A 60,074-nucleotide genomic window follows, 5' to 3' on the forward strand; every position below is an offset into this window, starting at 1 on the left:
GAAAAATATGAACGAATTCCTATGCCCCACAAATAACCCAGAGATGCATTTTAAATAAAAGGACACATTCTACTCATGTAAAAACATGCTGATTCCCGGACCGTCCGTGGGCCAGATTGAGAAGGGGATTGGGCCACATCCGGCCCACAGGCCTTAGGTTGCCTACCCCTGCTCTAGAGGGAAGTTGTTTGTTTAATATTTGAATATGTTTTTTTTATGTATGTTGGATGGAAGCTGCCCAGAGTGTCTGGGGCAACCCAGTCAGATGGGTGGGACGTATAAGGAGTAAAATTATCATTATGGAAGGGGACGCCCCTGTTTCCAGGGCTGGATTTAGGTTTGATGAGGCCCTAAGCTCCTGAAGGTAATGGGGCCCTTTATATGGCCAACTGTCCTTTTTGTGGCTGTCTTTTTGTGTTGAATAGATGCTATATGGCAGGGATGTCCAACTCCCAATAGACTGTGATCTACTGACAGTATTAAAAAACTGGCCGTGATCTACCCATTGTTGTAAAAAAAAAAACTAGCAGTGATGTACCCAAAGTTTTTGAGCTTTTTTGCGGAAGCAAAAGTTGTTGAGCTTTTTTAGGAAGCCAAAGTTGTGGAGCTTTTTGGAGAAAGGCAAAGTTGTGGGTTTTCCCTTTTCTTTTTTCTAAGGAGATCGCTGGGGAGCCAGAGATCAAACAGGATCTACCAGGAACACCCCGTGATCTACCAGTAGATCACGGTCTACCTGTTGGACATTCCTGCTATATGGTAATCTATGGACCTAATAGGTTTCTAAAGCCATTCACGTAACAAAATATGTATTTTATCAAAGTTTTATTATCTTATATTTTGCAAATGTACATCCAGTTCCCCCCCTTCAATTTTTTTTGGGGGGCCCCCCAAGAGAGTGATGCCCTAGCTATAGCTTGTTTAGCTTATACAGTAAGTAAATCCGGCACTGCCTGTTTCCGTCGGAGAAATGCTGGAGGGGTCTATGCTATCGTGCCACCCCTTTTTCCAGGCTCGCACATGCACGTGCATCGTGCACTTTTCGCGCGGTGCTCTCTCTCCCCCCCCCCCCCCGCCAATTCCTCCCCCTCCGGCCCCTTCCTTCCTTCCCGCGCTGCTGCCATTGGCTGCGCAACATTCTCTTCTTGGCTCTGTTATTTTTCGAATATGCAAGCGGCGAGGGATGCGGGCGGAGCATCCGCGGAGTCAGCCGCGTCGCCGGGCGGAGCTTCCTCGCCTCCGTCCCGCCTCCCAGCCGCCTATAAAAACCCCCCTCCGGGCGCCGCGCATCCCTGCTCCCTCTGGTGCAACGAGCATCTCTCTTCCTTTGGCCTGCCCTCGCAGCGCCAGCTTTTGAAAAAGCCTCCGGGTGATTTATTTTCTGCTCCTCCAAAGCACCTTCGCTTTCACCAAGGAGCACTTCAGCGCGGCAGCCTCTCGCATGCATGCCCGTGGGAACGCGCCCCGACACGTGTCTTCGCAGCCGAAGCGTGCCCTTGCCTCGGATCGGATTCCGTCTTTAATTTTCTCAGCTGCCCGGCGGCCAACGGCGCTTTGCCCTAGAGAAAGAAACGCGGAGCCTCTCCAGCCTCTCGCCTTTCCCCCCAGCAGCCCCAGATGGAGAGCGCCGGGGTACCCGCGGGATCCCCCCAGGCCTGCCGCGAAGCCCGGAGATCCAGGAAGACCCTCGGCTTCCTCGCCGTCGGGCCGAAGACCCTTTTCCCGGACGACGGCGCCGCCGCGATGTCCCCGGTCACCACCTTGGCGCTGAATATGGACAAGCTGACCGGCCTGGGCAGGTAAGACCACGGGGACTAGCGCCTTGGAGGAGAAAAGGGGGGGGGGAATCGGGCATGTCCGCGGGTGCGTGTGCGCGCGCTTTGTATGTCATTTTGTGCACGCAGGATTTGCCGCGGGGTGGTATTAAAACAGACCGGGCTTAAAAGGAATTCCCTTATTTTTGGAGATGGGGGGTGCGTGTCGCTTTTTGCAAGCGATCGAGCATTCCGATCCTCACGTGCAGTCTTTGCAGGCGTGCATGATTTTATTTCACGGGAATAGGGGAAGGGTAGTTTGCGGGACCGCGTTTTTTTAGAACGGGGCTAAGGGGCCCACATGCGCGCCTTTCCAACACTGCAGGGTTTTGTGTGTGTGTGTGTGTGTGTGAAAAAAAGCAAGAGGCTGCGACCCCCCTTCCTTTCCCCCCCATCTCTCCTGGGTGAAAAGGGCGAGCAGCTGTTTTGCAGGGTGGGGGGCGCCGGGGCCGCGTGGCCGCCGGACAAAGGGAGCCTTAACGGGATCAGGAATGCCGGCGGGGGCCGGAGGGCTGTCAGGAGGTGGTGGGGGTAGTGGGGGAACACGCGTGGGGTCCAGGAAGAATCGGGGTCCCTGCAGGAGCTCCCCTCCCGGGCTAGCTGGTCGGGAAAGAGAGGCCGGATGCGCCTTTCCAGATGTTGCACGGCCTGGGATTGTCCTGGGGGAGGGAGCGATAGGCCAGCAACATCTGGAAGAGATCCCCCGATTCCTGCTTTACCCAACCTAAGCACTGGTTAGTTCCCCTTTATTTCTCCATTTTTAAAAATGAAATTTGTATATTCATCCGCAGAGCTCCGGGCTGGGGCAGCAAACCGCCCCCCCTACAAGTTAGAAATTCAAAATGCAGAATAAAGACAAAACAAAGCGCCCCCCCCTTGAGGTGGTCTCCTAGCACAGCCTCACTGCTACGCAGGAATTGCAAAGAAACTAGATCTTCTTGAGTTTCCTTTCCTTCTCTCTCCCTCCACTCCTAATGTAAGAGTTTTGCAGCAGGATCAGGCCTGGGATTATTGGGGCAGGGTGGGGGGTGCTTTGGAATCTAGCAACATCTGGAAGGTGCTCTGCTCTGGCGTACCCTAAACACTTGGGTAGTCCTAGGATTGTAGATTTGCAAGGGGTTTCCAGAGGTCCTCTAGCCCAGCCCCACTGCAATGCACAGGGTCTTTCCTCTGCCCTACCTTCCTCTCCCTCCCCAAATGTGAGAGTAACTCAGCAGGATCCAGGCCAGAGTCCCATCTAGCCTAGCATTCTGTTTTCCAGGAAGCCTGCAAGAAGCACTTTGAGTGTGTGCAGACTTGCGCACTCCTGTTTCCCAGTTCAGGGTTGCCCATAGCGCACCGGAGCGCACCTGATGCAGTGAGCTGTGTGGTCCATGCACTTGTTGAAATTTCAGGGCGCTTTTCTTCAGTGCAATGCTTACTTGGAAATAAGGTCTGCTGTGCTCAGTGCAAACAGGATGTTAAAAACGTCTAAAAACCCACATTCCTAACAGCTTCACTGTCGCGGCCCATTTTGTGATTTCTAATTACCCCACATGGGGGATCTATATTTTTTTTTTCCCCTGCACAGTGGGGCTCCTTCCCTGGGAAGTGTGTTTATGCTGCCCTGCCAACACACTCTAAGCACTATGCCACACAGCCTTTAGGATCTGCATGCATGCACCATAAATGAGATCCATTGCTTTTTCCATTTGCCTCTGGGGGATTTTTTCTGTTGGCCCACTCTGGCTAATGTGTGGTGCACTGCTGAGTAATCATGTGCAAGATGGGGGTCTGTGTAGGTGAGGGGGGTTATTGTGGGGAGGGGGAGGAGGGGGAGGCTGTGGTTGGTCAGGGGCCCTGTCTATACCCTCCCTCCCCCCACTCCATGCAACTGGTTCCTCCGAGGAAGCCCGAGGCTTTCGAAAGGGAGTTTCCTTTTTGAAAAAATTCACATGAGGCTGCAATCCTAAGCAAGCATAGGGTATTAGGAAGGGAGGCCCATAGGGATGGGTTGAAGCTGTGCACATGTGCTCAGCAGTGGGGCAGGAAAATCAAATGGGGATTTATCAATACCTGAGTTCAGTTCCTTAAACCCAGGGCATAGAGTGAAGTCCATGTAAACTTGTCTCCTTAGGTTGCTTTTTAAATGCTCTCTTTTGTCCTCCTCCAGTGGTTGGTTGGTTGCAAGCATGCATGCATTCTTTCTTCTTTCCTCCCCCCCCCTTTGTTCCTCTTCCTCTCTTCCCCTCTTTGAGAGACGCTTTTCTTCCTCTCAGGGCTGCCTTCTCTCCTAGGACTGTTTGCCTGCACAATGTCACTTCTGTTCAAAAAGAAGAAATAATGTGTGCTTGATGTTTGTTTGTGTGTGTGTGGTTTTCTCTCCTTTCCCTGCCAGGGTGTGCAGCAGAGCAACTAATTTTTGCATGCCTTTCATGCGGTTGGGGGGGGGGGGCGCACACAGGACTTTTTTTTTTTGCTCTTCCCTGTAGAAGTAAAAGGCTTTGCAGAAAAATCGGCTCTTGCGAAACTGTAACTGCATGGATGTGTTTATAATTATGGTGTCTGTAACCCTGTCTGAACCACAGGATTTGTCCTAGGGTGGGTGGGTGGGTGAGTGGGGTGGATTTTGGCAAGAGCTGCCTGCAGCCTGACTAGTGATACTGAGGTCCTTTGCTCAGGAGGTACCATGTGGGGTTTTGTTTTTTGTTTTGGAGTAGAGGAAACTGCCTTAACTGTGAATCAGGCCTTTGGGGTCCATCTGGCTCGGTCTCCCCGGATGTTGTTGGACTACAAATCCCATCATCTCTAGCCAGCGGGGCCAGCAGTCAGGGAATGATGGGATTTGTAGTCCAACAACAGCAGCAACTTTGCAAGGTTAGGAGTATCCCCCAGGGGGAGGGCTCTGGTGGAATGCAGACTGGGGATAGCTCTGTCGGTAGAGCATGAGACTTGTAATCTCAGCGTCGTGAGTTTGAGTACTGCATTGCCGGGGGTTGGACTAGATGACCCCCCCCCCCCGTGGTCCCTTCTATTTCTACAAATCTGTTTTTCTACTCAGTGAATTGGGTGCTTAGAAAGCTGGAAATGCCCAGTTTGCAATCTGAACACATTTGGGGGGAGTGGGGGGGAACCACCGCTCAGTGGGTAGAGACGCCCCTACTGTGCATGGGAGAAAACTCTCCTAGATAGGTGTCTCGGTTGCAGAGGACATAGAAGCCACTTTTCTGCCTGCACAGAAATAAGACACCGGACTAAAAGCACAAAGACAGGCTGATGGGGTCTCAGGCAAGACCTTAGCACAGCCACTTCCCTTCTCCTGGGCTTTTTTCACCCACTCCCTCAGCGGTTTTGGCAAGAACATTTTGTTTTTGCAGCTGGGTGGAGAGAGAGGAAATGGGTGCGAGATATATTATTTTATCTCTGGGGCTGCAGTTAAGCTTGCCCAGCAGCCTCTCCCATCATGTTAGCCAACCTGCCCCGTAAGTTAATCATTGAGCAGCTCCGGGCTGGCATCTTGCTGTGGCTTACGATAAGGTGCCTTGCGCTCTGTATGTTGCCTAGAGGCCTGAAACTTGGTGTGCGCCCCAAGGTCAAGCGGAGCTGTGACAATATTGGACCAGCAAGCTGTCAAGTCTCTCCTTAGTTTTTAAAGGAGAAGTTGCCGAGGAGTGAGCAAGCTTTCTCTGTTTCACAAAACTCTTGGGAAGTTAGTTGAAAGGGGCATGATTGCAGCACATCGTAGAGTAGGCGACTTAAGATGGGAAGCTCTGAGTTCAGATCTCCACTTGGCTGTAACTCTGACTTCGGGGTAAGAGAGTGGCTGGCCTAAAGGTAAAAGGCAAAGGACCCCTGGACAGTTAAGTCCAGTCAAAGGCGACTATGGGGTTGCGGCACTCATCTCGCTTTCGAGCCGAGGGAGCCGGCATTTGTCCACAGCCGGCTTTCCGGGTCATGTGGCCAGCATGACCAACCTCGCAGGGTGGTTGTGCAGATGAAGTGAGAGCAGGAACTATGGCTTTCTCTTGGGCCTCCTTAGAGCTGCCACCCCCAACCAGGAACCTTAGCTCCCACCAGCGCCCCAGACCGCAGGATGGGAGCTGTAGTCTGAACATATGGAGACGGCGGCCTTGGAGGGTCAATGTGATTTAAACAAAACAGAAGCTATGCTTTTAATATTTGATGTTTTATTATGTTTTTATATAGGTTGGAAGCCGCCCAGAGTGGCTGGGGGGGCCCAGTCAGATGGTGGGATACCACTGTTAATAATAATAATAATAATAATAATAATAATAATAATAATAATATATTCCAAGGTTCTTAATCACTCATCTTTTCTCTTCCCTGTTTGCAGTGATAGTGACACACCCAAGAGAAGGAAGCGGCTGGGCCTTGACTTCAAGAAAGAGTGGTCCTCGCAGGATTCCGTCTCCTCGGAGTCGTCTCAGGAATCGGGAGATTCAGGTCAGTGGTTGGAGGGAGCTGCCAACCGCCTTCCCCAAAGGGGGCTCCTGTGCTTCACTGAACTATGTCATGGGGGTGTTTAGCCCAAAGATTCCCGGAGGGCGCCAGTTTGGGGAAGCCTGACCGGAGAAACTTCTTGCTGATTTTCCCACCTCCTTTATCTCTCTTGATAAGATTCCAGAGGGTTTCAGCAAACCTTTAATCTGTAAAAGCAGGGCATTCCCAAAAGCCTCTGAGACTCTCCTAGGAGGTGGGATCCTGCAGTTGCAGATCAGGGGTTGGCGTGGCCTGAAGCAGACGATCTGTGATCCAGGATCACAGATTCTATATGATCTGGAATCGGGAGAATGTGTGGCCTTCGCAGGGTGGCTGAACTCAGACCTCATCAGCCTCCGCCCGCTTGCACAATGGTCAAAATGCAGGGGGGTTATCTAGGGGGCGCAGTAAAAGGCGTGAGCGTGGGCTGGCGTTGGAGGTGTAAAGTGACTATCAGACTGTCATCGCTGGACCTAGTCCATCCCTTTTGTTGCATTAATCAAACTAAACCATTTGAACCATTTTCTTTAGTGGGTTGTGCAAACCGCAGTTCTGAAGGATGCTTTTATAGGGCAGGGGGCACTGGGGCTCGGTTTATGCAGCTTAAGGGGGCGGTGGCCAGAATTTTTTGGGGTGGGATTTCAGTTCAGTTATACCTGGAAGTCCAGGTTCCCCCCGAACCTGGAACACAAGAAGTGCAGCTCTCCTTTCCAAGCCCTGAATGGCAGCCCAAATATATGCCATTTCTCTTGTTCCCCGCACAAAGGTTTGCACCCCAACATCATCCCATAAGCTCCCCAAACCTAATGTGCCTTCTGGAGCCTCTTCGTAGCTCTTCCCGAGAAACGTCTAAGTTTTGTCAGGTTCCTTTTTAGCGGAATGTGATTCTGGAAGAGAGGAGCCCTGCGGAAGACCTCAAAAGCCAGGGTCTCAGGAGGCTGTGGGGTTCCCTCCCGTCCTGCCGGCCTTAGCTATACTCCTCGAATTTCTCTTTCGTCACGGGAACATCTTTTTTGTTGTTGTTGACGCAGGCATGGGCCCGGATTCCCCAATGGAGCCAGACCTGGAGATCTTGGAAGATGTGTAAGTTGGATTTTTTTTGCTGATCCTTGGAGGGTGGAGAGGTGTTGGTTGTCTGGTTTCAACCCCCAGCAGAAAGGGTTTAAAATGAGAAAGGGTTTAAAATGAGGATTCGAGAAATTCGCAGAGGCGAAGGCTGCCAGTGGCTTCTAGCCCTAGTGGGGAGGGTTGGGGGTGTACCCGGGAGTAACTTATTACCCGTCTTCTGCTGTAACGGTAGTGCTTAAATGAAGCATGAAAAAGCGTTAATCCTGAGGCTCTGTCTTTTGATGCAGTTTGCTGATACGTAGTGCTAGGTTCTTGGAACAGAAAGGGCCAAGGGATCTTTCCAAGAAACAACAGCAAATGGCTCAAGAATTGTGTTGTGGAAGGGAAGATTATTGGGTTTTGTTTGTATTATGTATTATTTTATATATTGTGATTTTATGTCATGAACTGCCCTGAGATCTATGGGTAGATCTCATTATTATTATTAGTTAGTATTAATAATAATAATAATAATTAATAATACCAGTTTGCTGGAAACCGCAGGAGGAAAGTGTTGCTCTTGTGTTCGAATCCTGCTTGCTGGTTTCCCACAAGGCATCTGGTTCAAGGGTCCATTCTCCACCGTTATCCAAATACACCCCCACCCCCAAATGGTGACCTGTAGAATATATGCAAAGATGATGAGCTGGGCTGGTCGAAGGAAGCAAGGACCCCTAGCAGGCTTCTGGGTTCTTGAATTCCATGCAGGTTGCCTTGTGTGTATGTTTCCAATCCCCCAGGGGTGAGAACATGGCCGCTTCCCCCTAATTTGAAACCCGTGCTGTTCTCAAGAAGTGTGAATTCCATTCCTGTTAACCGTAATCTGGGTTCTGCCTGCTCTGGCGTGGACTTGCACCTGGCATGCATCTCCTGAAGTTCTTCAGCAGGAGCTATGCTGGGCTCCAAACCAGTTTCAGACCTGTAGTGTAGCCCAAGGGGGCTGAAACCTAAAGAGACGGATTCTGTTCTTTGGGGATTGCACGAACCTTCTCGCATTTTCTGGAGAGGGTGAGGTAGCTGGTTTCAGGTGTGCTGGTGGGGGGGGGGTGTGGCAGGTTTATGGCTTGGTGGTTCTCAGGTGGCTTTTTCTCTTTCAAAGCTCAGGATGTGTTTCCTGGCCTCCTTAATCCCTTTACTGCTTGTGGATTGGCGTGGCCTTTGTTCTCTCCTCGAATGTATTCGAAGTGCCCAGATTTCAATACTTTGAAATGCTGGTATTTCCTGGAAGTTTGCATCCACTGTGACTAATCCATTTCCCATATCGCATTCCAGGGTGCGCCAGAAGGTTGTTCTGTGCCTAGGGCTGCGTGCAACAGTCCCATATATCTTCTTGCCTGGCCTCCGGTAGCATAAGCAGAGAATCTGTGTGCAGGCACGTGAAATAAATACCAAATGCGTAGGGTGTGCAATGCATTATGTTGGCCGTACAACAGCCCTGCTGGGTAGGCCAGCACTATCCCTGTATTGCAGATGGGGGTGTTTTGGGGACATGGTGCCTAGGCTAAAGCCACAACTTTTAAAGAGACCCAGTGGCAAGATCAAAACTGGAGTCCTCCTGGCTTTGCAGCTCAGCAGGGCCCCAAATTTATTAATTTGAGTTCTAAATTGAAACTCCAGGTTCCAGGCACTCAGCAGAAATTCCCCAGGCGCCAGGCCAATTTTGCAACCGCTGCAGGTGCAATTGCAACCATGCAGAGATCTCTGGGTGCCAGGTTGGCGGCTGGCATCTCCACCTGGCGGGCTGGCACTGCACGCAAAGCGAATGATTCCTGCAATGCAGGGGGGGTTGTACTAGATGTCCCTTGGGGGTCCCTTCCCACTCTACAGGTCCAGGTTCTTCCACTCCAGACATGAGCGGCAGCTGCTCGACTCACTGCCCGCATGGGTTCTGCAGAAGAAAGAGGCAGCCTCGCTCTCCCAGTTCTTGCTGCTGTGGAGGTGATGCTGGAGACCAGCGGCTGTAGAGTTGGATGAGGTCCCTAGAGTCATCTAGTCCATCCACTTGCAGATGCACTTACGTAGTCAGGTAGGGCCAGGCCTCCCTTGCCTCCAGCGAGCCGAGAGGGGTTGACAGGTGGTGTGGCCTTGGGAAAACAGGCCTCTCCCATCGCTCAGCAGCCTTGAGAAAAACCAGTCTTCCCGTGGGAGAATTAAGAGCGCTCCCCGCCCATCTTTGCCAGCGGAAAGCAAAAAACTTTGGGGCATGCCGCTGCCAAAAGATGGTTCAGTGGTTGGAAAATAAGATCTTCTTCCCCAACCAGTACTTTTGAAACCTGCCCTCCAAAAAGGGAAGGGTGGAGCCCCGCCTAGTTCTTGAGACTTGATGGGTGAAGGTCTTAACCACACTCCTGGCAGTTTCCTGTTGTCGATGTCTTCAGAATCTAACAGGAAAGAGAGTTTGCTTTCTAAAGTTTGCTTTGCTTTCAAAAGGCTGCCTGCTCTTACCCTATCTGTTTATTTCGTAAAATTGGCACACCGCTGGATTGAAAAAATAACACGCCCACCACAAAGCGGTTTGCAAAAACAGAGATAAAATTATCAATGGGAAAAACCAACCACGGCAATTTTAAGACAGTTAATAAAAAGTGTGTGTGTTGGGGAACCGTAGCGAATTGCAGTTTCCAACTTCCATCCCATGCTCCAGTGAGGAGCATTTTTTATTTCACTTGAACCCCCAATATGCCAGGGACTCATCGGGCCTGGAGTGGGGGGGGGGAAATGTGTGTTCCCTTTAGTTTCTCCCCCCTCTCTTCTGAACCACAGAAGGCTGCGCTAGGCTGCAAGCACAGCAGCTTTTAATTTGTTGCTGCAGCTGATCAGTTTGCCAACATTTTAGAAACTGATTAAAACTCCCCCTTCCCCATTAGTTGGGGAGGCTGAAGGCAGGCGGGGACCCCTGGGCCCTCGAAGGGCAAGCTGAGTCAAGCCAGCATTTTAATGGGGGTGGGCTGGTTGTAACTGAAACCAGCGCCAGTACATTTGTGACAATGGAACCTTCCCAAACACTGGAGGTTTTTGGAATTAAGGCAAGTTCATCTGTTTCCCCCTCAAAACCTGGCAGCCGAATACAGCGTTGACATACTTTTTTGTTGGCCCAAATGTGTCCTGTTCTCTCCCCCCCCCACCCCTTTAGAACATTATTTTAAAAGGTGCCTTTTTGAGATAGTGCAATTAGCAGCTTCCCACAAACCGAAGGGCTGGAGATTTTTAAAAAGTGGGTTCGGCTTGGTCTTTTTAACAAGTTAAAAGTCCCCTTTTGCACCTGCCTTGGGGGGGGGGGCGTGTTTCCTGGCCTGGCAGCTGCAAGGCGGGTGAATGGGGATTGGAGACAGATGGTTGGAAAGCGCCCCCTCCCTCTTTTATTGAAGCAGGGAACATCTGCCTGAATTTCTGAGCCGCAGCCTCTTGGTCTTTTGAGAGAGGAAAGCTGCATTCCTGGGGAGTGTCCAGTTGAAGGGCCTTAAATACTCCTCCTCTCCCCCCTTCCCAACCTTCTGCCTCCCTCTCTTGCATTCATTCATCTTCAAATGTGTTAGGAGATGCAACAGGGCTCCCCTTTTGAAACAGGGCTGCTTCAATGAGGCCTTTTGTACTTGGGGGAACAGATGCAAAGGGGGATCTGCTAGGCTGTGACTTGCTTGTGTTCAGGTTGAAAGGGGGGGTGGCAGCAGGAAAGCCTTAGAGAGCCCCTCCCCCACTATCTAGGTGGCTTGTGAGAGTGGAGGGGGGGAGTTAGTTGTGTTCCCTTCCTATTAGTGTTTTCATTTTCTGTATTTATATCCCAGCTTTTCCTCCGAGGAGCTCAAAGTGGCACCCATGCTTCCCCCTCTTTGTTTAACCCCCCACAACATCCCTGCGAGGTAGGCTAGGCTGAGATAAGACAGCGACGGGCCCCCGAGGTCACACCTAGGGAGCTTCACGGCCGAGCGGCGGGATTTGAACCCATGCCCTCGTCCGACACTGTAACTAATACTCCGCTCTGTCTTGGGGAGGGTGAAGATTGCCTTTGTAAAGAGCCTGCAGCAAGGGATTGGGCGGGCTTTGAATCTATTTTCCTTTTGATTGGGACCTGCAGGTTGTGGGCTGTGATTCAGAATTTCAGAAATAGACTGGAAAGAGAAGTTGCTGAATTGCCACTTAGTACCAAACTTAAAACCATGGAGAGACCTGGTCTGAGTAGAGACATTGGATTCTTATCTCATTATACATGATAAAGCTATCTTTAGCCATCTCACCACCAGGTTTACCACACCTATCAGCCAATCGCCCATTCCTACCACCCTTCTGAGTAATACCCCTCCCCAGCCTCTCACTATATATAAGGGTCTGGTGGCTTCTGTTTCAGTGTATCTGAAGAAGTGTGCATGCACACGAAAGCTCATACCAATGACAAACTTAGTTGGTCTCTAAGGTGCTACTGGAAGGAATTTTTTTATTTGGCCTGATCCAGCTATCTTGCATCCTTATGAGTGATCTGCGGTACATGGCTTGCTGCGTCTTGCAGCCCTGGCTGAATTAAGCCGGACGCCCGATTCTCTGTCTGTTGCAAATGTTGCTTAACAGAAGAGGGGAATAACCTTGCTTAGAAGGCTGGCGATGTGCGGGCATGTTCAGCAATAGCCGGGAGTGGGTTTGTGCCATGTAGCTGGCAGATGGCACCTAGGAGCGTTCCCCCCCCCTGATTCGCAGCAGCACCTGCTGCCATGGGAATGCCCTCATTCGCCCCACGCCTCCATGCAGAAAGGGATCTTTGATCCTCTTTCCTGGGGATCCTTGAACCAAGGCCCCCTCCCTCCTTGGCAGGCCTCGCTGCTTTATCTTCTCCACAAAGACCACCCTGCAACCGCCGGGCCACGCTAATTAACTCTCGAGTGGCCACAGCACAAGGGGGCCCAGCTTGGGGCAGCTGGGAAATGGCTGTGTGTGTGTGTGTGTGTGTGAATGTGTGAAACCTTTGCACAGTGGGAGACAAGAATGGCTGAGCGTGGTATGGCTATAGAGGAGCGGGTTCTGAACTCTGCACAAAAAAGCAAGACGGGGCAACTCTGATTTTAGTTCTGAAGTGCAGAGTTGGAAAAAAAGAAAGAAAATGCGTAACTTTGGTTAACTGATGGCCTTCCTTAGTGAATTGCTTGATTTAGAGAGCAGGCGACCACAATGGCTCTGCTCTGCTTCCATAATCCTAATCCTGAATCCCACTTGCTGGAAACCACAAGAAGTGGGAGTGCTGGTCTTGTGTTCAAATCCTGCTTGTAGATTCCCTTTGGGGCACTTGGGTCGTGGCCATTGTGGACTAGATGGGCCCTTGGCCTGATTCAGGAAGGCACTTTAATGGTCTTTAAGTTGTGTACCTTTATGAATGGGAGCCTATCCGTCTCCTTCTCTGCTTTTGGGGCAACACAGCCCGGATTAGGGTGTAGCTGGCCCTGATTCGCACCCACAGTAGCCCACATGGCACCCTTGGGAGGCTGCGGCCCTCCAAGTCCCACTGGCCCCAGACAGGGGACTCTCACAGCAACACATGGGGTGCCCCGTGGCACTGAGCGAAACATGCATGATTTTCTTGTCTTCATCCAACAGGTTTGAGAGGAATGTGTTAAGATCTCAGAGAGCCTTCAAAAAGTAAGTGCTTTACATCCCACAGTGGCACAATGACCCAGGAAAGCCCTCTGACTCTTTCCTTCCCCCCCCTTTCTCCTTTGAGATGCCCGCAACCCCCCACCCTTGAGGGCTTCACCCCCCACCCACCCCTGGCTTGCTTCAGAAACCAGCTGCTTCCCCCTCTGCTGCCTTCTGCACGTCGCCTAAGCACGCCAAGACTTGTAGACGCTAATAATATTGCAGGGTTTTATTACCTCCTGGGGCTGGTGGGGTGGGTGGGCTTTTTATGTCCCTGCTCATTATTGTAATTATTATTGGCAAGGCTCCCGTTATGGCGGTTGGGGAGATTGAACTAACTAGGTCGTCTATGCATTCAGCAGAATCGAGCAGCGAAGGTTTTTCTGGTCTGCATGCTGGAAGCTGCCTTATACTGTCTAACTCAGTATTGCCTCCACTGATTGGCAGCTGTGTATCTCCAGGGTTTGATAGAGGTCAGCCCTACCTGGAAATGGCATTTGGGGTTGTTGGGGTGTTGTTGAGAGGCTGAAATGTTCCTTGCGGAAATTCCTATTGCATGTGAAGGAGCATTTACCAAGCGGGACTCACAGCTGTTAATTTGACATTCTGCCTTTGCACACCCAGGAAGTGTGCCTGGGGGTTGGGCTGGATGACCACTAGTGCCTCTTCCACAACCCTACAGTTTTATGATTCTCTGAAGGGAGAGGGCTCAGAGACGCAGTCCCTTGCCTGCAGCCAGAGGCAGGACTGTCTGGGGGTCCTCTGAAAGTATCTATTTATCCTGTTCCAGATATGAATCTCTTTTTATGGAACATTGCAAAGCGATTTGAGAATAGAACATCAATAAATATGCACATACAGCAGTTCATATGTAAAAAACAATTTTTGAAACTTTCCAAAATAATTTCAGACCTGGCACATATTCAGAGTAGGATTAAAATCTCCAGTGGGAGAGAGTCCCAAAGGGCAGGAGCCACCAGACCCAAGTCCACGACGGATAATGATTTCTTTCTTTTTCCTTGCAGTGATTATCCTCCGTTCAGAAGAATCCAATCTTTGCCGGTAAGTTTACCAGCTGTTTTTTTAACCAGGAAGCTTTGCTTGGTGCCTCCTCATCTTGAGAAGCGGCGGCAGAAATATTCTGTACATGCTCAGGAGCAAGGGAGTCTTTGTGCAGCTAGGCTGAGCTCTCATCTTTCAGCTGCCATATTGTAGAATGATAGATCTGGACCCCACCCAAAATATCCTCTAGCCATGCAATGCAAGGAACTGCAGCGATATAGAAATTCATTGCTTGCAGAAATTCATTCCCTGCTTTTTGTGGGCATTTATTATTATTATTATTATTATTATTACTGCACCCATCTGACTGGGTTTCCCCAGCCACTTTTGGCGGTTCCCAACAGAATATTAAAAACAGAATCAAACATAAAAAAACTTCCCTGAACAGGGCTGCCTTCTGATCTCTTCTAAAAGTCAGATAGTTGCTTATTTCCTTGACATCTGATGGGAGGGCGTTCCACAGGGCGGGCGCCACCACCGAGAAGGCCCTCTGCCTGGTTCCCTGCAACCACACTTCTCGCAGTGAGGGAACCGCTAGAAGGCCCTCTGCGCTGGACCTCAGTGTCTGGGCTGAATGATGGAGGTGGAGACGTCTATCCTTTGTGGTTGCCCATGAGAATCTAAACCCGAGGGCAAAACTCATCCTTCTTCAACCGCTTGACAGGTGCAGTTACTGGGTTCGAGTCCCACGCTGAGGAACATTTCCAACTGCAAGGAATTCAATAGGCCAGTGGCGGCCGAGGCGGACTCTGGCCTCCAAGGCAATGGGGGAAATGTAAGTTGTGAGAACGTACCTTCCTGGTGCAGCCACCCAATCCCCTCTCCGCCCCCTGCACGGCGCTGCTGAATGGGCGACGACTTCCTCACGCCCTTCCCAAAGTTGCAGCGCATCTCTGCTTCCTCCCCCTGCAGGAAGGCGCCATCTTCAAGAAGCCCCTGCGACCTGCAAGCAGGTTCTGCCTCTCGGGTGGTGGGACAGGCAAAAGGAACCTCTTTGCACAGAGGCCAAACTCTGCTCCAGACCTCATGGTGAGTGCTTTTTTTGGGGGTAAGAGCAATACTCTCTGATTTATTGGTTTTTCTGCAGTTTTTGGTCACCTCTCGTTTCCCAGGTTGAAATTCTTGGCGTTAAAGCTTCGCTATGGGTTTTTGGTTCTCTGCCGGATGATAACTGTGCTAACTCTTAGCTTAGGGTAGATGCAGACATGCACAATCTTTGCAGTTGCTGTGTTTGGGGAGAAAATTTGCCATGTTGAGCATTGCGCTCAATTCTTCTCCAAGACCCACCATTGGGGGTGGGGGAGAACAGGTTTTGTTGCAGAACTGGTGAGCATAGAACCCCCCCCCCCGGTTTTTCTTTTTCTTTTGCAACCAATTGATACTGCCAATTAAAGTCGCATAGCTGGGGTTAAGCAGGTCTTAGCCTAGACAGACCCTGGGTGGGAGATCCTGTTACATCTTGCTGCGTTAGATGAAGAACACGATATGACCATAATAAAATGAACAAGGTGGAGGGGCAAACACACAATGGTGGCTTTTTCAGCCCCCTCCCATTTCATGTCTTTCCCTGTTGCATGTTTTCCTCCTCCCTCCTGTCCCTTTTTCCTCTTGTGTTGTGCCTTTTTAAGTTTGCAAACTAAGAGTAATGCTACTGAATTGTTTGTTTGTTTTTTAAAGCGCCATTCTGGGAGCCTTCTCGTAGGGCATAAATGATGTCTTGATGGTTCTGTGTTCCTTGCCCCTTTCAGTATTCGAGCCCAGAGAAAGAGAACAGGAGCCCAGGGTCTGATAGCCATGTCTACCTCCGCCGCTCGTCCTTGACCTCCTTCATGATTGACGAAGATAATGATGATGATGGGTTTTTGGAAATCCTGGATGAAGAAGACCCAAAGGTAAGGCTTTTAAAATCCTATCTTGCTTCAAAGAAAGCAAAATTCTGTCTGCTTGAACTGCACTCCCAAGCAAGGCTAACTTGGGAGTAGGTTTCAATGGTGCAAATTTCCAAAAAAACACACTGGTTGGTATTGTAATTTAACCTTCACGGCTCGCTCTGCAAACCTCAGTCTGTGCCGGCATTTTCGCTGCTGTTTTTTGGTTTCTGCGTGCAAACTGCTGCTTTTTATTGAGTTTTCTCCAAAATAACAAAATTAATTAGACTTGTGGTTGTTTGCTTGTTAGGCATATAGAAGGGGAACACAGCTGGCCGATTTTTGAACTTGTCTTTGTGACCTGGATAGAAAATATACTATAAATATTGAGATTTTCTCTGAGTTCTGTGTGGAGCAGTGCTGTGGGTCTGTGCAAGAACCGCCTTTCTGTATTACATGGTGGCACCCACCGTTCTCCCTCTCCCTGTTTCATCCTTGCAACAACATGTCCAGTAGGCTAGGCAGAGAGATGTCGGCTGGCCGAAGAATCACCTTGGTGAGCTTCATGGCTTAAGAGAGGATTTGAACCCTGGTCTCCCAGGCTCTAATCTGACACTAGCCCAGCTGCACCACAGAGTCACAGAATTTAGAGTTGGGAGGGTGCTCCCAAGGGCCATCTAGTCCAACCCCCTGAAATGCAGGAACCACAAGTAAAGAATCCTTGGCAGATCTCTTGTAGCTTGATCCAGTAGCCTCGCCATGTATGGCAGATTCGTATATACAGTTAAGAGTACTGTCCTGTGTTGTATGCGGGGCAGCCATCGAAAAATGGCCCAGAAATCAGCTAGCACAGAATATTTTGTTCTCCGACCTAAGCTTTTAAAATCGGCTGCTTTGATTTATTTGCTATGTTTTTAAATCCTTTGCTTTGGCTGTCTGTCTTCTGATGTGTTTTGAGGCTGCCTGCTTGTTAGATGTAGCCAGTTGCTCCTTTCGTATCGCTGTTGGGTTTTCTTCAGGGTCCCCAACCCTAACCCTAACCCTGTTCCCCTGCCCTCTCTTTCCTTTTGCACAAACCCCAAGCATTGAACGCGTAGTTTAGCAAGCCGCAAAGTGTTTGGTGCTGCCTTTTTAACATGCCCCACTGTTGCCCTGGACTTGCCAGGGCACCCCGTGAAAACTCGGACTCAATTTTGTCAGGCACATAAAATATCTCTGCTAAACCGCACACCAGCTAGGGGACCAAAATGAAGTACTTACAGCCCAATGAAATTGCGAGCAGGTCTTGGAAGTGTTAGCAAAGGAAGCATAGCAAGAATAAAGTAAATACGGAAATGTATACATGTACATATAGCAGAATAAGCATTGAATTTAGGGCAGCAGGTAATTGTAGGGCGGGGGGTGTCATGACTGTTAAGGATGGGAAGTCGAATTGTTAAGAGAAGGATAGAAATACAGTGGTACCTCTACTTAACGAATTTAATGCGTTCCGAACGCACATTTGTAAGTCGAATCCCATAGGAAAGCATTGGGAGAAAAAATTCGTAAGTAGAAGCAACCCTATCTAAAAATTTGTAAGTAGAAAAAATCCTATCTAAACTGCATCCAAGATGGCGGACGGAGCTCCATTCATAAGTAGAAACATCCGTAAGTAGAGTTATTCGTAAGTAGAGGTACCACTGTACCGTGTTTCTCCGGAAAAAATAAGCCATACTCCGAAAATTAGCCATACTCCAAAAATAAGCCATACTCCAAAAATAAGCCATACCCCCAAAATAAGCCATAGTGATAGGCAGTTTAACCTAGTAGGTTAAACTGTACCACACTTAATAAAAAAAATAAGACATCTCCTGAAAATAAGCCACCGTGGGTTTTTTTTAAAGGAAAAATAAATATAAGCCTGTGTCTTATTTTTGGAGAAACACGGTGGGGCTTTGTGTTAAGTTTATTAAACCGATAAAAATTAAATATATATAAAGAGAGAGAGAGAGAGAGTGTAGCCAGGGCAGTCTTCCATCCACACACAATTCGCTCTTTCAGATAAGCTTTATTCCTCCAACTTTCCTTGCTTGGGGTGGAGCGTAAAGTGAGGTTCCTCTGTTATGCCTGGGGTGGGGGTGGGCGGTCGGCTACGCCAACCCCCACTTCAGTAAATGGGTCCTACCTTCCCTCCTCCAGGGCGATGGAGATTTCCCGTTGGGTATGGAGAACTTGCTAATGGCCCCTCTGGTGAGGAAGGAAGATGAGTCCAGCCTGGTACGTGACAGTGCCGCGTTAACACCCTTTGTTTCCTCCCCCCCCCTTTCAAAAAAGAATTTCAAAAAAGAATTTCTTCTGTGGGTGACCAAGGTCTTGGTACTGGAGTTGCGGGGTGGCATTTTAAGGAAGAGAAACAGCTCGAGGAAGGGCCTTCCTTCTCCCTCGTTCTCTCCCCTCCTGAGATCCCCATCTCCTTCCCCGGTTGGGAGTGGTAGTGGAACAACAACGAGTGGTTAGAGGGGGAAGACTTGGAAGATTAAGAGGCAACAGGGCTCAGTGAGCAGGGAGAGACCGTGGCAGAGAGCAGTCCAGAATTGGAGGCAGAAGCAGGAGAGAGGTAGAGATGAATCTCCCAGGACCAGGAGAGGCATGAAAAGGACGGAGGAGAGGTTAGCTGCAGGCTGGCACAGTCTCTGATTGCCTGGGGGAAACCTTGGAGAGGAGGGGACTTAGGCAGCTATGAGGAGTCAGGGACCTTCAGTCTCAGCAACTGCTTCATGGGTGAAGACCTACCAGAGATGAGTTGCTGTGCTCATTAGGCCTGACACCCCTGTGCAGATTGTGTGTGGGTTTTTTTTTGGCTAATAAAGAGTTAACCAGTGTACACAGCATTATTGCTGTGGGGTGTTTGGGAGAAGGCCACTCACCCCCAGAGCTTCTTGCAAACTGTTCTGGATAAGCTAGGGCCAGACGGCTGCCTGGCCTTCCAGCTACTTGCTGAGATTGAAACTGTCCGCATGTTAGCCTGTTCCGGTGACTCTTACGTGCTGGCAGGGGCTGATAGGAGTTGTAGCTCAAAGCCTCCGGAGATTGCTAGGTCGGCAAAGCCTTGCCCCACTTTTGCGTTGATTCAAGGCTTCCCCATGTGGACCTTGATTCTTGCTAAGAAGCAGTGGTAGAGAATTTCTAGAATCGTAGTGTTGGAAGGGTCCTGAGGCCATCCATTCTGGCCCCTTGCAGGGCAGGAAAACGCTTTGTCTCAGGCCTTTCCTCCTGACCGTGCGATATTTCCACAAACAGTATATTTTCCGAGGCCATGTGAAATGGCTTTGCCTTTGTTGCGTTTAAAAAAATCTATGTAAATAAAAAGTATTGTGCCAAGGTCTGTCTCTCTTTGGTGCAGTATTAGGGTGTCACAATTTCCCCCTTTCTCCCCCAAACTGGAGCAGAGCCCCCTGGGAACAGGCAAATGCCGCCGTCTTTTCCGCTCCCCGTCCATGCCCAGCGCTGTCATCAGGCCCATCCTTAAGCGGCTGGACCGGCCCCAGGACAAAGAGACGCCCGTGAAAAGCAAGAGGCGGAAGAGTCTGGCTGGCGGCGCCATCGAAGAGAAGGAAGAAGAGCCGGTAATTCATGCAGCTGCCTCACAAGGCTGCCTCACAAGGATGTGGGAAATCGAAGATAATGAAAAATTATTAATAAAATCACCAAAAGATAAATAATTAAATCAGAAAATTAAATTGCTACAATCCCAATTGTCAACGTTATTAGCTAATGAATTGGAAAATAAATTAAAATGGATGAAACAGGAATCCTTTGAATTTGGAAATAAGACATTAAATACTGAAAAGAAATGGCCCACTTATAGAGAATTAATAGAAGAAGATCAGGGGAATTATAAGCTGAAGAAATTTGAAGAATTAAAAAAAGATAGGAATTGACAATTGGCAATATAGACAGCTGGCCAGTATTTTCCAGGTAGATAAAAAGAAAAGGGTTTGCTAAAGAAGATTCCAAATTCGAAATAGAAGTGGTTCAAAATAAAAAGAAAACATTATCTAGAATAAATATAGTTTATTATTGAATTGGGATTTATTAGAAGAAAGTACAAAAGAGGTGATGATACAATGGTCCAAAGATCTCGGTCATACAATATATATCGAACAATGAGATAAATTGTGGGGACAGGACAGAAAATTTACAGCTGCCAATTATATAAAATAAAACTTCTTAAAAATATCTTATAGATGGTACTTAACGCCAGTGAAATTGGCCAAGATTTATAAATTAAAATCAAATCTGTGCTGGAGATGCAACAAAGAACCGGGAACTTTCATACATGTATGGTGGAAATGTGAGGAGATTGTTAAATTCTGGAATATCATACATGAGGAAATGAAAAAAATGATGAAAAAAATCAATTCCAAAAAAACCAGATATGTATCTATTAGGCCTATTGAATGAGGAAATTCCAAAAGGGGAAAAAAAGTATTCTTATATGCAAGCACAGCAGCGAGAATGTTAATAGCAGCTAATTGGAAAACGGGTAAAGTACCATCTAAAGAAGAATGGATTAATAAATTGAGTGAATATCTTTTGATGGCAAGATTGACAGCAACAGTAAGAAACCAGTCCAAGCAAAAATTAAGAAGTGAGTGGGAAAGCTATGATGACTACATGAAAAAGCATTGTTCGAAAGAGGACATGCTAACATGCGTTGAATAGGAGATATGAAGAGAAATATAAAATAAACAGAGTTTGAGAAAGTTTTATTAGTATTACTGTAGAGTCTTATAGAAAATAAATGCACGAGTGAATATCAAAGTGGAAATGGAAGTCGGGAAAGTGTGGGGGGAAGAGGGGGAGGAAATGATGTTCTGTTTTGGAATATTTATTTATATGTTTTGTTTTGTTTTTGGATATTCTCATAATTTCTATTAAGTTTTGTACTTTTCCTTTATTGGTGTTTTTTTGTTATAATTTTGTAATGTTTTTAAAGATTTGAAATAAAGCTCTTTTCAATTAAAAAAAAGGATGTGGGAAGAGGGAGGGTTGGAGGTGGCAATAAAGGGAACAGGGCCTTTTTAGGGGTGACTCCCTGCTTGTGGAATGTTCTCCCCATCTGACGCCATCGTTGCATATCTTTAGGCGCCAGGCGAAAACTTTCCTCATTCACCAGGCCTTTGGCTTTGAACCATCTGTGACCTTTTTTGCAGGGATATTTTAACATAGTTTAAACTTTCAGATTTTTCTTTTTAATGTGTTTGTTTCGCTTAAGATGTTGGAGGTCGCTTCAAATTACTGCGGCAAAAAAGCCACTAATGAATATAAATAATAATATATTGGGGGTGGGGGAAGAGACAGGCTGCTGGCGTGAAAGCTGGTCGATGCTTAGCCTGCCGAGTCCCAGGGCGCTTTCTGGCCCGGTCTTTTAAAATGGGGTTGCCACGTATTTCTCGTGAGGTTTTGCACAATTTCTGGGGGCTGCTTCAGAAGAGACGGGTGGTGATGGCGGCGGCTTTTTGGCCGCTTATTGTGGATTTGTTTATTTCATTTTGCAAGATTTGTATAGCGCTTGATTTCGACAAAACCACAATCAGCTGTTTTTTTTTTAACAAACAAACCTGGGAGGAGATTCTGATGTAGCTTCTGCCCAAATGGCTTGCTTGAGCCAATTGCTGGTGCTCAGGAACGAGCCTCTGCCGGTTTTAGCAGGCGAATGTCCCCATCTCTGGGTGCCTGTGATCTACAACTCCCACCATACATCGCCATGCTTGCTGGGGCTGGTGGGAGTCGCAGTCCACCAGGCCCTGGCCGATGGTTCCCTGCTCCTGATCTCAGGACGCTTACTGGTTTTGGCATCTTGGACACAGCCGCACAGCCTCCCTAACAGTCCTTCTCGTCCTCTTTCCCTAGAAACCTCGGCTGGTTCGCTCTCGCTCCTGCTGCCCCAGCGAGATCGCAAACATCTTGGACAACGACCACCGGGAGCTGATTGGAGACTTCTCAAAGGTACCGGCAAGAATCCCGCTGTTTGCCTTTACGTGTTTCCCCCTGCAAGCTAAGGGCAGAGTGCCCCCCCCCGGAAACTGTGTTATGTTATGCTGTGCTATGCGCGCACTGCCTTTTGGCCAAAAAAGACAGCTCGCAGTACCAGTGCAAACATGAAACAATGCAAAACCGAAGGAAATCGTAGCGTTTCAGAAGGACTAAAATTCATTTGTTTCCCTGCCAGGCTTACATTTTGCAAACGGTGGAAGGGAAGCACCAAGACCTCAAGTACATCTCTGCAGAAATGGTGAGCAAGTTCGGAATCCAATATCCCGGGCCGCTTCTTCCTCTTTCGCACGAGGGACTCCGGGGGCCACCACCTTGAAGTCAACACAGCCTTCCTTTACCTATGAATCTTGTGGCCCATTGCAACTTGTCAAAAACGCCATAGTGGGGGAAGGAGAGCTGGGAGGAAATTCACATCTAGAAACCGATGGGCCCCGGTTCTGACCAAACTTGGCCTCCTAGAGCAAAATATACACCAGGAGGCCGGGTTTGGTCAGAATCGAGTCTACACTTCCAGAGATAACACTAAACACAATATTTCCGGCAAACGAACCACCCTAGAGGGCCATTAAAATTTGTGTCCAGGGCTTTTTAGACGCCTCTACCCGTGTACCGTATTGGCCTGAATATAAGCCACACCCTTTCCGTTTTACCATATGTCTGTTTCAGCAGTGATACTGTAAAAACCAATTCTTGTAAGATCTCCAATTTAAGCTGCACTTGTAACTTATTACGGTCGGAATTTGGAGGGGGGGAATGCGGCTTATATTCGGGCCAATACAGTACTATCCGGAATGAAAAGGGCTCATGGGTGGCCAGGTGCGAATATCCTTTGCATTATTCCCAGCTCTCCTACCCCACTACCAAGGCAATGGAAAGGCCTTGTCTCCAGTGATCTAGCCCAGCCCCCCGGTGTGGTCTTGGAATTGTAGAGTCGGAAGGGGTCTCGAGCCTCATCTAGCCCACCCCCCCCCACCCCCATCAGCGGTGCTTGCTCTGGGCACTTGGGCAAAGCAAGGAGGCCAAGCCTGGCGCCCGTGGAAACTTCCCAGGAGAATAAGAAATCAAAAGATAACACACTTTTTATAAAAGAATGGAAATGGTTTATTGAATAGTTACAGATAAATTGAAAAACAGACAAAAGCACCGGCAGGATTATTGTAACAACCTGCAGTTTCATAAGAGTATATATTTAAAGTAGATAATTAAATGAATTTGGATATGCAGAAGATAAATAAATTTAAGGAATCGCAGAAAGGGGGGGAAAGGAAGTCGAACTTTGAAATGTTAAAATGATTGTAGAACTAATGAAATGTATAAATGTGAAAAGTATGTACGGTATTATTATTATTATTATTATTATTATTAATAAAAATAAATAATTTATTATTTATACCTTGCCCATCTGGCTGGGTTTCCCCAGCCACTCTGGGCGGCTGCCTTCAAATGTCTCCTAAAAGTCTGGTAGCTGTTTTTCTCTTTGACATCTGTTGGGAGGGCGTTCCACAGGGTGGGCGCCACCACCGAGAAGGCCCTCTGCCTGGTTCCCTGCAACTTGGCTTCTCGCAACGAGGGAACCGCCAGAAGGCCCTCGGTGCTGGACCTCAGTGTCCGGGCAGAACGATGGGGGAGGAGACGCTCCTTCAGGTATAGATAGATATATATAGTGTGTGTGTGTATATAGTATATATAGATAGATAGTCTGGCACCAGTGGCCTCTTCCAGCCTGGATGGCAGCAAGCAGCGCTTAATGTCTCCAGTGCAAAACAATACAAGTGATTCTGCGTATGGCTTATTTTTTACTATCGTCGTTTGTCCACAGATGGCGGCTGTGCTGACGGGTCAGTTCAGCAACCTCATCGAGAACTGTGTGATCGTGGACTGCAGATACCCCTATGAATATGAAGGAGGCCACATCAAGGTGAGTCCCTACCGGTTGTGTTTTCCTCCCTGTATCCTCAGTGTTTTATAAACTGTATATTGATGGATTTTTTTTTTAAAAAAGTTGAAAATCAGTTGTGGCGCTTGCATTTGGTCTTGTGTTTGGCACTCTTCACGTGCAAAAAGGCTTTCTTTTGCTCTGGCAACCCCCCTGTGAGGTAGGCTGTTCCTGTTGCCTGCAGAGCCCGCCTTTAAGGCTACCAGAGGAAGTCTGGGAAGTGGTGACCTTTCATCACCCCTTGTCCCCCAGATCAATGTCCATCTCTTCAGCCGCTGGTTTACTTAAACTGGACCTTATTTCAAGTTCAGAGTCTTGGCAAAGCACAAAACCTATGCCCCTATCGAACTCTATACTCTTAGACTAGCTGAGGGCTTGTTGACATCTATCCTATCCAGGGGGTTGGACTGGATAGTCCCTGGGGGTCCTTTCCAACTCTGATTCTATGAAATGGAAAAGTATCACATTAGAGACTTGGCATCAAGTGGCAGTGAGAGTCTTTGGCTGGAAGTCTGAGTCTTGCTCACCTACAGAAATCTTTCTTCTCTCAAGATCGATGCCCATATTTCAACAAGCTTCATATTTTGTTGCATACCTGCAATTAAAAGTGTGTTTGCACACCAGGTGTGGGAGGGAGGGAATTGGTGACGCTTTTTGCTATGGTTCTGTTTGATGGATCCTGCCCTGACCATGCCTTTCTCTCCAGGGCGCTGTTAACCTTCCTCTGGGAAAGGACGTGGAAGAGTTCCTTCTCAAGAAGCCCATTGTGCCATTTGACCCGGCAAAGAGGGTGATCGTTGTTTTCCACTGCGAGTTCTCCTCCGAGAGAGGACCCAGGACGTGAGTAGCTTCTGCTGCCGCCTCTCTGAACCCCAGCCACTCCCTAGTTTTCCTGACCTAAGTGTTTTCAGTTTTCTGTTTCCTTGAGGACTAGAGGCTTGAAGCAGAAATCTCCTTTTAGTCCTTCGATGCCCAGAACAGCAAGAAAGTCGTGTGTGTGTGTGTGTGTGTGTGTACCTGCATCTCCGTATTTAAGATTATGCGTGTTACATTTTGCGCTCTCCTCCATAGGTGCCGTTTTGTCAGGGAAAAAGACCGGGCCTGCAATGATTACCCGTCCCTCCACTATCCTGAGCTGTATGTCTTGAAAGGAGGCTATAAAGAATTCTTCCCGCAATATCAAGTGAGTTTTTTTGTGATGAGCTTAGACAAGCTGGAATGTGTGCAGAGGAGGGCGGCCAAAATGATAAAGGCTCTGGGAGCCGATCCTTCTGAGGAACGGTTGAAGGAGCTGGGTGTGTTTAGCCTGGAAAAGAGGAGACGGAGAGGAGATAGGATAGCCATCTTCAAATATCTGAAAGGCTGTCGCATGGAAGGGGGAGCAAGTTTGTTTTCTCCTGCTCTGGAAGGTAGGACTCGAACCCATGGCTTCGAGTTACAAGAAAGGAGATTCCGACTAAACATCAGGAAGAACTTTCTGACAGTAAGAGCTGTCTGACAGTGGAAGGGTCCCCCTTGGGAGGTGGTGGACTCTTCTTCCTCGGGTGTTTTTAAGCATAGGTTAGAGGGCCATCTGTCATGGATGCTTGAGCTGAGATTCCTGCATTGCAGGGGGTTGGACTAGAGGATCCTTGGGGGTCCCTTCCAGCTCTATAATTCTACGAAAATGAGCTAAACATCAGCATTAAACCAAAAGTCACATTATAGGATTAACAAATCAACGCAGCATTTTACAATTTGTACAACATTAACAAAATACAGTTGTACCTCGGAAGTCGAACAGAATCCATTCCAGAAGTCCATTCGACTTCCAAAGCGCGGCTTCTGATTGGCTGCAGTAAGCTCCAGCAGCCAATCGGAAGCCCTGTCGGATGTTTGGCTTCCAAAAGAACATTCAAAAACCGGAACTCTCGCTTTCGGTTTTCTAGGAGCTAGAACGTTCGACTCGCAAGGTGTTCGGGAGCTGAGGTACGACTAGCAACCCCCAAAATAAACTAACCACTGTTTGTTCTCCTCTTCTCCCCCCCCCCAAAAAACCCCAGATTCACTGTGAACCGCAGAACTACCGCCCGATGCACCACAAAGACTTCAAAGAGGACCTTCGCACTTTCCGCCTGAAGAGCCGTACATGGGCTGGGGAAAAAAGCAAGCGAGAGCTATACAGCCGCCTCAAGAACTTCTAAGGCGGGGAGGGAGTGGGGATATTGGGGGGGGGGACTGCTGCTGATGCAGGATTTAAGGAGCGAGCCGTTTTTTCCTCACACACTGAATTCAGGGTGGACTTCTGCAGTGCAGGAAATGCAATCAACATTTCTTTTTTTCCTCACCAATTGTGCTCATTTGGAGACTTCAGATTCTGGGGTTTGCATTTTGGGGGGGGGGGGAAGAGTCGCAACTGCTTGTCTAAACAGCAACTCCAGCAATAGCGATACCTCTGGGTCCAGCAGGCTGGAACCTGCCTCAATGCTGTGAATCTCTCTCTGCGGTGGGCTTGGGTCTATTTCTCTCTCTGAGCCCCGGGGATGTGCTTCCATTGCCGGCTTGTGAAACTTTTCTCCGGGAGAACTTGGGGGAGAATCTCCCGCACCCCTTCGGCTCGTGATGCCGCCTTCCTTCAAGAGGGGGGAAACCTTGGCAGCTATTGGGGAACGTCCACTATAGGGGCGACGAGGGAGCTCGCCGCACAAACTGCATGGGAAGCGACATCGGGGCTGTGCAGGAGCCCCGTCGAAGGGCCTGTCTGCTTGGAGGCGAGGATTTCGGAGGCCAAAATGCGCTCGGGAAGCAAGTCTTTTCCTCTCTCCTACCCCAGGACTACCACTGAAAGGCAAAGCAGTAAACCACCCTGTGCTCCTGGCTGGGGAATCTGCCTCCCACCCCTAGTAACTAGTTCTTCCACCCCAAAGTGTGGGGGCAAAAGTTATCAGCTCTGTCCATCACTTCTTTTCAGTTGCACACCGCAAAGGACCGGGGTGGGGGGGTGGGGGGGGGAGAAAGCACTTAGAAGGAACTCTTGGTTTGCACAGATTCCCACGTTCTGTGTTTTTGCAAGGTTGAAATCGGAAAGTAGAACGACTTGTCAGTATCTGGGTAACAAGGATTCTAATGGGCTTCAGTATTAGGAAGATTAGCAGTATTTGGCACTTGGAACTATCGCCCTGCCCTGGAAACCTAACCCTAGAGCTCTGAAGAAATGTCCTGTAGCTTGACTATTGGGGGGGGGGGAGAGGAAGAGTCCTGCACTTGAATGCTGTATGTCTCCGTCTAGAGAAAAAGGACTTTCCATTAATTGATTTGTAGCGTGAGAGGCCAGGCCTTTGCTCCCTCTCTCATGTGGTCAGGGTTAGATCTGTGGTTTTGGAGAGACTAGACTTTGAACTGTTTACTGCCTGTTGTGTTTTTCCCTTAATAAACCACCTCAACTTCACTGTGAAAAGCCCTGCAGCCTTTGCTAACCCGTTGCCTTGGGACTACAGCACCCATCGTGCCGCGCCTTGTCTGGCTGGGGCTGATGGGCACTGTATTCCCAAACGCCTGGAATGGCGCGCGGTTCCACTGCGAAGGGTGGCCGCCCTAATTCTGGACGCGACTGGGACCTGGTTGCTGTGTCTCCCGCGTCTTCACGGTGGCGCTTAATCTCTGCAAATTAGGAGCCATCATTTGTACTGTGAATCCTGCATCCTAGACTCCCCTCCTGGGTTGCAGGGGACCGGGGTGGCGGAAAAGGGGATTGGAGGCCCCCACCTCGCGCTTGAAGTTCCAACTGAGACTCTGCTCTGATGCAGAGAAAAGGCCCTATTTGTGTGTGTGTGTATATATCTATTTATGCTCATGGTTCATGATCCCGAAGCCCACACTTGGGTTTTCTCTGCGTTGGGGGGGTGGGGGGGCCATCTGTAAAACTGTTGAATCCGGTTTGGCATCAAAGTGTCTCTTAAACTTGTGTTTTCACCTGAGGGGGAGAGGGGCTCCCGGATATTACAAGAATGATGATCGCTTTGTTTGTACGCCCAGTGTGTGCTCTCTCACCCCTTAACATTTCTTCCATTGTAAAAAGGAAAAAACACTCTCTCTTTTTTTGTCCCTTTGCCCCCCCCCACCCCTAATGCAGTCGTGTGTAATCAGGGAGTGAATAAACTGCAAATCTGTTTCAGAAAAAGTCTCAAATGCTGGTCTTTGTGCAGAGATTCACAGAATCGTAGAGCGGGAACCTAAGGGCCATCTAGTCCAGCCCTCTGCAATGCAGGAATCGCAGCTAATCACATGACTTCCCCTCTTGTGTGAATGTGACTTGGGTGGGGTTGGTGATTGTCCTAGTGCTTTTTTTCTGAGTCTGTTTGGCCCCAATGAGGGGCAGTATTTCAATATGAGTAGGAAAATGAGAGTACCCCTAAACATTTTTCTAGGGAAAAAAGAGCGCTGCACAGGCCTCTCAGTTTATTTTTATTTTTTGCACCAGCTGTCACAAAAGTCTGCCCAGAAATTGCAGTCCTTTTGGTATCTGACCATATCTCCCAAGGCGCTTGGATTGGGACCTGTGCCTCTTGGGTCTACTTTTGCTTCTGCTACGTTCAATTCATATGCCACCCCCACGACAAATAGCTGGCAGGGATAGCCTGATCGTGTGGGGGGTAACCCTCAAAGCTGTAGAAACACACGAAAACAAAACTTAATATTGTTCAGTCTATGCATGTGGGATCCTGGCTTTCCTCCTAGATAGGATAAAAACTTTCATGAGGGCTAGGAACCGTGGTATCAGTGGGATTTGAAATCTTCTAAGGCGGCTTTCGGCAAATGACATTTATTTAGTCCAGTTCTGAGACCGCAGAGACATGAATGAGGGTTGCCAGGGTCAAATTGGCTTGGAGGAGGTAGTAATGATAGGTTTTTGCCTTGGTTAAATCTATAAATGTGGGTTTTAAGAGCAAATCTTGCACATGTTTACTTGGAGGTAAATCTAATCAAGCCCAGTGGAGCTTCTCCCATGTAAAAATGCACAGGCTAGCAAGCCTTAAACCTGGTGAAATGCAAGCTTGGCTTAGCTGGAGACTTTATTCAGTCAAAATACAGAAGTCCAAAGGCAGTGTGGTGCAGTGGTTAGAGTAGCACTAGGGCCTGGGGGACCAGGGTTCCATGAAGCTCACTGAGTGATCCCTGGCCAATCCACTGCAGGGTTGTTGTGGGAGACAACAGAGCTTTTTTGGGGGTGGGGGGGTGAGCTATGAAGGCAATCAATAGGCAAGCCCCCCTGAATTTGTGATGGTTAGAAATGGAGCTGCTGTTTTCCAAACAGCCTTCAGAATAAACTGCATTCGCAGCAGATCCCAACTGGCAGCTCTCGGTTAACTTTTTAAACTTTAAAACCAGGAATTAAACGGCCTCTTTCTTTTAAAGGCAAACACTGCGTCACGTTGCCACTGCTGGCCTCCTTGGCATGCGCTTCCCTAACCTACAATCGACAGCTGCCAAAACGGGCAGAAGTTCACGTGGCTCACGTTTTGGGGAAGCAAAAAGCCTCCACCAGCCCAGAGCAGAACCACGTGCCCCTTTATCCTTTATCCGGAGCAGTTCAAAAAGCCAAACCTTTTGTGATTCGCTGGCAGCATTTGGGGAAAATCCGCTGTGAGCTCTGCAAAAGTTGTCTTGGAAGGGAGCCTGGTCACGTCAACGTTGAAAGTTTAAAATAAACCTTGGCGAAGCTGTGGAACTCCTCTCTCGCTGCTCTAGCTAGTCTAGTACAGCCTTTCCCCAAAGCTGGTCAGAATGAAATTTCTTGCCCAGGTGTAAACCTCGTGGCTACTTCTGTGTGTCTGGAATATGGCCTCACTGTAGAAAGTTAAGGGCTGTATCCAGTGTTCCTCTTGCGTGAACTGTAAAATGGCGCGGTTCGAAGGGACCCCCAAAGGACATCTAGTCCAACCCTCCCCCAGCAACGCGGGGACCGCAACTGAAGAATCCTGATGGATGGCCACCCCAACTGCTGCCTGAGGCCCCCGGAAAGTTCCCCAGAAGGAAACTGTGGCCCTCAGACTGAGAAAAGTCTCTTGCCATGGCCCTGCCATTAGACAGAATGAAGTAGCTGACTTTGGGTATCAGGAGAAAGTAGCAAATTGCTCACTATTTAATGTACAGCTGCTGTATTTTTCCTGCCAGGGGGAGAGAGAGAGATGCTCTCTCTTTTTGCTTGGCCTCAGGCACCAAAATAACCTGAGTGGCCTTGAGCACCTTGACTGCTGGAGGGTGTGGTGGAGGTGCGGATTGCTTCTCTTAGAATCATAGAATCATAGAGTTGGAAGAGACCACAAGGGCCATCCAGTCCAACCCCCTGCCAAGCAGGAAACACCATTAAAGCATTCTTGGCATATGCCTGTCAAGCCTCAGTTTAAAGACCTCCAAAGAAGGAGACTCCACCACAATCCTTGGCAGCAAATTCCACTGTCGAACAGCTCTTACTGTCAGGAAGTTCTTCCTAATGTTTAGGTGGAATCTTCTTTCTTGTAGTTTGAATCCATTCCTCCGTGTCCGCTTCTCTGGAGCAGCAGAAAACAATCTTTCTCCCTCCTCCATATGACATCCTTTCATATATTTGAACATGGCTATCAAATCACCCCTTAACCTTCTCTTCTCCAGGCTAAACATACCCAGCTCCCTAAGCCGTTCCTTATAAGGCATCGTTTCCAGGCCTTTGACCATTTTGGTTGCCCTCTTCTGGACACGTTCCAGCTTGTCAGTATCCTTCTTGAACTGTGGTGCCCAGAACTGGACACAATACTCCAGGTGAGGTCTGACCAGAGCAGAATACAGTGGTACTATTACTTCCCTTGATCTAGACGCTATACTCCTATTGATGCAACCCATAATTGCATTGGCTTTTTTAGCTGCTGCATCACACTGCTGACTCATGTCTTGGGTGCCCCCTCTGGTTTTGAAAGGTGACGCTCCTTTTGGACACACCTGGTGCAAGTGTCAGGATCCTGCCATGCTTTAAAATGTTAGATTGGTCCCTGTACCTAAATCGAGGAGGCCTTAAGCAAGGGGTTTCACTCACCGCTTTTGTCTGGCTGAGGCCCAGGAGGGGGCAAGAGACCCTATGCGAACCTGCGCCATTTGCAAAGAAAATAAAAACGCAAACAGCGCCATGTGCAATCCGTCTCCCAAGCTGGCGCCCTCCTGACGGGGGTTGCAGAAAGGCAAAACACTTAGAGGGCGCCACGTGACAGTCGGCAAACTTGTGCAACCTCTGAATGAGTAACACACTGCTCCAGCTGTTTGCATTTTAACACAAGAGATGCTTTTCCATTCATGAAAGAGGACTATGCCTGGAATGCAGGCGTGTCTGGAGCTATGAAAAGAGAAGGGTGTGGGGCCTTCTGGGCTTAAATGGAGGCCCCACCACCAACTTCGTTCCAGATGCATGTGTGCTCTATGTCCTGCCCAAGCCAAATGGTTAGGTATATGAGCCTGTCTCACATGTGCAAAGAAACCATTGTTTTCCCCTCACCTGAAATGGTTTGCTTTGCAAATGAAAGTCTAGTTTATTCCTTGGGGGGGGGGCATACAATGTGCATTTTTAAAGGTACGCTTTGGAACCTAGGTGAATGGCAGCTAACAGATTGAGGTTGAATCCTGATAAGATAGAAGTACGTACTGTTCTTGGGGGACAGGGAGCGGGCAGGTGTGGAGGACTCCCTGGTCCTGAATGGGGTAAATGTGCCCCCAAAGGACAGCCTGGGAGTCATTTTAGACTCAGCTGTCCATGGAGGTGCATGTCAATTCTGTGTCCAGGGCAGCTGTTTATCAGCTCCATCTGGTACACAGGCTGAGACCCTCCCTGCCTGCGGACTGTCTTGCTAGAGTGGTGCATGCTCTGGTTATCTCTGCTTGGACTACTGGCTCCCAGTACGTTTTCGAGCACAATTCAAAGTGTTGGTGCTGACCTTTAAAGCCCTAAATGGCCTTGGTCCAGTATACCTGAAGGAACGTCTCCACCCCCATCGTTCTGCCCGGACATTGAGGACCAACTCTGAGGGCCTTCTGGTGGTTCCCTTACTACAAGAAGTGAGCTTACAGGGAACCAGGCAGAGGGCCTTCTCAGTAGTGGCACCCGCCCTGTGGGACGCCCTCCCATCAGATGTCAAGGAAACAAACAACTATCTGACTTTTAGAAGACATCTGAAGGCAGCTCTGACAACATTAGTTCACCTTTCTGTCTTGTCTACACTGGCTGGCAGCAGCTCTGTAAGTTTTGAAGGACGCTTTCTCAGCTCTGTCTGCAGGCGTCTGGAATTAAATCATAGCACCTTCTGCCTGTTCCCATTGAAGAGAATCTGTGATGGGAACAGGCAGGACCTACTGAACAGATTCTCTTGCCATAGTTAAGGCATTTGGTCCCAATCCTAAAGAAGAAGGAGATGATAGCAGTGTGATTCCAGGGGTACTTAGGGTTTGTGGTGTAAAACCATAGTTTTAATTCTATTCATGTGTGATTGTTTTTAGCTGTTATTATTTTATCTGTGCTAAGGGATGCGGGTGGCGCTGTGGTCTAAACTACAGAGCCTAGGGCTTGCCGATCAGAAAGTCGTCGGTTCGAATCCCTCGGTCCCAGCTCCTGCCAACCTAGCAGTTCGAAAGTACGTCAAGTGCAAGTAGATAAATCTCTGGCGGGAAGGTAAACGCTGTTTCCATGCACTGCTCTGGTTTGCCAGAAGCGGCTTTGTCATGCTGGCCACATGAGCTGTCTGCGGACAAATGCCGTCTCCCTCGCCCTATAGAGCGAGATGAGCGCCGCAACCCCAGAGTCAGTCACAACTGGACCTAATAGTCAGGGGTCCCTTTACCTTTTCCTTTATTTTATCTGTAAGCCGCCTTGAGTCCCTGTTAAGGCAAAATACAGGGCATAAATAAATATAACAACAATCCTGGATAGCTCAGAGGGATAGCGCATGACATTGATAACACCAAGGTTGCAGGTTCAATCCCCATATGGGAGAGGTGCGTATTCCTGCATTGCAGGGGGTTGGACTAGATGATCCTCAGGGTACCTTCCAACTCTATGATTCTAGAACTGTTAGTATACAAGCCTTTAGCAACTTGGGACCAGTTTACCTGTGAGAACGCCTTACCCCAGGTACAACCGCTTGGCTGCTTTGATCATCAGAACCGGAACTGTTACCTGATACTTGTTCCACATTGGTAAGAACTCGACTGTTGAGTGTGGCGGTGCCTACCCTTTGGAACTCCCTGCCGATTGAGGTCAGACAGGCCACCATCATACCCTTAAAAACATTTTTGATTACCCATTTTTGATTATCTCTCAGGTAGGCGCCCTTGCCATTCTAAGAGAAGAAGGCAGGAGGTCATGGCGAGCTCTGGAACCTCGTTTTCTAGGGAAATAGCACTGGACAAGCCAACCCAGTTGGCTAGGATGCTGGTGTGTGTCTTAGTTTATGGCTGGTTTTAATCTTTTTGATCGTTTCGGGTTTTTTTAACAAATAATAGCGTTGTAGTAAACTGCTTTGAGGTTTGTTTGCTTTTGACAACCAAGTGGCGTATACATTTTAGGAAATAATAAATGTGTGTGTTTGCGATCTGTCTATCTATATACATATGCACAAAGCACCACAGGCAGTATACAAAAAACAACAAGCCCAGCAGCAACCATGCTTGTACATGACATGGATGTTGTTTTGCAGTGAGGGGATGTTTGGGTTTAAATAATGGCTCTTTTTGGAGGGCAAAGAGCCCACATGTGAGGCTGAGGGAAACCCTCTCACGTGGCCCTGCAATGTGAATTTGGCCACAAGTACTGCGAGGAGGGCAGGCCCTTTTTGCTCAGCTTTAGATCTCGGGCTTCCGGACTCTGTGCCAAGTCTTCCCGGAACTGTGAATCACTGTTATGCTAAGCCACTGCACTTGATCTTGAAACCTCGCACATGGGACCTTCCTTCATGTGACTGGAGAGAGGCCCTTTCCTCTGTCCCACGCGTGAGAACAGGACCCCCTCCGCCTTCTAAAATCACAAATCCCATCCTGAAAAGGCTTCGGGTCTCTCTGTCCTGTGGTTGGTATTTTTTTTTCCTGGCCACTTGGCACGATTTTATTTCATGACAGGTTAAGAGGTGTGTGGCAGAGGATTCGTAATGGTTTGGGTTCTGTCATTTAACTGGAGTCAAGGTTTTTTTTTACAGTGGAGAGAACAGGTCATAATTCATTGCAAATACACACAGGGACAAGCTTGAGAAATACTGTTTCTGCACTTGTTGTTGCCTGGCCATGCAAGGAAAAGAAAATGTTTATTATTCACTTTTTGCCGAGGAGCAAAGCACACTCACTCCCCAGGATTTCAAGCAGAAGGCTTGGGAAAGAACACCTCTTGCCACCTTTTCCAGGACACCTTAACCTTGCCATCCCCTCTCCATAAAGAAAGAACAACTCCCCCCTCAATAATTCAGTGCATTTCACCTTCCCCTTTTGCACCATACGGTGGTTCTCCCTCGCGAGGTAGACTCTGCCAGATGCTGAGCAGCCCAGGGTCAAGCAAAGCAGCTTCATATGTTAGTGGGGATTCGAACCCAGGCTCCCCGCTGTCCCAGTCCAGCACTCTAACCACTACACCATGCTTCCTCCTGTCCCCCCACCCCTGAGGACTTTCTCATAGTGGCCAAGGATGCGCAATTGCATGCTGACCCCCTAAGAAAACCAAAGTCCTCTTTTGCACGGTCCTTATTAAAAAAAAGAAAAAGAAAAAACCTCTCTGGAAACTGCCAGGAGTTAGCTGAGAAGCACAAGAAGGGTTAAGAAGCCGCACCCTCCCTGGTTTGGCTCCCTAACCTGAAGGGGAGGAGCTGGACTTAGGAGACTTGGCCCACAGGCAAGGAGAAGCGTGGGAAGCAAATTAAACTGAGGGAGTGTCTAAAAATTCATAACCCCCTCCACTAAAGTTCTCCCAAAGGCACAACTTTCAAGCCTGGTCTTGCTTTTCTGCGTTGAGCCTCCTTTTGCAGCGGCACACACACACACACACACACACACACACACACACACACACACACACACAAAGGCATTTATTTGGGAGGGAAACTTTGACAAACTTTAGAAGGAAGGCCGCCTTCTAAAACTGCTCCTGTGCTGGGTAGGGGAATGAATTCAAAGAACCATTGCAATTTCCTAGTTTCTGCTGCTTTGATTTTTGCACCCTTTCAGGGAATGGTGGTGCAAAACAGGCAGGCTTCCATCATAGCATAGGAGATGCAGGTGATATATTATTATTATAAGTTGCTTTTGTGTGTGTGCGAAAGCATTCACTTATTTTTGCTGTGGCATCATCACACTGTTGACTAATGTTAAGATGGACCCCCTTTGGCCTGATCCAGCTACAGGGCTCTCTGCATATCCTTATCTAGCGTTTATCAGAGTAGAGTAGGCTCATTGAAATTAATGGGTATGACAAGCTTTGGGCCCCTAATTTCAGCAGGTCTATTTTGAATAGAATTTACCTGGAATTCAAACCAGTTGAATATGAACTAAAGCTTGAAGCTTTTATAGAAGTATAGTATTCTGGGATGCTTAAGGCCTGAGTTATAACGTTTCTTTATTTTTGACAGTTGTGTGGCAAACCATAGAATTGTAGAGTTGGAAGGGGTCCCCAATGGACACCTCGTCTCACCCGCTGCAATGCAGGAATCACACCTATGCTATATATATCATCACAGTATAAAACCTTTAACGGGGAGATTGGATAAGAAAGTTTAGGAAGCAGCCCAATGTACTAAACTACCTGAATATATAAGATTAAGAGACGGAAGGCAACTAAAACCCAAATTTGAAACCAAGTGCAGGTATACTACGAATTTTAATTGTTCAATATGAATTTAGTGGATTGCAATGAATGTATTTTGCTTCTCTCTTTTCTACGGTTTTGGCATCGTTGGCTCTCAATTTGAAACATTTGAAGTTTCAAATCATGCTGGATTTAAGACTGTGGCAGCTTGCAAACCCAATCTTGGAGCTCCCCCTGCTGGCTGACAACTGACAATGTTATTCTGTCATTTGCAAATACAGTAAGGTCACATCCACACCAAAGCTTTCAAGCACATGGTTTCTACCCCAAAGATCCTGGGAACTGTAGTTTGCATAAGGGTGCTGGGAATTGTGGCTCTCTGAAGGGCAGACTGCAGCTCTCAGGCTTCTTTGGGAGAAGCTATGTGCTTGATGTGTGTTCAGTGTGTGATGTGTGGATGTGACCTGGGTCCCTTAGATCTCACAAATGAGTTAGAATAATAGAATCGTAGAGTTGGAACTTTGGCCACCTCATGAGAAGAGAAGACTCCCTGGAAAAGACCCTGATGTTGGGAAAGATGGAGGGCACTAGGAGAAGGGGACGACAGAGAACGAGATGGTTGGACAGTGTTCTCAAAGCTATGAACACGAGTCTGACCAAACTGCGGGAGGCAGTGGAAGACAGGCATGCTCTGGTCCATGGGGTCACAAAGAGTCGGACACGACTAAATAACTAAACAACAACAACAGAGTTGGAAGGGACCCTGAGGGTCATCTAGGTCAACCCCCTGCAATGCAGGAATCTCAACACAGGGTTTCCCATCCACTTTGAAACCATACGGGACCCTGCTTAGGTTTGCAAATGTGCTAGCAATTATATTGCTGGGTGCTGTGGGTCATTTAAATATCACAATCAAGTTGTTGGCAGCAGAGCTTTTTTAAAAAAATATTATTTATCAGATCCCCCCCCCTCCTCGATGAGTAAATTTTGATTAAAGCAGGAGAGAGAGGGAGAGGCTGGGATTTGGACGATTCTAAACCATCTGGGTCGTGGTAGGGTCTCCTGCTGCTCCTGCAGACCTATTCCCTTGCAGGAATTCATTTTGGGGAGGAATTTACTTTAAATGCCACCAAAACCCACCCAAAGCTTTGAAAAGGAAAAGAACAAAGGCAGGCAACCCCAAACTCGGCCCTCCAGATGTTCTGGGACTATAATTCCCATCATCCCTGACCACTGGTCCTGTTAGCTAGGGATGATGGGAGTTGTAGTCCTAAAACATCTGGAGGGCCGAGTTTGCCTATGCCTGATCAAAGGGCTCAAACACATCAAAGTGCGCTCCAAAATACAGCCAACTTTTGCATTCTGAAGGACTAGCCAATCGTTGGAGGGCGCAGCCTTGTCTTTCAGAACATCGGCCCAATCAGCGCCTGCTCCCTCTTGGAGACTTTCCCCGCCTCCCGGCTCTTAAGCCTCCCTATTCCACCTATTGGCCGAGTGCCTGCCACTCGCACTTGGGAGACGCCCACCGCTCTATGAACGCGGAAATTGTGAAGCCGCGCCTCCTTTGGCCCTTTAGCCAATCATAGTAAGAATAACAGGCAGACGCATGCGCATGTGGCGAAAGGAAGCGTTAGTCAGGCCGGGCGGCAAGCTTTGTGCCATGAAACTACATATCCCAGAATGCATAGCGGAACGTTCCAGCGGGCAGCTGCGCCCACTTTTAACCCGCGCGGCAAGCTGGGAAATGTAGTTTCTCCGATTCCTCCCATTAGAAGCAGCTGTTTTGCAGCTTCGCCTTCCCTTCTCGGAGGGTCCGGGAGCCTCTGGCCGCTGCCGCCGGGTGGGCGCGTGAGTGGGGGCGAGCGGGAGCTTCGGTGGGGCCCTGGCAATGCTCCAGTGGCAGAAAGTTCCGCGGGCGGCTCTTCGCAGGAAGGGGCAGTCCCTCTCAGTGGTTAGAGCTGGGAGGCAGCGGGGTCAGCCCCTGCCTCTCCCATTTCACAGTGTTGCTGTGGGGATCGGATCTAGTTCTGCAAGGAAGGGATCTCAGCTAAGGAATTCCCAGCAGACGGCCACCCAGTCTCTGCCTCTGAAACTGGAGAATAAAAGGTGCCTGTCTGCGGATATTTAGTCAAGGTTGCTGCAAGAACCCTCCTAGTTCAGAGGCAAATTCATGGAGCCTAGGGCTAGGACTGGAATCATAGAGTTGGAAGGAGCCCGAGGGTCATCTAGTCCAACCCCCTGCCATGCAGAAATCTTTCCCCCCAACGTGGGACTCGAACCCACGGCCCTGAGATTAAGAGTCTCCTGCTCTACTGACTGAGCTTTCCCGTGTTCTCTCCTGTCCTGTGCAGTGCCCAGCCTTCCACCATGGTCCACGCCTTCGTCATCCAGACATTACGCTGCCGACCCGGGGAAGAGACAGGCTGCTGCCGAGTGCTCTATTCCAGGGTCTTCGGCCCTGAAGGGTTGGAAAATGCTGGGCCCCAGGATCGCGAGAAGGAGCGGCTGCGCAAGAAGGAGCAGATTCTGGCCGTTGCCAGGTAACACAACCCGCATGCTGGGCTCTGGAAGTGTGTACGTGATTCTGACCAAACTCAGCTTCCGAGAGGAAAATGTACACCAGGAGGCTGAGTTGGGTCAGAATGGAATATAAACTTCCAGAATTAATGTTAAATACAGTACATCACTTCTGGTGAACGAGCCACCATAGCCGCTAGAGGGCCATGAAAATTTGTGTCCCGGGCTTTTAAGACTCACCTACACATGTACTGTCTGGAACTAAAGGGGCGCATTGGTTGAACAGGTGTGAATCCCCCCCCCAAACTCTCCCACAACACCATCTACAGTGGTACCTTGGTTCCCAAATGCCTTGGTTCCCAAACGCCAAAAACCCAGAAGTAAGTGTTCCGGTTTTTCAACATTTTTCTGAAGCCGAACGTCCGATGCGGCTCTCGGCTATTGTTTCCGGGGCGCCTGCACCAATCAGAAGCTGCGCCTTGGTTTTCAAACATTTCGGAAGACAAACGGACTTCCGGAACGGATTAATTTTGGCGTTTTTGTTTTTGCTATTGATTTCGCGCTTTTGTTTTTGAGGCTTTTTCGGTTGATTTGTTTTTGTGACTGTGTGGAACCCAGTTCAGCTGCTGATTGATTGATTGATTGATTGTGTGACTGTGGAAATTGATAAAAGCCCACCCCCCCCCAATCCAAAAAATGACTGTCATCAGTGTAGGTAAGAAAAAAAATAATTTTAATTTTTATCATCTACAATACTGTCTTATTTATTTTATAGTACAGTACAGTACATTGATTATTCCTTTCATTTAATGGATCAATGGTCTCATTAGATAGTAAAACTCGTGTTAAATTGCTGTATTAGGGGTTGTTTTCAAAAGTCTGGAATTGATTGATCCAATTTGCATTACTTTTTATGGGAAAGTGTGCCTTGGCTTTGGAACGCTTTGGTTTTGGAATGGACTTCCATAACATATTAAGTTTGAGAATCAAGGTACCACTGTAGTGGTTTGTTGGTTTCACACATGTCAGCCATTGTGAGAACAGGATGCTGGACAAGATGGGCCATTGGCCTGATCCAGCAATGCTCTTTTTATGCACACTGTTTTTCTGCGTCTCTCTCCCCACTGCCACCTTCGCAAGCTCCTTCATGGGTCCAGTTGTAGACGACTCTGGGGTTGTGGTGCTCATCTCGCGCTATTGGCCGAGGGAGCTGGCGTACAGCTTCTAGGTCATGTGGCCAGCATGACAAAGCCGCTTCTGGCGAACCAGAACCATATACCTTCCCGCCAGAGTGGTACCTATTTATCTACTTGCACTTTGAGGTGCTTTCAAACTGCTAGGTTGGCAGGAGCAGGGACCGAGCAACAGGAGCTCACCCCGTCATGGGGATTTGAACCGCCGACCTTCTGATCGGCAAGCCCTAGACTCTATGGTTTAACCCACAGTGCCACCCGCATCCCATCGTGGAAGGAAAGCTCCCTCTGATAAACTTAAAAACTCCGCTTCCTCTCCATTTGCAGGCAAGTGGAGTCAGCCTGCAAACTCCACCTGCGGGCCTCCGGGAAGCCTCACTCCGAGCACCTAGCCCAACTCCCTGACGAACCCGTTTCTCTCCAGGATGTCCCATTGGGGGTCTTCCGCCTCCCCTTGGGGGACCCCTTCTCTGAGGACAAGACCGTTCTGTGGGTGGGCATCCAGTGCCTGGGCTTTGCTCTGGTCTGTGACCCCCAGGAGAACCTGCTGCTGGCCGAGAGCACCTTGAAGCACCTTGCCAAGACCCTCATCGACCACCTCAAGCTGCTGAGCTCAGGGAGCGACGTCATCCTCAAGGCCGACAGGACAGAGGTCATCCTCCACAAGTTCCTGCCGCACGGGCAGCTGCTCTTCCTGAACGACCAGTTTGCGCTGGGCCTGGAGAGAGAGGCGAGCGTGGCGCTTTCCAAATGAAAGATCTCCAAAGGGATGGAGGCTTGAACGGCCGTGGGCAGCTGTGGATGGGTCAGCTGTTTTGCCGCCTGCTGTGTATGCCAGCCTCGACCTGCCTGCAGCCCCTCCGAGCGCTTGGGGCTACAATTCCCATCATCCACAGCCAGCACAGGACGATGGGATTGACAGTCCCAAGCACCCAGAGGGGCTGCAGGTGGGTGAAATCTGCTCTTTGCGAGAGCAACGTTACATTGCACACTGCATGATGGAGAAGAAACAGGAGGAGGAGACTTACTACCTCTTTTTACGACCCGCTTTTCAGAACTCAAGTTCTGATTTTCCCTCTGCTCCCTTGAAACTGGCCCCGACTGGTGACATTGTTAGGAGAGTTGCTGTCGTACAGTAATTGCTAATAAAACATAGCTATGGTTTTTCAGTGTTCAAAGCATATGGCATAAATTAGGGGTGGAGAACCATCAGGTGTGGGGCTGGGGGGCTATGTGAGGAAATGCGGCCCTGTGAGCCTTTCTGCCTGGCCCTCGAGACTGCCACACTCATCTCCAGCCCTGCTTCGTGCCTCCTTGAGGGATTTTGCCTGGCTGCAACGGGTCCTTGAGCCCCGGTCATGCTGCTTGGTTGCTTCACGATGTTGAATTACAACAAGAAGATGCCTTACTCCTGGAGAATTATAGATGTCTAAAATCCATGGCATAATTTTGCAGCTGCCCCTTACTTATCTAACATCACTAACGAAGCCTATAGATGGGAATTTTCTAGAGCCCGTTTTGAGGCAATGCCCTCAGCTGTGCTGTACGGCAAATTTATGCGGGTACCAATTCATGAGCGCCTTTGCCCCAGCATGTCTAACAAGGTAGAATCTGTCACTCATATCCTTTTATTTTGCGAATTTTATAGTGAAGAACGAGCTCGACTTATTTTACCCCTTTTCTCAAAATTTACACCCTTACAATATTATTTTGGAATTCTCCTCTGAAAACTTACGAAAATTCCTTCTGGAAGATTCCTCAAGTCCAGTATCATATGATGTGGCCAAATTTTGCACTTTAGTTATTAAGAAACGTAAATCTCTCTTATTGAATAACACATTGCAAATTCCCTTTGTGTAATTTTTTTTTATTTCTGGTGATGTTATTGCTGATTTCTTTTGTTTGGAATTATGTTATTCTGTATTGCTGGCTTTTGCTGTAATAAAACTGAACTGACTGCCTGCCTAGTTGGAGGACAGAGAGGTAGAATCGTAGAATTGGAAGGGACCCCAGCAAGGGTCATCTTGTCCAACCCTCTGCAATGCAGGAATCTCAGCTAAAGCATCCTGGACAGATGGCCATGCGTGTGAGAAGAAACTACAGAAGTTTGGTGGTTTGCAAAGTGCTTGTCACCGCCCCCTGGGCGGGAGAGGTCATCTAGGGGGGCAATAAGGTAGCAGGTGGGTGCGGGAGCTGCAAATCAGACTTTGCAAAGCTGGTCTCCCTGGATCAAGTTTGTTGAATTAATCAAACTAAATAGCTTTACTTGGGATTCGGATAAATTGCCGCTGTATTGAATTCTGTCGCATTATTGTCTTCCTTAGTGGGCCGTGCAAAGTGTTCTTCTGAACAATCCTTTTTATGGGGTAGGGGGCTCAGTGGGCAGTGGCCTGTAAAAGTTTGGGACTTTGGCACAAAGGCAACTCTCAAATTTATTGCTTGACCTGCTTTTTCATCTTGCAAAAGTCTGTCAAAGGCAGCCTTGCCTCCTCCGAGCCTTTAAAATTCTGACATGCAGATTGGGGGAAATGAAGCATTCAGGCAGAGGGCGCAGTGTTCCTATCGATTAAGAAAATCCGGCCGTCATGGGGCTAGGCCTCTCCTGGAGTTACAGCTGCTTATGAACTTCCGGAGACCTTTGACTGTCCTCCGTTGGATCCAGAAGACTGGGTTCGGTGACCCCCTTAGTCTGTCCTGGAAAGGCAGTGGGGCATCTGCTCAGGAGAGGACCTTCTTACAGAACCATTTATAGTTGTATGTGCAGCTGACGTCGTTCCAGTGTGTTGTGACGTGAACACAGTCTTCCTTGTGTTGTGGTGCTCCATGCCAGTTGTCGGGTTGTCTTGGTCCCCAGAAACTGGAAAAGAAGGCGAGAGGCTGGGATTATATAGCTGGCAAAATCTTAGCAGAGCTTTGTGCATACAGAGAAACAGATCCCTTGTTGGCCTCGGTCTGCCTCTGCGGGTGAAGTCAAACCGCTATGTTAGCAGCACCAAAGTGACCCCCCAGGACGGAAGCCTGGGCCACGTGTCTGGAGGTCCTGGGCTGCCCAGGCGACAAGACCCCTCTCTCGGCCTCGCTGATGGGGTCCAAAGGAAAGCAGAGCAATACGTTTGGCACCCGCTTGGCTGCAGCAGTTGCTGGAAGAAGGCATGCAAGGTGCCAGCCAACCCTCTTAGGGACTCCGCTCCGGATTTGTGTAGAGTTTACTCCTTGGCCTTTTCTTCTCTGGAAGATGTCCCGCAAGGCACCAGAAGTTTAGAATCAGAGTTTTCCTTCTCCTAGATGGGCTGCCTTCCCAGGTGGATGAGCCCCACCTGCCCCTCTCTTCCCTCTACAGCATGTGCGGAAACCGCCTTCTTGACGGAAACCCAGCCAGATGGGCGGGGTATAAATAATAAATTATTATTATTCTTATTGACCGCGGGAACCACTATTAGTCCCGTCCGTTCAATTCCCAGAGCCTGTCTTTGGATGCAGGGGAAGTCCCTAACTCGCTGACGGCTTGAGATCCATCAGCCCCCCTCTCCTTGTTTAGCCGGCCAGTCGAAGCCATTCCTGGGGTTGTGGCCGCTGTCACATGCTAACACATTCTAGGAGCCACAGGTGAGAGCTGAGTGTGACCAAAGGTGGTCAGACTACACCAGATTAAGGAGCATGATGTGCTCCTATTAGTCAGGGTCCCTATTAATCAAAGATCCCTATTGGTCAGGGATTATTCTTCCTGATTTTGGTTTGTTTTAGGAAATCACAGAGTGGCACTTTTCCAGGGGCCCCCTGGGACGGAGGAGAGGACTCTACGAAAAGGTCTGTTTTGTAGGGGCACCTGAAGTGAAAGAATACAGAAAGCCCCACACTGTGTTTTTTTAAAGAGCTGATAAGACCGACCTCAGCTTCTCGTCGTACTTTGTGCTGTCCACCCAGGTCCAAACGCCTTCTGTATTTTGGTCAGAGAGTCCGATCCAAAAGGGCTGCTTTCTGGCTTCCCTGGCAAGGTATTCCTGAAAAACAGTTTCAAACCACAGTGGTCCAGGGTTGCAGAGAGAGAGAGAGAGAGAGAGGCTCAGGGACGGGATACCATTCTCAAATCCTGGCTCAGCAGCAAATGGCCTTTGGATTTGCAGCTGGGCAGCTTGATCCTGTGCACATTTACTCAGAAGTAAGCCCCACCCAGTTCCCAGAGGCAGGCTGGGGCTTCAGGAATCAGCGAGTTGTGCCTAACCCCCTTCTGTGCAAAGGACCCTCAACTTTAGGAATGGCAACTGACCAAGAAAACAAACCCTTGTGTCTCTAGCAGCTGCTTGATGTGCAGAGAGCAGCAGCAGCAACTGCTTTCCCTAGGAAGGTGACTGGCCTGGTAATATCGGCAGGCTAAGTTGCTGGCAAAGGCGCAGGAGCAGAGGGCAGCGAAGAAGATGGCAGCACACTGCGAGGCGGCTGCTTGGGCCAGGACAATGTTTTGGGCCAGCCCAGGTGTTGGTGTTTTTGTTAGCTGAGCAGGTAAATCCAGGTGTTTTGAAGCGGGTGTGGAGGGCTGTCTTAAGCATATGAGGCGCTGGGGTGCAAAGATCCGCCTGGCGTGCCCCCCTCCCCAGTTGCTCAGTTCCAGGTGTGCATGCAGGAGGGCAGAGCCGGCTGGCTGCCTCAGTGTCTTGCTGGCTTGGTTGCCCCCAAACCCGCGGCACAGAGCCGTCCGCAGCAGAAGAGCCCGTCGTGGCACTCCGACCGACGGGCAGGCTCTTCCCCGGACTCAACTCTTGGGCCCTGGATTCTTGGCCTGGCACCCGGGTGCCCCACACCCCTAGCACCTCTGGGTAAGATGGCCCTGCGTGTGTGCTCACCATCTCCTCCTTTGATGTGATGGAGACCAGGTGTGCCTCCTGGGCTCTACAGGTGTCCTCAGCTTCCTTCCAGGGCTTTGCCTCTTGGGAAAGGAAGTAGGCGTTGCCGTTGTAAAACCTCCAGCCTTTGGAGAGCAATGCCAGGAGGTCCCCTTTGGGAGGAAAAGAGGGAGTGAGTCTCAGCAATCCTGAACTGCAGGAAAGGCCGATTGGAGGGGCTGGATCTGAGCATCGTCTGTTCGAGGATGAAGCATTTGGCATCTCAAAAAAGGGAAGGGATGTGTGCTAGAGAAGGGGTGGGGGCTCAAGCATGGTGTGTGTGTGCATAAATATTATTTATGTATTGCATTTATACCCAACTTTCCCCCCATTCAGCTCAAGATGGAGCTTGTCATGCAGAGGCGCGAGAAGCTGCAGTTCTCGAACGTTCTTACTTGTTTGGTGCATATACAAGGTGTGATCGGAAAGTTCGGTGAATGGTCACAGAAATTGGACAGCGAGAAATATTCCTTACAGGCCTTCAAAGTAGACTCCCCTCTGATACAATGCACTGTTGACAACGTTCATAGAACTGTTGGGAACTTCTGGAGAAGTCCTCTTTTTGTACTGCTTTCAGCTCCCTCGTCACAGCAGCTTGGACGTGTGAAATGTTGGAAAATCTGTGCCCTTTCAGTGCAGATTTCAGTTTTGGAAAAAGAAAAAAAATTGGTGGGGCCAGATCGGGAGAATATGGAGGGTGGGACAACTCTGTAACCTCAGCAACGATTTCAGGCAGAATATGCAATTCTTTGGACGGACAAACGCCGATCTCGCATTAAAACTCATGAATTCTGTCGACATTTGCTGCCGTTCTGCTCGTGTGGTGTAGTGGTTAAGAGCGGTAGACTCCTAATCTGGGGAACCTGGTTCGCGTCTCCGCTCCTCCACATGCAGCTGCTGGGTGACCTTGGGCTAGTCACACTTCTCTGAAGTCTCTCAGCCCCACCCCCCTCACAGGGTGTCTGTTGTGGGGGAGGAGGGGAAAGGAGACAGTTAGCCGCTTTGAGACTCCTGAAGGGTAGTGATAAAACGGGATATCAAATCCAAACACTTCTTCTTCTTCTCATTGACGGTCTGCCAGACTGAGGATAATCTTTGATGGTTTGCCGCCCTTCATGGAAATGCTTAAACCAGGCACCCCCAAACTGTGGCCCTCCAGATGTTTTGGCCTACAACTCCCATGATCCCTAGCTAACAGGACCAGTGGCCAGGGATGATGGGAATTGTAGTCCAAAACATCTGGAGGGCCGAAGTTTGGGGATGCCTGGCTTAAACCATTCACACCCTGTCTTTCGAGTTACAGCCTCATCTCCGTACACACTTGTGAGCATTTCATGGGTTTCCAATGCCGGTTGTATGTTCAAATATTTATCGCTGTCCGATTTCTGTGACCATTCACTGAACTTTCTGGTCACACATTGTATATCCCAGCAATTGTGTACAAAAGGTGGTGTACAGGGTTCTCTGCTCCAACTCATCCTCACAACAACCCTGTGAGATAGGCTAGGCTGAGAGCGAGTGGCTTGCCCAAGAGTCACCCAGTGTCTGAGTGGGGATTCGAACCCTAGTCTGACACTACCACACTGCCTCTTGCTGCCTTATAGGCTCTTCTGTCCGGCTCTCAGGGCTGTCTCCAGACAGCACCCCTCACTGGCCTCGCTTCGCAGCCTCCTTGAGCATTTTTGGAAGGTTTGCAGAGGAGGGCAACCAAGATGCCCAAGGGTTTGGAAACCAAACCTTATGGGGAATGGTTGCAGGAGCTGGGTATGTTTAGCCTGGGAAAGAGGGGGCTGAACAGGGATAGGATATCTGTGAGGGACAAGGGATACAGGGAAGTCCCTCCCATCTTAAGTTCCAGCCCATCCCCAAGCGCTGGAGAGAGTAGGGAGAGCTCTGCCTCTAGCGGAGAGTCAGGAAGTGGGGTCCGAGGCTCAGGCAAGGTTGCGGAGCCCATGCACCAGGTGGGACAGGAAGTGGGGGGCCCGGGGGGAAGGCCAATCCCCCCAACTCCCGAATTGCGACGCAAACGTAGGGGGAAGAGGTTGGGTCTCCCAAAGCTTCTGTGCTGGAAGAAAACGCGCCAATCGCCATTCGGAGGTTCTGACACCTCACCTTAAGGATGCATATTTACCGCTCTGAACACTGTAAATAATCAGCACTTAATAAAAGCCTAAAAAGACCATGCTGGAGTCGTTACTCTAGAGTAGCCATATCAGGCCCCCTGACAGCAACCTCCGAATCTTTTTTTGGCTACTTTGGAGTGCCGCGATGAGCGCGCAAGAGGCTGAGCATTGGAGGCTGGAGGCTGAAGCAGCGAAGCAGGAGCTACGGAACCTCACAGCGCAGGCACAGCAGCAATTGCATGCCGCTCAGGAGGAAGCGCGAGGGGCGCAGGAGGAGCTGAACAAGCTGGTGGACCAGGTGAGGACAAAAGAGGAGACTGAGAAACAGCTAAGGGTGATGGTATTAGACCTGCAGAAGAAGTTGGAAGAGGAGAAAGCCGCTAGAGGTGGGGGGGGCGCCCCAGCCGCAGCTAGTCCAAGTGAGAAGGGGACAGAGCCTAGTCACCAAGTTTAGCGGCGACCCTAGGGAGTACCTAGGATTTGAGACAGAAATAAATTATGCGCTGGAATTGCATGCAGCAGAATTCCCAGATGACGCGCACAGAGTCTCCTTTATCATAGAGCATTTGACGGGGGCCGCCCGAGAATGGGTAAGACCGCTCATCGCGCAAAAAAATCCTTGCATGAAGAACGCAAAACTATTTCTAGAAGCTTTAAAAATAATGTACGCTAGTGACAGTGAAATGGAGGCCACTAAAGAGGAGCTTCATAACTTAACACAAGGAAAATCGACAGTTAGGGACTACTGGGCGAGATTCACCATGCTGGTGCACAAACTGGGGTGGGATCTGCAAAGTGAGCCAGTGAAATCAGCCTTCTACCTGGGGTTGCACGCAGACGTTAAGGATGAGCTGGCGAGAGGTCCTAAACCGCGAACTATGGATGAGTTAAGCAAAGTGGCGCTAGCGGTGGGGGTGAGACAGGAATCCAGATGGAATGACAAACAAGCGACGCGCGCAGCAAAGCCTTGGTTCCCACGCTCCCAGGACAGACCACATCACCAAACCCCACCCCAGGGCCCGCCCCCAGACCCGCCCAGACCAAGCCCAGAGCCGGAACCGATGGAGATCGGTGGAGCGCGCACGCGGGCTTTTCAAACCCCGGCGGCGCCAAGACGCAAGGAGGGAAGAGGCGGGAATTGCTTTCTCTGCAACTCCCCCCGGCATCACGTCAGAGACTGCCCTCATCGCAGGGAGTGGCAAGGAAAGGCGGGAACGGGTGTACCTTCCCCCACTGAAGCAGCACCACAGCAGGGAAACGAGACAGCCTGGCTGCAGGAGACAAGGGGCAGCAGCCAGGCACAGTTAGCACAAACCGGCCCCAACCCACCCACCCGCACAGCGAGGAGCAGCGACAGCCCACCCCCCCCAGAGCAGGGGTGGTTCTAGAAGTGACGCTAACGCTCCCAAATGGCTATCCCCTGACGGTACTCGCGTTAATTGACAGTGGTGCATCAGCCAACTTCTTCTCGAGAAACTTTGCAGAAGAGCACCAGATCCAACTTCTGCAGCTGGATTTCCCCCTGCACGTCTCCACCATAGACGGCAGGGAGTTGCTGGGGGGGCCATCACCCACCAGACCCCCCCCATGAGAATGACGGTGGGACGACACTCAGAGACGCTGGCATTCAACGTCACCTCCATCTCCGACCCCCCCATCGTCTTAGGCATGAGCTGGCTGGCGCGCCATGACCCCTCCATCAGTTGGCACCAGAGATGCATCATGTTTGGATCGGACTTTTGCCTGGAGCATTGCATGCAGCGCCAACCTGGGGAGGGGCCTCCCATCGCCACAGTGGCCACCATGCACGTCAAGGGGGGTGAGGCAATACCCAAACCGTACTGGGACCTACAGGAGGTCTTCAGCGAAGCGGAGTCCGACCACCTACCCCCACACAGGTCCTTTGACTGTCAAATCAACCTGGTGCCAGGGGCCACGCTACCCCCAGCCAAGCTGTACTCCATGTCAGATCAGGAACTGGAGGATCTGAGGGAGTTCATCGACAAGAACCTCAAGCGGGGGTTCATCAGAGAAAGCAAGGCAGCAGGGGGCAGCCCGGTCTTCTGGGTGGACAAGAAGGACACGCAACAGCGCCGTCTGGTGGTGGATTTTAGACGGCTCAATTCCATGACGGAACCGGTGGCTTTCCCAATGCCCAGAGTGGATGATCTGCTGACAGCGGCACGCAGGGGCAAGATTTTCACCAAGCTAGACCTGAGGGGGGCGTACAACTTGATCAGGATCCGGGAAGGCGATGAGTGGAAGACCACGATGTTCACGCCACTGGGCTCTTTTGAATATCTGGTCATGCCCTTCGGTTTGCAAGGGGGCTCAGCATGCTTCCAGGCCTTCATGCACCACGTCCTGGGGTCCCTCCTCTTCAAGAAATGCCTGGTCTTCCTGGATGACATCCTTATTTACTCCAATGACCCAGAGCAGCATGTGAAGGATGTCAGGGAGGTGTTGCAGCGCCTGAAAGAGAACCACCTGTATGTGAAGCTGGAGAAATGCAAGTTTCACACCAGGGAGGTGGACTTCCTAGGTTACAAGCTGTCAGACGAGGGGCTAGCAATGGATAAGGACAAGGTGCAGGCCATCCTGGACTGGCACAGCCCCAGGACACGCAAAGATGCCCAACGCCTACTAGGCTTCGCCAACTTTTACAGGAAGTTTATCAAGAACTTCTCTCGCGTTACGGCTCCCATCACGGACTGCCTAAGAGGCAAGCAGAAGTTCAGGTGGACTCCAGAGGCGCAAGCAGCGTTCGAAAGCCTCAAGAGGGTGTTCGCTTCCGACCAGAACCTGTTCCACGTGGTGCAGGATGCGCCCCTACGCGTGGAAACCGACACTTCAGACAGGGCTTTGGGAGCGATCCTGTTGCAACTGGATGCCAACAGAGAGTGGAGACCCTGTGCCTTCTTCTCCAGAAAGCTAACCCAGCCAGAACGCAATTACACGGTGTTTGATAAGGAGCTTCTCGCGATCCACGCTGCGTTCCAGCATTGGAGACACTTCCTTGTGGGCGCCAAGCATCCCATTCAGGTGTGCACGGACCACAAGAACCTGGAGTTCTGGAGAACGGCCAGGGTGCTCAACCAGCGGCAGATACGATGGGCAGAGTTCTTCTCGCACTTCAACTTCTCCATCCACTACATACCGGGGGAGCAGAACGTCAGGGCGGATGCCCTCTCCCGCAAGCCGGAATACATGGAGGAGGAGTTGCCACCAGCACCCCGGCACATTTTTCCCCAGTCCGCATGGGCCTGCGGAGCAGCAGTGGTAAGCGAGGCAGAGCTCACAGCACTGACGGCAGCAGATGAGTTCGTCACCCGCATCTTCAGAGAGCTGCGAGGGGGGAGGGAGCGGGCAAAAGACTTTGAGGAAAGGAGGGGTTTGCTTTTTTACAGGGGAGCCCTGTACCTGCCCACCAAACAGCTAAGAGGTAAGGTCCTCAAGCAGATGCACGACAACCCGACGGCGGGTCATTTCGGAAGGGACAAAACCACTCACCTAGTCATGAGACACTTCTGGTGGCCAGGAGTGCGGGAGGATGTTCGGGATTATGTAAGGGGCTGTGACACCTGCCAGCGAGCAAAGGTGGTCAGAGCGCCACCAGCAGGTTTGCTGGAGCCATTAGCCACACCGCACAGGCCGTGGGAAGTAGTGTCCATGGACTTCATCACAGACCTGCCGTCGTCCAGGGGCAAGACCGCAGTGTTGGTGGTGGTGGACCTCATGTCCAAAATGTGTCATTTTATACCGTGTGCCAGGGCGGTCTCGGCAGAAGAGACGGCCAAACTGTTTGTTGACCACGTATTCAGACTGCATGGATTGCCTTTAAGAGTTATTTTGGATCGTGGCCGCCAATTTGTTTCCAGGTTCTGGCGGCGGCTGATGAACCTCCTGCAGGTGGAGGTCAGCTTGTCTACGGCTCGGCACCCGCAGACCAATGGACAGGCGGAGCGAGTCAACGCCATTCTGCAGCAGTACCTGAGATGTTACGTCAGCCAGAGGCAAACGGACTGGGTGGATCGACTGCCACTGGCAGAGTTTGCCTACAACAATGCGGTGCACGTCTCCACAGGGGTGTCGCCCTTTAAGGCCAACTACGGGCGCGACCTCAGATCTTTCCCGGAGAGGGAGGGGGAGGAGGAGGAAGAGGGCCCACAGGCAGAGGATTGGGCAGAGGACCTGGAGACGGTGCACCAGCAGCTCAGAGAACACTTGGAGAGGGCCAAGGAAGCGTACAAGAAGGGGGCAGATCGCCACAGGCGACCGGGGGAGGTCATCAGGGTGGGGGACAAGGTTTGGTTGTCCTCGGAAGGTCTTCCCACCAGGGGGTGATGCAAGAAGTTAGCACCCAGGAGGCTGGGCCCCTTCACGGTCACGCAGCAGGTCAACCCGGTAGCCTTCAGGCTAGCACTGCCTGAGGACATGAGAGTGCACCCAGTGTTTCATAGATCCCTGCTGTCGCCGTACAGAGAAAGCACCAGGTTGCGGGACAGTGATCAGCCTCCAGAGGGAGGGGGGGAGACGGGAGACGCCCGACGACTCAATGAGGCAACGGAGATTTTAGACTCACGGAGAGGGGTGAGAGGGCTGGAGTACCTTATGGCATGGGAGGATACTCCGCCGTCCCACAATGAGTGGATACCGGCCACGGAAGTACCTGAGGAATTTTTGGTGGAAGAGTTTCACGCCCTTTTCCCCCACAGACCCAAGCCCTGGCACATGGAAAGGGAGGAGGAGGGGGAGGGGCGGGAGGAAGGGAGAGCAGGCAGCAGCTCTCCATGGAGATGGGAAGCGGAATTTGAGGATACGGAAGAAGAGGTGTGGGTTTCACCAAGGTCGACTACGTCAGAGGCAGGAGAAAACTGGCAGAACATTTTTACTCCCACCAGCTCTGACGCCACAGGCTTTTTGGGATTCCAGTCTTCTCAGGGGGAGAGGGAAAGATCGCCAGATTGGGGGGAAATTTTCACACCCACAGGCTCTGACGCCACGGACTTCTTGGGATTTCACTCGTCCCCAGCAAGCGGAGAGCCCTTAGGGAGGGGGGGAGAGGAGCCTGGGAGGGGGGTGGATGTGAGGGACAAGGGATACAGGGAAGTCCCTCCCATCTTAAGTTCCAGCCCATCCCCAAGCGCTGGAGAGAGTAGGGAGAGCTCTGCCTCTAGCGGAGAGTCAGGAAGTGGGGTCCGAGGCTCAGGCAAGGTTGCGGAGCCCATGCACCAGGTGGGACAGGAAGTGGGGGGCCCGGGGGGAAGGCCAATCCCCCCAACTCCCGAATTGCGACGCAAACGTAGGGGGAAGAGGTTGGGTCTCCCAAAGCTTCTGTGCTGGAAGAAAACGCGCCAATCGCCATTCGGAGGTTCTGACACCTCACCTTAAGGATGCATATTTACCGCTCTGAACACTGTAAATAATCAGCACTTAATAAAAGCCTAAAAAGACCATGCTGGAGTCGTTACTCTAGAGTAGCCATATCAGGCCCCCTGACAATATCCATCTTCAAAATATCTCAAGGTCTGTCACAGGGAAGATGGCACAAGCTTGTTTTCTCCGGCTCTGGAGGGTAGGACTCGGACCAATGGTTTCAAGTTACAAGAAGGAGATTCCGACTAAACATCAGGAAGAACTTTCTGATGTTAAGAGCTGTTCAACAGAGGAACAGACTCCCATGGGAAGTGGTTGCCCCAGGCCTGGCCAGGAGGATTGCCATAACTCAAGTTGGGGTGGGGACTTGGTTTTGCTCCTGAAACTTTAACTGGATCTTGATGTGCAGAAATCATGTGGCAAAGTCCTTTAACTGCATGCAGACCAACATCGCCACCTCCTAATATGTTTCAATTACAGGAGCAGTAGGCGTTTAAGAAGTTGGCAACCCTTATGTCCAGGACCGGAGATGGTCTGGGATGCTGATCCCCCTTGAAGGAAAGGTGGGTTTGGAAGAGGTCTTTGCCAGTGATTTTGACCCCTACTTACTGTGGCGATTCTGGACAGCGGTTTTTGATGCACTGACGTTCCCCAGGCGTGTTTGGATCTTGGAGAAAGCCTCAGAGATGTTTTGGAGCAGCTGAACACCTGAAAGTGCAGAGTTACAGGTAGGTAGCCGTGTTGGTCTGCCGTAGTCGAAACAAAATAAAAAAAATTCCTTCCAGTAGCACCTTAAGAGACCAACTAAGTTTGTCATTGGTATGAAAGTGCAGAGTTCAGCGTCAGGCCAAAGTGAGCTTAGCGAAATGGGAGGCTAGGAGAAATGTAACGTTTTCAGAAACTTCTCTCTGGCTGAGAACATCACTGAGATGCAGTAATTGGGGCAGCTGCACCTGTTGAGTTTCTGTTTAAAGGCACAGGGTACTCTCACCAGAGAAAAAGGTGTTCCCTATCCCTGAAGGGGGTATTTAAAATCTGCCAGTTGCTGGAAACTCCAGGAGGGGAGAGTGCTCCTCTTGTGATCAGATCCTGCTTGCTGCTTTCCCATAGGGGCATCTGGTTGGCCACTGTGAGAACAGGATGCTGAACTAGGCGGGCCGTTGGCCTGATCCAGCAGGCTCCTCTTCTTATGCCATAGGCGCATTGTGTGGCCTACTATCCCAGCCTCAGTTTACCAGCTGTAAAAAGGGCACAACAATAACCTACTTTCCTAGCTTGGCTGTGAGGACAAACACTTTTCATTGCGCAAATTAAATGACGAAGAGCAGAAATCATCTGGAGGAAAGGAAGGGAAACAATTAAAAATAGGAACCCTTTCCACCCGCACATTCTCTGAGGGTTGTTCTCATTTCTGGGTTTTGCAACTTACTCTCAGATGCTTCCGCTGGCGAAAGAGAGATGTTGCTGAGCCACAGGGAGGTTCTGATCTTCTCCATCACTCCTTCGATTTCCTGGAGTTTCTTCTCCTTCTGGGAATCTGCAAATCACATCGACATAAGAAGAGCATGCTGGATCAGGCCAATGGCCGACCTGTGGGAAACCCGCAAGCAGGATTCGAACACAAGAGCAGCACTCCCCCTTCTTGTGGTTTCCAGCAACTGGGATTCGGAAGCATGGCTGCCTCCGACTGTGGAGGCAGAGGACAGCCATTGTGGGCAGGAGCCATCGATAGCCCTCTCCTCCTCCATGGATTTGTCTAGTTACAGTAATCCTTTTTAAAAGCCATCCAAATTGGTGGCCATCACTCTCTCCTGTGGGAGTGGGTTCCACGGTTTATCTGTGCGCTGCATGAAGAAGGGCTTTCTTTTATCTGCCCTGACATGGCTGCTGCAGGATTAACTTACAAATAAAAGTGCTGGCGAAGGGGACATGCAAAGTAGGAAATCCAAAAACCTGAAAATGCTGAACAGATTTCAGAGTTTGGAGTTTTGCTCAGAACTTCTTTTCTTTTTTAACAGGGTCGGAACTTTTCTTGTTCTCCTCCTGACTGCAGTGAAGGCACAAACGGAACTGCATTGGCACACAATCCATTTGGGTGTCCTTGCCTCTCCTTCCTGCTGTTTCCTACCTGCCCTGCCAAATTCTAGATTGTAAGCTCCACGGGGCAGGGACCTGTCATTCATGTTCTCCTGTAAATTCCCATGTACATCTAGGGCAGGCCTAGGCAAACTCCGGCCCTCCAGATGTTTGGGACTACAATTCCCATCATCCCTAGCTAACAGGACCAGTGGGCAGGGATGATGGGAATTGTAGTCCCAAACATCTGGAGGGCCAGAGCTTGCTTATGCCTGATCTAGGGAGCCTTGCAGTATCTTCTAGGATGTTGCAGCCCAGCCCTGAGCTTGCCTCTTGAATACCAATGGCACTTTGGCCCTTCCAAGATTTCCTTTGGCTAGTCTTCCTGGCAGCCAGGGGCCGGTGGCATTTTCTGCAGGCCAGCCAACTCTTCCCTATTTAGATCAAATCCCTTCCTTCCCCACCATCGCGTTTCAAGGCTAATTTCCCTCCCACTTTGGAAAACCTCCCCTGTCCTCCGGTTCTCTCGTTTCTGCGGGGTGTTTTGGGGGGTGGGCGGGCCGTGATAGGCATTTCGCTTTTGATGGAAGCCGTTGCGTGATTGCCTGAAGCAGCAAAATGGTTGTGTCATTGTGCATGTCCTCAGAGGCACTCTCGCCACCCATTCGTCTTACCGACGAAGGATGTTTGCTTTGCATGCCTTTCATGGGCATAGGCAGAGGGGGAAGGGGGGCAGTTGCCCCCCTAGAAGCAAAAGGCTGAGGGGCGCAGCGTGGCGGCCCAAGGCTAACGCTCCCCGCGCGCCTCTGGAGCTTCGCGTGGGGAGCGGGAGCCTGGAGCCGCCTCCTTGGAACAGCTGAAAGGTGCAGGCCACGTAGCCCCACCCACATTCCCACTGTGGCCCCTCCCCTCCCGTGCCTTGGCCCCGCCCCTTGCCCCCCTAATTTTGATCCTGGTACGTCCCTGATGCCTCTCCAGGTTGGGCGGAGAGCAAGGGAGACCCGTGCTTGGAACCCTGGGCAGCTGCTGCCAGTCAGCACAGATAATAGGGCACCAATGGTCAGACTTTGGATAAGGTGCCAGAGCCATGGAGATCAGGCAGAGTGGAAATGCAAAGTTGTACTTACAGAGAAACAGGACGCGGGTGGCGCTGTGGGTTAAACCACAGAGCCTAGGGCTTGCCGGTCAGAAGGCCGGCGGTTCGAATCCCCGCGACGGGGTGAGCTCCCATTGCTCGGTCCCAGATCCTGCCAACCTAGCAGTTCAAAAGCACGTCAAAGTGCAAGTCGATAAATAGGGACCGCTCTGGCGGGAAGGTAAACGGCGTTTCCATGCACTGCTCTGGTTCGCCAGAAGCGGCTTTGTCATGCTGGCCACATGATCTGGAAGCTGTACGCCGACCCCCTCGGCCAGTAAAGCGAGACGAGCGCCGCAACCCCAGAGTCATCCGTGACTGGACCTAACGGTTTGGGGTCCCTTTACCTTTACTTACAGAGAAGGGCCATTGCAATGAGGGAGGTGGCCAGCAGTAGGACCAGCAGAGCCAGGATGGTCATGATGATGATGATGGTGGCGGAGATCTTTCTCTTGCGAGATAGAGAGGAAGCTGAGGGGAGCAGAGGATGGTGGGAAAGATTAAAATTTCATTCCCCCACCCTGCTTTCTCTTAAATGTGAGGCTCCGGGCAAGTAAGGTTTCTTACCTGCCCTCCACCAGTAGGTCCCAGGCAGGGTAGTTTAGAACCATACCATTAAAAACAAGCAAAGCAGTTTACATAAAACTCGATGGGGGAAAAACCTGAGGGGCTGAGTAGCCCTGAGTGGGACCCCAGTGAAGAATAGGGATGGGCCGGGGGGGGGGGAGTAGGAGAAAGAAACCCATGTATGGTCTTGTTGAGATTCCTCCATTGCAGGGGGTTCGACAAGACGACCTTCAGGGTCCCTTCCAACTCTACAATTCTATGATTCTAGTTCACATTTGAAGCCGATTACCCCTCCCCATCTAATTCACACTTCCCAAAACAATATGAGAAGTGAAAGGAGGGAAGAGTGTTTTTGTGGTTTCCCACAGGCACCTGCTTGTCTGCTGTGAGGACAGGATGCTAGGCTAGGGGGACCCATTGGGCCTGATTCTGCAGGGCTCTCCTTATGTGCTCTTATGTGATACGTTGGAGATTTAGTTGCTCTGGTCCATTGTGAGATTGCACTTCGTTCTGCTTTTACGGTGTCATGCGCAATGCAAACCAGCAGTCTATAAGTATATATTTTTGAATAGAAACAAATAATAAATTCCCCACTAAAAGAAATATTTTAAAAAACTGCTCTGGTCCCATTGCAAAATGCAACACAAAGGAATACAGAGAGCTAAAGAAACACGGCTCACACAACTCTACAGGCAATTATATAGAACGTCCCAAAGGCAAAAAATGTCAAAAATATAACATAATATAAATGTCTTCTTTTTACATTTTGTCTCTGGTCCATTTGCAGGCGTGTTCTGCAGTGTGTCTCCCTTGATGCCTAGTTTGGGTGGGGTACAAGAGTTGGTGTGGGAATCAGGCGGGAGGGATGTTTGTTAAGAGCATATTTATTTTCATCTGTGAAACTCTGCAAGCTCTGCAATTTCTCAAGAGCTTCATTGCTGATGCTGAGTTCTACCCCATCGTTTCTGGCCATCTTTGCAGAGGAGGAGGAGAGTCCAGCAACCGCCTCCATCAGGAGGACCGTAGGGGTGTGTGTGGCCCCCCCACCCCAGCCCCAGCCCCATATTGTGGATTAAATTCAACCTTCAGACAACAGGAAGCCACTGCAGACTCTGGGGCACTGATATGCAGAGAGGAAGCAGGATGTTGACCAAGCCCGTTCTTGCAAAATGGGCCTTGCACCAGACTTTCGCATTGGGCACCGGCAATTGACCTTACGATTCCTTACTTTCCTATCGCCGGACCCAGGACTGTCTCGCAGGATTGCGTTGCCACAGGTAAAAACAGTGGCTCGGGTAAGGCAATTGTCCTTCACAAGGAAAGCCACGCCCCTCAAATTTACCAGATGGATGGCATAATCCAGCAGGGTCTTCTGGTATTCTGGTGCCTGGGGAATTCCAAACACTGCAAGGGGCAAAGAGGTGTAGGCAGACTTCCTCCCCGATATCCCCCACTTTGATATTCATTCCCCGCTGTGTTTGGACAAAGGCGCATTACGAATCCTGATGGATCAGGCCATAAGGCCCCCATTCATCCTGGTCTCACGATGCCCCAAAGGGAGCCCCCAAGCAGGACCTGGGTGCAACAGCAACACCCCCCCAGAAACTGGTGGTATTCAAAAGCACTACTGCGCCCCAGATAACATCGCAGTAATAACATCGCCATTGCAGACCCTCCAAGTGTGCCTATTTTCCAGGGACCATGTCAGATTTACAGAAGCCTTCCACATTTCTGATTTGACCCCAGAATGTCCTGCTTTTCCTTAGGATGTCCCTATTTTCGTCAGAGAAATGTTGGAGGGCACTTCCGGTTTGCCGCCATTGTCGCTTGGCGGGGTTCGTCTTGGTCTCCGAGACCCCCCACCGCCACCAAGGAGGGGGTGAGTCGCGCGAGTGCCGCGACCACCCGTAGAACCCCAGATAGTGCGTTCTGGGGGCTTGGATGTCCCAGCTGTGCCCCATTTAGTCACGATTCGCTGCCCAGAAAGCCCCTATTCGGGGGCACTGAGAGCAGAGAGAACGTGACGGAGCCTTGGGTCCAGTGCTACTTGGATGGCGGAAAGCTCCGAGCCGACAACAGGAGAGCGGCAGATACCTCCAAAATAGAATCTGACCGTGAGTAAAAGGAAACAAGAATTGGCTTGAGAGACTTGAATTTGGTCACGGGAGGGGAGTTTAAATTAAAAGGGAACGGAGGTCGCTCCCCCCCGATATTATAATCAGCAGCTAACTAGCCTGCAGCCGTGTCTATGAAAGGAAACAAACCTCTCTAAGAAAGTTAACTTGAACCCTTCCCTTTGGAGGCAGAGCCAAGGGGAGAGAGCATTTTATTTTGGATCTCTGCAAGAAACTTGTTGAGGCTAAATAATTCCCCCTCTGGACCCTGGGAGCGGGACTCTGGAAGCCATTACCAGTGAAGCTTGCGAGGAAATGAGGGGAAAGAATGTATCGAGAATGTATCAATAATGGTCAACTTTGGATGTATAGTTACAATATAGTTGGACTTTGAGCTATTTTGAGAATTAAGAAGTTTTGGATGTTGGACTTTGAACTTTGGACTTTGGATGTAAAAGAGATCTTTTGTTTCGGACAAAAATAAACGAAGGACAATAACACCACCCTGGGAACCATACTACATGCCTTCCGCTGTAATACGAGAAGACAAAGTATTTAGTTAGACAAAACATCAGACATGCAGCGGGAAGAGACCACCGTACAACAGATCCTGGATTTTATCCAAGAAATGACCCAAGAACTATGCTACCCCAACAGGACCTTACAGCCGCAAGTGGAAGCTCTACAACTACAAGAGCAGGAGGAAGAAGATAATTATAGTGAAAATCTACAAGAAGAAGAAAAAGAGGAGCAGTTGGATGAAGAGCAGCCAGTGAGAGTGGCCAAGAAAGACTTTTACTGGATACAAGACTCTCCAGAGTGGGACGAAGTCTGGGACCCTGGCCTGCCAGTGAGAGAGGGAGACCAGGTCTCAGTCAGAAACAACCAAGTTGTAGCAGCAAAAGACGATTGGGACTGGTTTTGTGTCCTTCTAGTGAGAGAAGGGGGACACAATCCAGTCAGAAGTTCGGCGATAATGGGGGTCAAGGAAAATGAAGATGTGGGAGGGAGACGGACTGAGCGTATGAAACAACAAAAGGGGAAAAAGGGGAGAACGGTTTGGGATGGAAAGGCTTAGGGAGGGTGTGGGGTAAAAATATTTTTTAAGGTACTAATTAAAGGATGGCTTATGAGGTTTAAGAACTGGAAAGGATTTAAGGATTTAAGTTTAAGGATTATGGATCTGGGGGTGGCTTTGAGGGAATTGCTACCCAGGAGAGGGAGGGGGGGAAATTTAGAGGATTGGTAAATATTTACAAAGAGGGAGGATTTGGGAATATGATATATTTCATAGAGAGTAACTAGAGGCTAAAGGAGATAATTAGAAGAAGTTAGGAGGGTGTTTAAAGTTGAAAAAGAAATAGCAGTGATAGAAGAATAAGAATTATAATTGTTTAATTATTTGTAAGTTTTGAGAGAGAGCAGTATTATAGATCTGAAAAAGAGTCGGGAAGGGAGGGACGGGGAGGTCGGTGACAAGATGTAAAGAAGAGTATGATATTATTACACATTTTTTCGTTTTATATTTTTTCATTGTTATTATTATTACCGGTATTATTTTTTCTTCTTCTATTTTTTCTTTATTCTTTATGTAAAACCAATAAAAATTATTAAAATAAATAAATATATATTTAACAGTGCATGACAGGCAAAAAAAGAAGAAGAAGAAATGTTGGAGGGCATGGAATAGGATGTCCTCAGGGCTTTCCCCCCCAGCTGGAACTCACTGGAACTGAGTTCCGGCACCTTGACTCAGATGGCCACCATTGCCATTCAAAGAGAATGAAAGAGGTGTCCATGAGTTCTAGCCCCTTTCTCCCCTAGAAAAATAGCACTGGGTGTCATTATTTTCATTGGAGAAATGCTGGAGGGGATGCAATTGTGGTTAGTAGCCATTGATAGCCCTCTTCTCCATGAAACTACCGGTATCTAATCCCCTGCTGTAATGCCTTTGGTCCCCCAACCAAGTCTCCCCAAATAAGCCCCGACTCAAAATGTGAGAAATTTCTTAAAAGGGAAGGGAGCCTGTCATTAAAGTGTGCCCTTACCACCGGCTTCAAACTTCATTGTATTCACGTAGGCGATCTCTTGCGCCATCCTTCTCTGGATGCCCCCAGTCTTGCCTGTTCTTCTCTAGCTGCTCCCTCTAAGACAAACGCCTTTCTATTACTGTCATGCTGCCAGCAAGAGGCTTGTGGGCTTTGTGGTTAAAAACACCGTGACTTTGCAACTTTGCGCTGGGGTTTCCCTTGCCAGCTCTGCTCACTTGGCACAAGGCTGGAAGTAGCACTCAGGGACACCTGGCTTACTTAGCAGTATGTGTGAAAAGGATCTAGGGGTCTTGGTGGACCACAAACTGAACATGAGTCCACAGTGTGTGATGCAGCAGCAGC

At 49.7% G+C, this 60,074-nt stretch overlaps 3 protein-coding genes across 3 annotated transcripts; 2 read left to right on the plus strand and 1 right to left on the minus strand.

The window, feature by feature from the left end:
* Positions 1–1,299: 1,299 nt before the first annotated feature.
* On the plus strand, positions 1,300–30,181 carry CDC25B (cell division cycle 25B). Its single transcript, XM_035103698.2, has 16 exons — positions 1,300–1,796; positions 6,145–6,254; positions 7,322–7,373; positions 12,978–13,019; positions 14,042–14,078; positions 14,743–14,853; positions 14,991–15,107; positions 15,827–15,970; positions 18,125–18,202; positions 19,375–19,551; positions 21,842–21,937; positions 22,161–22,223; positions 23,805–23,903; positions 24,628–24,761; positions 24,993–25,104; positions 25,964–30,181. The coding sequence occupies exons 1-16, from the start codon at positions 1,615–1,617 to the stop codon at positions 26,102–26,104; spliced, it is 1,695 nt and encodes a 564-aa protein (XP_034959589.2). The 5' UTR covers positions 1,300–1,614; the 3' UTR covers positions 26,105–30,181.
* A 7,248-nt stretch (positions 30,182–37,429) lies between these two features.
* On the plus strand, positions 37,430–41,314 carry AP5S1 (adaptor related protein complex 5 subunit sigma 1). Its single transcript, XM_035103735.2, has 3 exons — positions 37,430–37,548; positions 38,052–38,240; positions 39,738–41,314. Exons 2-3 carry the CDS (start codon positions 38,068–38,070, stop codon positions 40,162–40,164), a joined length of 600 nt encoding a protein of 199 aa, XP_034959626.1. The 5' UTR covers positions 37,430–37,548; positions 38,052–38,067; the 3' UTR covers positions 40,165–41,314.
* Positions 41,315–42,128: 814 nt separating this feature from the next.
* Positions 42,129–59,844, minus strand: LOC118079513 (C-type lectin domain family 4 member F-like). The gene is made up of 7 exons (XM_035103737.2): positions 59,730–59,844; positions 55,358–55,471; positions 53,219–53,326; positions 52,399–52,497; positions 44,252–44,403; positions 43,299–43,411; positions 42,129–42,267 (listed from the first exon to the last, which is right to left on the minus strand). Exons 1-7 carry the CDS (start codon positions 59,776–59,778, stop codon positions 42,129–42,131), a joined length of 774 nt encoding a protein of 257 aa, XP_034959628.1. The 5' UTR covers positions 59,779–59,844.
* Between the last annotated feature and the right edge of the window lie 230 nt (positions 59,845–60,074).

This window comes from Zootoca vivipara, chromosome 9 (genome assembly GCF_963506605.1).
Source record: "Zootoca vivipara chromosome 9, rZooViv1.1, whole genome shotgun sequence".
Taxonomy (NCBI): domain Eukaryota; kingdom Metazoa; phylum Chordata; class Lepidosauria; order Squamata; family Lacertidae; genus Zootoca; species Zootoca vivipara.

What these genes read in the sequence shown, in the direction of transcription:
- CDC25B (XM_035103698.2), top strand. Translation starts at nt 1,615, where the DNA reads ATGGAGAGCGCCGGGGTACCCGCGGGATCCCCCCAGGCCTGCCGCGAA. An exon ending in TGATTGGAGACTTCTCAAAG is followed by an intron (nt 21,938 to 22,160) that starts GTACCGGCAAGA and finishes TTTCCCTGCCAG; the next exon opens with GCTTACATTTTGCAAACGGT. An exon ending in TCCGAGAGAGGACCCAGGAC is followed by an intron (nt 24,762 to 24,992) that starts GTGAGTAGCTTC and finishes TCTCCTCCATAG; the next exon opens with GTGCCGTTTTGTCAGGGAAA.
- AP5S1 (XM_035103735.2), top strand. Translation starts at nt 38,068, where the DNA reads ATGGTCCACGCCTTCGTCATCCAGACATTACGCTGCCGACCCGGGGAA. An exon ending in CAGATTCTGGCCGTTGCCAG is followed by an intron (nt 38,241 to 39,737) that starts GTAACACAACCC and finishes CTCCATTTGCAG; the next exon opens with GCAAGTGGAGTCAGCCTGCA.
- LOC118079513 (XM_035103737.2), bottom strand. Translation starts at nt 59,778, where the DNA reads ATGGCGCAAGAGATCGCCTACGTGAATACAATGAAGTTTGAAGCCGGT. An exon ending in CATTGCAATGGCCCTTCTCT is followed by an intron (nt 53,327 to 55,357) that starts GTAAGTAAAGGT and finishes TGTGATTTGCAG; the next exon opens with ATTCCCAGAAGGAGAAGAAA. An exon ending in GCCAGCGGAAGCATCTGAGA is followed by an intron (nt 52,498 to 53,218) that starts GTAAGTTGCAAA and finishes CTGCACTTTCAG; the next exon opens with GTGTTCAGCTGCTCCAAAAC.